The 72,089-nt window shown below is 41.1% G+C and overlaps 4 protein-coding genes across 4 annotated transcripts in view; 3 read left to right on the top strand and 1 right to left on the bottom strand.

The window, feature by feature from the left end:
- Window positions 1-8,931, top strand: part of LOC149273462 (galactoside alpha-(1,2)-fucosyltransferase 2-like) — a 30,952-nt gene extending 22,021 nt beyond the window's left edge. Inside the window, exon 2 of the mRNA XM_089506288.1 lies at window positions 7,853-8,931. Within this exon, the coding sequence (XP_089362414.1) occupies window positions 7,853-8,931 (1,079 nt within the window). The remainder of the gene's footprint in view (window positions 1-7,852) is intronic.
- A 10,181-nt stretch (window positions 8,932-19,112) lies between these two features.
- Window positions 19,113-20,162, top strand: LOC149273461 (galactoside alpha-(1,2)-fucosyltransferase 2-like). The gene has a single exon (XM_089506287.1). It carries the CDS (start codon window positions 19,113-19,115, stop codon window positions 20,160-20,162), a length of 1,050 nt encoding a protein of 349 aa, XP_089362413.1.
- A 10,107-nt stretch (window positions 20,163-30,269) lies between these two features.
- Window positions 30,270-46,010, bottom strand: LOC149273460 (protein fuzzy homolog). Its single transcript, XM_089506297.1, has 11 exons — window positions 45,924-46,010; window positions 37,705-37,826; window positions 36,644-36,728; window positions 35,378-35,446; window positions 34,898-35,002; window positions 34,518-34,715; window positions 33,891-33,986; window positions 33,509-33,615; window positions 32,127-32,206; window positions 31,590-31,688; window positions 30,270-30,475 (listed from the first exon to the last, which is right to left on the bottom strand). Exons 1-11 carry the CDS (start codon window positions 46,008-46,010, stop codon window positions 30,270-30,272), a joined length of 1,254 nt encoding a protein of 417 aa, XP_089362423.1.
- Window positions 46,011-50,917: 4,907 nt separating this feature from the next.
- On the top strand, window positions 50,918-58,984 carry LOC149273459 (cathepsin D-like). The gene is made up of 9 exons (XM_089506286.1): window positions 50,918-50,979; window positions 52,367-52,523; window positions 53,143-53,266; window positions 54,503-54,621; window positions 54,773-54,972; window positions 56,634-56,756; window positions 57,156-57,300; window positions 57,953-58,051; window positions 58,823-58,984. The coding sequence occupies exons 1-9, from the start codon at window positions 50,918-50,920 to the stop codon at window positions 58,982-58,984; spliced, it is 1,191 nt and encodes a 396-aa protein (XP_089362412.1).
- Window positions 58,985-72,089: the final 13,105 nt, after the last annotated feature.

Raw genomic sequence — 72,089 nt, 5'->3', positions numbered from 1 at the left:
TCCACACATATATACCAATCCACACACATACCAATCCACACGTATACCAATCCACACATATATACCAATCCACACATATACACTAATCCACACATATACACTAATCCACACATATACACTAATCCACACATATATACCAATCCACACATATATACACTAATCCACACATATATACACTAATCCACACACATACCAATCCACTCTCACTGAATGCTTTCCTACCTTTCCTCTTTTCTCCTTACAGCTCCTTTTCCTCCTCTTCGTTCTTCTTCTTCAGTTCTTCTGTCTTCTTCCGGGTCAGAGGGCACGGACAGCGGTGGGCGCGGCTTCAGTGCTGTGCGCCGGGATCTGACAACAAACCCCGGCGCACAGCAGCTGCTGCCGCGCGGATCACAAGGGAGCGCTATCGGAGGTCTTTAACAGACCTCCGGCTCCCTTGAGTGATGTTAAGCCGGGTTCAAGGGAGAACCTTGAACCGGCTTAACATCACTCAAGGGAGCCGGAGGTCTGTTAAAGACCTCCGATACTGCTCCCTTGCGAGCCTGCTCCTCCAGCGGCGGACATTACTGTCCGTCTCTGGAGGGGTGCCGGGTGCCCCCCTGATGAGCGGCACCGGGTGCCGCTCGCCCCCCCCGCCGCTAGGTACGCTGCTGGCGGCAGCGGTACGCTACAGTGGCGGCGGCGCCCCCTGGAGTGTGGCGCCCTGTGCGGTCGCACAGGTCGCACACCCCAAAGGCCGGCCCTGGATGCATTATAATTAAATTTACACTGTTTCACCAGGGTTATATACCATCTCCACATTATCTTGTAATGCAGTTCAATCATGTTGAGGCAATGCGAAATTTTATTAATTTCTAATAAACTACCAATCCAACTATTTAAATCAATCAGACACTTTAAGTCTGATTGCCATGATTTTAATGCAGTATGGACAAGGGGAGTTTCTATTTCTTCAAGCAGTATATACCACTTTTTTAGGCTTTTAAGAATAATTTCTGTAGAAAACATATCGCAGATCTTTTGACTCAAAATAGATGAGGACTATGAGATCTAACATAGAGAGTTATCCTAAAGACATTGAAGGACTCCAGATTGCCAAATTCAAATTCCTCTGAGAGCTGGGAGAACGTTTTTGTTTTATCCTGTATCAAAATATCTATAATCCTTTTATTCCTATAGTTGGTCCAGTTTCTCAAATTTAATTGGGAGATATTATACTGGAGAGTTTCAAGCGGAGCTGTTGAAGCTATTTTATTACGGAGGCCTAATCGAGGCTTAATATAGTCCCAAAACTCCATGGAACTATGGAGAGTAATTGGTAGGTTATTTCTAATTGATTTAAGCTTAAAATGATGTAGCCAAATAAAATTATCAATATTTTTCTGAAAAACCGTAGACCAAAACAACGGGAGCCTGACCGGAATCATTTGAAGAAGATATAACCATTTGGGGACTATATAGGATCTAATGACATTCATTCTACCAAGCCAAGTAATAAAAAGGCCTTTCCACTCTTTAATTTGCTTATGACTGTAGTAGCCTCGACTCCCGGGCTAGGCCCCCTGCAAGAACCAACCAACCATCCCCCCAATAAAGACACGACAACCATAGATTTTTGGGTGTAAAAAAAGGCCACAGCCGAAATTTATTTAAATGCAGGCCATTGCCACGCAGACCTAAAACCAAAATTAGGTGCGTTAACAGGACAATGACCAACACACAGAACAATAAATAACATAAATTAACATAATTCAACATTAACCATTTAATGTAAACCATCCCAAGCTTACCAGGTTATCCAGGAACCACACAGGGAAGGACATACCGAGATGCCCAAACCCAAACCTGAGGTTCCCAGTTCCACCTACCAGGAAACCTCCCAAAACCAATGCTCTCCCATCAGCATTAACCCCCTAGATACCTGGTAAGCTAACGCACGACCGTGACAACAAACACACACCAGAAGAACACACACACAAGAGGAATAGGGAGGGAGGGTGGGACAAAGAGTGAGTGTCAGGTGAGCCAAAATGGAGACTGCTCCATTGGCGCCAAACCCCTAAATAGCCCACCGTTAACCCCTCCCCCCACATTCAAAAAATGCCGTCAGGACCTATCCCTGCTCGGCACACAGTCAACGGCCCACTAAGGCCCATTCTGAGCACGTGGGCTTCAATCAATTCATCTCGTAATTTACTAAAGTTAACTTCTATAATTTCCGAAATCTTAATTGGGATTACAACCCCCAAGTAGTCGATCTTATCGGTCGCCCAAGAGAATTCGAAGGATTCCTCAATGCTAGTTTTTGATGAAGCCGAGATATTCATCATTACAGCTTGTGTTTTTGTGATATTCAATTTATAATTCGAGAAGCTGCTAAATAAATTAATTTCGGCCATCAAATAATCAACTGAGTTTAACGGATCATACAGAGATAGTAATATATCATCCGCATATAGACAAAGTTTATTTTCCAAATCACCAATTCTTATTCCTTTAATGCTTTTATTGAACCTAATCCTCGATGCTTATGGTTCTAATGTGAGAATATATAGCAAAGGTGCCAATGGGCAACCTTGTCGAGTCCCGTTATTTAATCTAAAACGTTCCGATTTAAAGCCTTGGCCAACTACCATTGCGGTTGGTGTTGTATACAACGCCATAACAGCTCGAATAAAGCCTTCACCAAAGCCATAAGACCTCAGTGTCTGTTCTAAAAAGGTCCAGTTAACCCGTTCAAAGGCCTTTTCCGCGTCCAAAGCCAAGAAGATTGAGGGAATTTCATGAGTGGTTACATATTCTACTGTGTCAATAATCTTACGGACATTATCACTAGATTGTCTTCCTTTTATAAAGCCAGATTGATCTCTACAAATTAACTGTGGGCACAATGGTGATTGGCCTATAATCGGACACTTTCAAGCACTCTTTCCCAGCTTTAGGTATAGGAAGAATAATAGCCTCCAACATGCCATTAGGAAAGGACTTATTTGCGCTGATTTCGTTGAACATACTTGTTAGGTGCGGAACTATCAATTTGGACAGTTTTTTATAAAACAGTGCTGTATATCCGTCAGGACCAGGAGCTTTACGTACTTTTAGTTTTTTTATCGCCTCATTTACTTCACTCTCCATAAAAGGAGCGTCCAATTGTTCTATCAATGTATCAGTCAACTTCGGCAATCTGGAGTCCTGCAAATATTGTCTCATCTGTAGATCATCTTGGGCTTGGCCTACAATATTATACAGGGATGTATAAAACTTACCAAAAGCTGTCCCAATGTTATCAGGACTAGAAATATATTTATCCCCATCTATAAGTTTAAGAATTCGATTTTTTTAATTTCTATTTTTTAATTGGTTGGTAAGCTGTTTCTCTGCCCAGTTCCCAGCGTAGTAGAATTTTATTTTTTAATTTATTTTTACTAATCACACTGTGATTAGAAAGCTGGGCTCCATTGACTTGCATGGTTGAATGCAGTACCTGTATTCAACCTGCAAGTGGAGCCAGAGTTCTCTAGAGGGTCTGGAGACCATCTAGCGAACTTTTTCATCTTTATTATTTTTTTTCCCGGAGCGGTCACAGTCCATCCTGGGGTAAGTGTTTGGTGTCGCTGGATGCCTCCTGATCGAGGCATTCCAGTGACACCATTTAAGTTTAGGAGGTGATCGTTGATCGCCTCCTAAACGCTTTTAAAACGGGCGTCCGCCGCCATACAATGTATGGCGGATGTTGACGCCCGGGGAGGGGCCACACATGGCCCCTGGTGCCGATCGTGGCGTTGCTGAATGCCTCGAGGTCGAGGCATTACAGCAATGCCGTTTGGGTGAAAAAAATCGATCACGGATCGATTTTTTTTCACCCGTTTTAACAAATGACGGTCCTGGCACGTCATTTGTCGTAAACGACTTGTTTTTCCGTGACGTGCCCGGACCGGCAATTGTCATCAAGGGGTTAAAGCCAGAGAAGTAAAACAAAAAAGTGCCATTTAAGCCTAGCACCAAGTCTGTGCATCATAAAAAAAGTATGAAAGGGTCCATCAGTACCTGGTGGCCTTACCAGTGAATCTAAAAAGTGCATAGTGTACCACAAACCAATACGTCTTACTCAAAAGCCCCTGACCATCATCATCAAGTATTGGATCTCAGCTAAAAAGCAGACACTAATGCTTTAGGGAACCTTCAAAAGAAGGCATATGTCCCTATTAAACAGAAAGAGTACCTATGTAGTAACATCCTGATCTCACAACAATTATTGTGACTTTTGGGACGGTAGAACACATCGATACCTACCTCGAAGTGATGCCGTAGCACATTAAATCAAAGAAATACTTTGCTTCAAAATATACGTACTTTTTCAAGACATAAAATGACTACAAATTGACGTTGATGTGAGTAGATCCCATAATTATATCAAAATAAGTATTGTGGGTTATCAGCCAAGTATGTTTTGGGGCATTATATTACTGGACACTGAGCAGGGCTAGACTGGGATTTAAAAATAGCCTTGAAAATATTTGAATACCATATTTCGTGGTGTCATGTTGGGGCATGTATGCATATGTGTTTGATGTTAGAGTGGTGTGTGTATGTATATGTAAGTGTATGGTGTTAGAGTGGCTGTTAGTGTGTATGCATGTATGTTAGTGGATATGTGTACATGTGTGTATGTCTATGGTGTTAGAGTGCCTATATGTATGTATATGTTAGTGTAACTCTGCCCCTGACCATCATTATACAGCTAATATTCTATCCCCCCACTTCACAAGTAAACTTTTCCCACAGTGCCACCTTTGTCCCAGAACAGTTGCCACATTTTCCTCAAAATAGCTTGTCTGTGCCATCTTTGCTAAACAACTTTTCAGCCCCCCAAACAGCCTCCCTGTTCCATCATTGACCCCAAACACCTACACATCCATGCTCACACACAAACACTTACATATCCATGCTCACACACACAAACGCCTACACAAGTACACATTCATGTTCACACACACTCATTCATTCACACACAAATCCATTAATACATACTCTCTTCCTTACCCTCCCATTCACCCGCTCACTCACTCCTACCCGGACCAGCAGCACCAATCATCATCATGCCTGGCACCTGTCTTCTACTAATTAATCAAAGTGGCCATACCTGCTCAGCGTCAGGAACTAGAACTTCAGCATGAATCAGCTGCCGCTCAGACAACTACAGGTTTGGGGTTTGTTTTTTTAACTTTCTCTCATATTTGCCAATTGTTACTACGCAGTTTTTTCCCCTAAGATCCAGAAATAATTAATTACAACCTATTGCATTACAGCGCAGATTTTTTATTGTTCCAGAATAGAGCTACAGCATTGTTGCTAGATTTAGCCAGGATCCTGTTTGCATGTATTTACATAAGCGCTAGTATAGAAAATCAGGAACACTTGTCATTCCCTTTATTCTTGGTTTTTTTTAATACACCATTTAATAATCACTAAATAAACTTTTAAAATCGGCTGTTTTTTTTTTTTTTTCATAGGTTATCTAAAAGCAAAGGAAATGAGATCAAATAAAATGTAAAACCTAGAGAAGCCATAACACGACAAAAAGTTAATGTTATACCCGAATATCTACCAACATGCGGAACCTTGTTTTTATTTGTGTTTAAAGCCACAATTATAGAATTTGTATTATGGCTTTTGGTAGGTTTTATGATTTCTATACAGTTATAAAGTGAGTTATTACCATAACCTTGTTACTACCTTTCACAAAACCAGACACACACAGACAAAAACATCTGTTTATTATTTTATCTGAAAGGAGAGGAGAGGAAGAGAGAGGAGAGAGAGAGAAAATTTTAGAACAAAAAACAAAACACCAAACAAACAAAAAAACCTACCTTTTTAAAACTGGTTTCTCTACAAATGTATTTTAACCAGTAGTCTGTGCTTGTTCCAACGAAATGATTTTGACTCAAGAAGTAGAATCTTATTGCTTGAGTTCTGTTCCAAAACCTTCCGATTCGCTGCCCTCGCACAGACAGCCCTGGGCGCTGCTAACGCTGACCTATTTAAAACTGCCTTCCTCATACGGATTAACACAAATTCGGTTGCCAGAAAAGGCAGATACACAGCGATTGAAACTCTCTTACGGTATCCAAAACTCACACAATTACATAAACAATATGTCTGCCCCAAAGAGACTCCTGTGAGAAAAACCTTCATTAGTTACACACCCAGAATGTGATTTTGTGCTTTTCTATTCACAAGTCTTTTTTTGGTGGGATAATCACAGTTTTTGCACATTTTTTTCACAGTTTTGGAAATATTACCCCAAACATGTTTACTAAGATGGGCAGGACTAGAGTTGGAGAAGCCTAGGCGCAGTATTTCTTTGGCAATCAAAACCACACAAGTGTCTGCGCACCCAAGTAATAAGTGAGTAAATTATATGTGCAACACAAAAACTAATATGTACAAAGATACCCTTCCAGCGAGAGTTCCCACACACAGTATCCAAAAGGTTCCATAATGCTGCTCCTCCTCCCAATGTCGTCAACACGCACTACGCGTTTCGCTTATCGCTTCATCTGGTGCATGCACGGAGAGACGCCGTCTTAGTCCTCTGATCCACTTCCGTAATGCTGCTCCTCCTCCCAATGTCGTCAACACGCACTACGCGTGCACCAGATGCAGCGATACGCGAAACGCGTAGTGCGCGTTGACGACATTGGGAGGAGGAGCAGCGTTACGGAAGTGGATCAGAGGACTAAGACGGTGTCTCTTTGTGGTAGCGCTGCTACGAAGTTTGAAGCCTGGACTCTGTATCTTCCGAAACGGAGGACAACAAGTTTGCCTTTCTTTTATACATTAAAATTATCGTTTTTACCTACTCCCCTCCGCTGCCTACCTTCTTTATCTACAAGTACCGGTGTGGGATAAAGAAACTCCTAAGGAGACCATTAAACTCTATGTATGGGCATATTTATGCCCTTTAAATTGTAAGGGTCCGATCTGCTTAATAGCATTTTTAAAAAAACTTACTTTGATATACTACACCATATTTTTTTTTCTTTCTTTTTTTCTCTTCCTTTTATATACGAACCTTTTGGATACTGTGTGTGGGAACTCTCGCTGGAAGGGTATCTTTGTACATATTATTTTTGTGTTGCACATATAATTTACTCACTGATTATTTGGGTGCGCAGACACTTGTGTGGTCTTGATTGTATTTAATTTGGAACATTTTGGGGAGTTTGTTCCTGTGTTTTTGCAGCACCACTTCACCAGAAGGTGTAATACTTATATTTAATTAGAATATTGCGCTTCACTTTTTTGTATTTTGAGTATTTCTTTGGCACTTCGTCCCTTCTCAACCATACCTCAAACACACACACACACACTAACACACAAAGTCACTCAAACACCATACACCATCTCATTCTTCTGCCTCACACCACTAAGCCTAGGCACACACCCGGCACACACACACATTGACACACGCGCACGCTAACCCAATGCAATACACCTCAACTCCATTTGCTGACACACACTCATACCATACAATATCACCTACATGCTAACACTTTACACTCGCACATCTCAGAACCATGAAAACTAGATTTAGGCGCCGACCAAGTCTTCGTGAGGTCTATCTGCCTTCCTTGTCACTGTTGCAAATCATCATAGATCTCAACGATTTTTCCCTGTATAGAGTATGACATCATCATCTCCTCTCTCTCCTCACAGTGTAGTCACATACGTGATCCACTTGCCAAAAACATACTAAGTGATGCTAAAAGCTGTGCAGGTGACGCGTCCTATGTAACACATCCCTTTTGAGATCTTTCATATAAACTTGATGTTTGTTTTTACTCAGAAGCTGTTCACATCATGAAACCCAAGTCGGCTTTGATCCTCTTCGGTGTCATAATCCTCTTCAGCGTCTTGAATATATCCTACTGGTACTACGACCGTCAAAGCAGAGGGTCCTATCCATCATCATGCAAAGCAAGTGAAGTGGGGACTGGATATCTTAGAAGACCGCTAAACAATAGGACGCCACAACCTTTTGTGGAAAAGAAGAAAACTATATTGACTGCACAACCCATGGGGCGTCTGGGTAACATAATGGGGGAGTATGCCGTACTTTATGCCCTTTCAAAGTTAAATGGCCACCAAGCCTATGTTTTACCTTCAATGCACAGTCAACTAGCAGGAATATTTAAAGTGACGATGCCCGTGATTGATCAACAAGTTGCTAATCGTATCAAGTGGACCGATTACCTGCTACACAACTGGATGTCCCCTGAATATTACAACATCTCAGGTAGACATGTTAAACTTTCCGGATACCCCTGGTCCTGGACTTTCTACCATCACATAAGAGAAGAGATTCTTCAAGAGTTTACGTTCCATGACCATATCAAAGAGGAGACCAACTCCTACCTTTCCAGGGTGAGAGGAGACCGTAAAAATGTCACCTTTGTCGGGGTGCATGTCCGACGTGGAGACTACGTCCATATAATGCCTAACCAGAGGAAGGGAGTTCTAGCTGATAAGGGGTATTTAGAGAAGGCCATAGGCTACTTCAGGAACAAGTATGAAAACCCTCTTTTCGTGGTGACCAGTAACGGCATGGACTGGTGCAAGGAGAACATTGATAGTTCCCTCGGAGATGTCCACTTTGCTGGAGATGGTAAGGAAGCTACCCCTGCCCGTGACTTTGCCCTCCTGGCCCATTGTAACCATACTATTATGACTATCGGGACATTTGGCTACTGGGCGGCATATCTGGTTGGAGGCGAAACCATCTATCTTACAAATTTCACTTTGCCCGACTCTCCACATCGCAAAGTATTCAAAGACGAAGCTGCTTTTCTACCAGAATGGATCGGGATTCCTGCCGATCTTTCTCCGCTTTTGAAGAAGAAACAAACTAGAATAAATTATGTATAATACTGTGATGTTATGATTAATTGGCTTCTTACACCATCCCTGCTTCACATCTGCGTAGGTTTTCTTTCCCTCCCCAGACAACGTCTAAAACATTTGGGTCACAGTGAGTCATTTTGTCGCTCTTGGCGAAGATGAACTGATCCCGGTCTATATAAGCAAATTAAATACCAAGGCGTTCTAATCAGGGTGAGGAGTGTCCATTGATTGGATTTATGATTAATATCAGGCGATGACCTTGAATCTTCTTCTCCCCATGGAAAGAGGGCATCAAAATAAAATTGTGCTGCAGACAAACGCAAAGATTCCGATCCACGTTTGTTACACTTAGGGGCTTTTAATTTGTCGATTTGTCATCATATTTTGTTAATGGCAATGCCACTAGAGGGGGGAAATATTACTTCATTTGGGGGAAAAAATGAAATTTTTTTATTCTATGAAATATACCGTATTTACCATTTTTTTTTTGAATTATCATCAATTATAGTAGTAGATAATTAACATTTTATTTGTATCCTAAAGGTCTACACTCTACACAATTTAGAAGGGTTACTGAACTTTTGGCGCGGTTTATTTGTTAAATTAATTTTTGGACTATTTTTTAGTCCAAAATCACTTTATTTAGCTACCAAGATCAGCAACAATAATGTACATTTTTTTTCCAATGAATTCAAGCTAAATTCTATTCTAAAATTCACTAATACACTGTCTCTCCCATACCCATTCATCCTTATATGTACACAAATATATATATTTTTACACACACACTTTTACCCTTAACATGTCAGCCTTCTACATGTATGACGTTGTGACAAATGTAATTCCTCCGCCAAGCAGCGACTTCTGAAATAACTTTAGGCTTCCCAATATAATCTATTCTGTTTGAATCCTTATGTAAATAAACATTAAGTTTTAAATGTCAATGACATACTTAATTAAACAAGTAAACCAAGCAAGCTTCCTGCTCCGTTTGTTTTATTATTCGCTTAGACGATGTAGACGGATCGGATTCTCACGACCTTGCCCATTACGTGCGTAAGGAGTACACACTTAATGTTATTGGGATTATGTTTAAGTCTTTGGTTTCCTTTACCTGGAGCTTCAGTAGGACTACTTCACTACCCATGATCATCCCCGGGAACGCTCAGGGTTTGTCTCGAGTCTCAGGGTTTTTGCCCTGGTCTCGGGGTGAAGGGGCAGATTCTCTGGGTCACGCGGTCTGGAGCCGACTCCTTCCTATTCTCCCCGCGGTGATCATATATAAGACTCCCAGTTGGTGCTTTTACTACCAGTGTGTTATGGTTGATACCCCTGCTTGAATGCAGGTGACTCAATTAAGTGTCTCTTTAAAGGTATCCACGAGGACAGGTATTAGACACATTTGATGAGTTTCTATGTTGAATCTGCATTATAGGCTATTAAGGGGTTAAGTATTACCAAAAAATGCCACATACAGAAGCTGTGTATTGTAGAAAATCCATCATTTTTGGGCCCTGTTTTCGGCAATACGTGGACATATTCAAGTGCGGTCTGATGTCATCATACAGAAGCCGAGGTCTATTGCTGAGAAGACCTTATTTTGGGCAGTATGTGACCTCAACCAAGGGGTGCCTGATGTCATTAGGGGACGTCACCACCCAACGTGGTCCAAGACTCGACGGGGGGGGGGGGAGCTGATGGCATCCTGTGCACACAGAGGCAACAACGAAGCAAGGAGACCCATGGAAAACTTAACCTACACCACTAGGTACCCTACCGACCTCACAAAAAAGCCAAACGTTCCCCGGGTCAAAATAAGCAGAGCGCACCGGACGTTTTTTTCTAGGACGCCCATACTTTTAATATGTTTCTGAATCCTGACCAGCACAGGTAAAGTGCTGCCCTCTGCTGGAGGTTGGATGTATAACCAAACCTTCTGTGAGTTAACACATTCCACATAATGCAACATATTTACGAAAGACAAGTAAACTAATAAAAACACTAAAGAAGAAAAAAAAAAAAAGTCTATTTATTTTAAAGTGCTATTGACCGACATTTTCCCCCCGTATGATTATTCCTCCTTAGAACATGCTGCAATTTGCTTAGAATATTAGGAAAAGTGTTGGTTTTACTGTTTTTATGTCTTAAGATATACAACGTAAAGTCATTTATTGGTTATTGATTACAGAATATTGACAGTTCCAATGGAGATGGGAGAAAAAAAAGGTCCTCTGACCCGTGGCGGGTTCTCAGATACCTTGTAACCTCCAATAATTATAGGGACATTAATGGGTGGCACAAAAAGCAGAGAAGGAAAGAATCAAGACTCACTTTACTTGATTCTCCGTACTTCAGATATTCAAATAATGGCCATTTTTCAAGTGATTATTCTTAGGTAGCCAAAAGTTTTAATAAAAAAAACGCACATTGAAAAAGTTGTTCCGAGAGTCAATGTGTTGAGTAGTACAACAGGACACTCTAGTGGAAACATGCAAAAAATGCATGCGGTTGAACACTAAGAATGGAGGTCATGATTATTTATAGATTTATATAGGGCCATCATATTCCATAGCGCTGTACAATTGGACAAACAGAGCGCAAGCAATAGATCACATAAGGCTTCCCTTGGCATGAACAATGACATGCCCAGGGGAATAATGTTTTGTTATTTCAGAAACAAAATAAATGGAGTGTTCCCTGGCCAGTAACGCTAGCTTCTGACATGGAGATCAGGTGGCTTTGTTCACGGAGATGCTCGGTGCATCTGAGGACTTATCCATCACCGCACCTCCCGAGTGGCCCTGGATAGATGGAAAGGACACTCCTCTTAGGGACAGGGCCGGCCCGACAATGGAGCCGAGTGGGGCAACCGCTCCAGGCGGCACTTTTTTTTTTTTTTAAAGCGAAAGAGAGAGAGAAAGGGGCGCCGAGTGGTTTTCGCTTACCAAGCTGTCAGTACCCGCTCGGCGCCCCTCTCTCTCTCCTCTGCGGCGATTCTCCCTGTTCGGTCTCGGTGCCGGCTTGTAATGCTGAGTGCCAGAAGATTTCTGGCGCTCAGCATTACAAGCCGGCACCGAGGCAGAACAGGGAGACTCGCCGCAGGACTGCTGAAAGGTAAGTACAAGGGGGGGGGGACGGAGGGAGAGGAAGGGTAGATAATGGGGGGGGGAGAGGAAGGGTACATAATGGGGGGGCGGCATTTTAAAATTCGCCCCAGACGGCATTTTTCCTTGGGCCGGCCCTGCTTAGGGACCCAAATCCAATTTGTCCTTCAACCCCCTGGTGCCCCCTCTTTTGTAGGAGCTCAGAATGTTTGCTTGGTATGAGGGTATCACAGGGTTCTACAGCCCTAAAAGCCCCAATAATGTGTATAGAAACACACCAGGATTTCGGGATCATATTTAAGAAAGAAGTCAGCAATCAAGAAATAGTTTGACCGAGGTCGGATGCGCTCTGTATATTATCATGTAAACCTGGAAAAAAATAACCTGTTAAGGTATTTTCTTTTTTTCTTCTCTTTTTAATCAGGTTCTGCTTACTTACCCCCTCCTATGGCCTATATTTTACATGATTATAGCTCAAAATACACACAGGAGTCACTCACCACTCCCTCAACCGGGCGCAACTCCTTCAACTCATTATTGTACTCGTTACGCCCTTAATTAGTAGATATATTTCTGAAATCATGGGTTCCCAAAGCTCTTAAGAATTTTTTTTTTTTTTTGGAAGCCCGAGGTGCGCGCTCCTTTGGTGCCGCATTCTGTGCACAAGGCAACAGAAGCCAGACTACGATTCCGAGTTCCCTCACGGAGAACTCGGACAAATTCCAACCCCCCCCATGGGAGGGTCGGATCTTGAGTCTCACCCCGAAGAGTGAGACTCCTTGCTGGGTTTGTAGAGAGAGGAAGGGGCCAGAAGGCTCCCAATCCTCCTCCAGCAAAGTCCAGGCTTCACTGCCTCTTAAAAAGAAAACAGTGTCCAAAAACGTGGGATCAAAATCGTGTGCCAAGAATAGTGAGGGCCAAGCCGTGAATTTAGCAACCGTGAATTCAAAAGTGGGAAAAAATTAATTGGCACTTGGGGCCCTGTATGACAGGTCATTCTGTCACAATAAGGTTCTTCGAATTTGTCAGCAAATCAAACGGCAGTTAGACGTCAAGTCGCTACCATCGACAACGTTATAGCCTCGGCAAGCTCATTATAAGTTGGAGCTTCCCACCTCTTTTAAAAAAAGTCAAGCTCTGCCACTTTACGGAATAACGATAACCGTAATATCCTTGAATAATACAAAAGCTGGTGTGAGCGCTTAATTCATAGATAAGAAACTGCAATTTTAAGAAACATTTAAAGTTTTTATACTATCATATTACACCCATAAAAAATGGTTACCAATTCTCCATGTTTTCATAATGTCCCAAAAAACATCACTAGAAGTAATAGCGTTTTATATTTTATTCCAATGAAACCTAACTCATTTCGCCTTTTCCAATGAATCCATGCTTGCATAAATGTCTTTACTTTATTAACATCCACATCTTCTGCTGGAAGGCTATTCCATGCATCCACTACCCTTTCCGTAAAGTAATATTTCCTGATACTGTACACACTACTCCAAGTAAGGTCTCAGCGGTGCTCTCTACAACGGCATGAGCTCTTCCCTCTTCCTACTGCTAATACCTCTCGCTATACAACCAAGCATTCTACTCGCATTACCTGCTGCTCTACTGCCTTTAAATTAAATAAATAATTACCCCTAAATCCCTTGAGGTTGAGGTTAGGACAGTATCAAACATTCTATACTCTGTCCTTGGGTTTTTATCCCCCAGATGCATTACTTTGCATTTATCCACTTTAAATGCCAGTTGCCACAGGTCTGACCATTTTCCCAGTTTACCCAAATCATTTGCCATTTGGCTTCTTCCTCCGGGAACATGAACCCCGTTTAGGTGTCGTCAGAAAATAGACATACCTTTCCACCAAGACCTTCTGCAATATCACTAATAAAAATATTAAAGAGAATGGGTCCAAGTAGAGACAGCCGAGGTACCCCACTGGTTACAAGCCCTCGCTCTGAATATACGCCATTGACTGTTTTCTGTCACTCAGCCGCTCCCTAATCCATTCAACAACACTGGGATCTAAGCCCAGAGATTGCAGTTTATTTATAAATCTTCTATGTGTCACAGTGTCAAAGGCCTTACTGAAATCCAGATATGCGACGTCCCCCGGAGCACCGCGATCCATTACTTTAGTCACCCAAATAAATCAATAAGATTCGTTTGGCATGATGTAAACCCATGTTATTTTTGATCTTGAAACCCATGTGACTGCAGATATTCAACAATCCTGTCCTTTCCATTAATTTCCCCACTACAGATGTAAGACTCACCGGCCTGTAGTTGCCTGACTCTCCCCTACTGCCTTTTTTGTGAATGGGCACAACATTCGCTACTTTCCAATCCCCTGGGACGACTCCCGTCACCAATGATTCGTTAAATAAATGCGTTAACGGTTTTGCTAGTACACCCCAAAGCTCTTTTAATAACTTGGGGTGTATCCCATCAGGCCCCATCGACTTATTTGTCTTTACCTTAGACTGAGGGGAGCTGAGAGGTTGCTGAAAACTTCATGAGCGAAAACCACTCTGCGCCCCTCTCTCTCCTGTAAAAAAAAAAAAAAAAAAAAAGATGGCGTCCCATTGCGGGACTGTCCCGGGCAATCCGGGACATGCGGTCACCCTAAGCTCCATACTTACAAAGTACGTAATTCTTAAATTTGAATTTATATTACCCAACAGGTTATAACATAGTTTAGGCAGAGTCCTTGACAACTTTTGTTTCTGGAAATCCACATTTTTGTTGCTATCAACCAGGCCCAGACTGGAAACACTGGAGTGGCAGATGGGGTGTTGCAGTGTGTGTGTGGCCAGTGGCATAAAAATACTTCCAAGGTCACCTCATCGTGGACATTTTGGCCCGGTTTCAACCAGTCACTTGCTAAACAAAAACAGCTCTGCTAATGAGGTGGCTTTGTCACCCAGCATAACTAGTTTACTCAGTTTTGTATATTTGCAAGTAAGGTATGCAAAGTTCTATATATGCTAAATCATCAGAAAACGTAGGACAAAAGAAATAACGGACATAGGGATGGATTGACACATGGGGACGGATCAAGGATCTGCGAGGGTCGGGGGCCCGTCTGCCAGTGGCTTACCTAGGGGAGGTCTGGGGTACCTTACGAAAAATTACTGCAGTTTTTTCTGAAGTAATACTGCAGTTTTTTGGACATTAAAAAAACTGCAATACTGCACTTTTACTGCAGTATTACTGCACATTTACTGTAGTTTTACTGCATTTGTACTTCACTGTACTGCAGTTTTACTGCAGCCAGGCCTGGACTGGCCATCGGCCCGGTGGCCGGATTGACTTAGGGGCTGATGGAGTTGCAGCTCCAGGCCCCTACCTTAAAATAGGCCTAGTCAGGACCGAACTGACTGGGCCTATGCGGCCTCTACGGCCGCATTAACGCAGGGTATAAGGGGCACCTGTCCCTTAAGCCCACCGCAACTGCGACCGGGTCCTCCACTCTAAGATGTCGGGAAGCCCCCACCAGGGCCGGCCTTACGGGTGTGCGGCCGCACAGGGTTTAAATTAAAACATTGGGGTTTTTTTTTTACTTTATTTAGCATCCTCCATGTTAAATAAAGTTTTTGTTAACTTTATTTAACATGGAGGATGAGGGGAGAGGGGATAGATAGTGAGAGGGGGTACATAGTGAAAAGGGGGAACAGTGAGAAGGGGCAGATAAGATGGGGAGAGGGGGTAGTGTGAATGTGTATGAGAATGAATGAATGAATAAATGTGTGGATGAATTGGGTGAATGCGTATGACAATTAATGAATTCATGTGTGGATGAATTGCTTGAATGATTTGTGAGACTGCATTAATTAATGTGTTAATGATTTGTGTGAATGAGTGAGTAAATGCAAAGATGGTCCATGAAGGGTGGGCTTTAACAATAAATAAATAAATAAATATGGGCTGCTCGGGCTTAAATGACCGGGCCTATTTTTTGTCCCAGTCCGGGCCTGACTGCAGTTATTTTTGTACGGAAGTACAAATGCAATAAAGCTGCAGTACATTGAAGTACAACTGTAGGTTTGCGATATAAAAAAAAAAGTGCAGTAAATGTGCAGTAATACTGCAGTAAAAGTGCAGTATTGCAGTTTTTTCATGTCCAAAAAAACCTGCAGTATTACTTCAGAAAAAACTGCAGTAATTTTTGGTAAGGCCATCCTCAGTGCCACTCATAAAGTGGAGCCACCAGGGTCGAACTCGAGTGTTCGCCCCTCTAGAGACGGCCATACTCCAGAGACGGAGTCCATGGATGTCCCTCTAACCGGTCCAAAATCAAGAGACGGTGAGGGCCATTCATACTTATAACGAAACTACTGTTACCTGTAAAAAAAAAAAAAAAAAAAAAAAGGATTGAAAACTGTTAACTCTAGCCTTTCTCTCCTAAAGAATAGGTTTCTAATCCTTTGTTAGAAGAAAGCCTCGGAATTCCTACTCTATACCCCGGCCTCGGCATGACTTTTGCTTTAACCCCTTAATGACAAATCAAAATGCATTGTTTTCAATGGGTTTTGGTACCGCCCATTGTCCTTAAGGGGTTAATGGTTGAACAGGCAGTGTCTGACTCTTAAAAAAAAAAAAACCTATACATTTTCACATACCACTTATAATTGGGTAACGAATGTCCTATACGTGTGCTTGAATTGGACGAATTCCGAGGAACACAGCTGAACATCTACTTTGGGTGCAGGAGAAGACAACCATGTCCTTTACCTCTGACCTTTGCCACAGTCTCTGAAAAGCAAACCGAGTTGTCAACTTGACATTATCATTGAAATCAGCACGTTTAAAGGACTTTGTTCATACTTCTTATGGGTAGTCCATCAACGCGGATTGTATGGAAAGCCCACTGCAACTTCTTGACCTTGGAAAGGATTCTACACTAAACAAGTGTGTGTCTATATAGCTGGGCTTCATCTCCACGGCAACAATTCACCTTTCAACTGCTGGGACCCAGCCCTGGACTGGTCATCTGGCGGACCTCAGACCGAGTTCATTCCAAAATCACTGCTTTTTCAGATCCTACAATGTGCCGCATGAGTAGGAAAAACGTAACACGTGGCTCCATGTAACCAGCCGGCTTACGCCACGTGCCAGGGCCACCACGTCAATCCCCAGTATAGCCCTGCTAGCAAACCCATTTTGGGGGGGGGGGGGATCACCAAAGATTTCAGCCTTACAGCTCAGGCATCCATTTCTAGTCAATTGATTGTAAGCTCACAAGAACAGGACCCCTTTTCTCCTTGTTTAAAAGTATGTCACCAGTTACTCTTCATTTGGTAAATCTGATATTTTTATTATTATTATTTTGTTGGAACCAGCACTAGATAAACTACTGGCGCTCTTTAAATAGTTAAATAATACTAATATTAATATTAATAATGATCTCTGCTTTAAACACGCCGTCTCGCATCAGCACCACGAAAACATTTATAATCTGAACAAAAATAAAAGCTGTCTATGGACAAGAAATTAACCCTTTCTGCATCCCGAATGTAGAAAGCAATACACATTGTATCAGGCTAATTACCTTGTACTCTGTAACCACACCTGTCAGTTCCCGGCCTCCTGAAGTCATCTAGGAACCCTCCCCTTGGTATAAACAAGCAGGTAATGTGCACTCAGTTCTTGTGCTACAGGTGTTACATGCTACGCTCATAATTCTGGAATACTGATAAGCCGCTCTGGAGAAAATGTTACCTTAAATCTCAGAAAAAAACCCAAACTTTCCGCAGAAAGCAAAGGATTGACAGGTTAGTACTCTTAAAAAAGGCAGAAAATATATTATTATATAATTACTAGAATATATTGTTATTTAAATGTGTCGATCTCACTTGTAGATATTTACCCCAAAAACACTTATATATATACAAATATAATCTATACAAGTATTCATTATATATAATATATTTATAGAGTATTTGTTTCAAGGGAAAAAATTTCATGTTAGTTACAATTATATTTTTTTTTACCAAAATATACAGAAAAAAATTAAACAAATGTGATCTTGAGTTATTCTAGTCTAAGACTCGAAAAGTTTAAAAGGAATCAAAGGGCTAAATGGAGAATGCCGATACCTTGAACTAAAAACTCCAGTCTTCCTCTGGTGATGTGGGTTTATTACATTTTAAACAATTTATATTAAAAGTGGGAGTTAAATTACTTGAAAAAAATAATGTACATTACCAAAATATATGTGACTAATTTTAAATTATATATATATATATATATATATATATATAACATATATATAAAATAAAAAAAAATATATGAAAAATCATAAAAAAAGCTAAAATGTAAATGAAAAATTAGGTATTTTCCCCTCAAAGGCAGTAAAGGTAAGATATTTCTATAACAGTCCTAAAAGAGACCTTTCTAAAAGTTAAAAAAAAAAAATATTAAAAAAAAATTGTCTTCTTTTCTTTGAGCATATTTCTTGTAATCGCTGGCACTTTATATGAAATGCAACGACACATGTTGCTCAACACATGATAAAAGGTTCTTGTAAGATTCCAGTTTATGAGGCTTATAATTAACTTGTTCAATAATGGTTACAGTCATCGGTGTTCCCTTAGCTTACTTTCCTTTCCGGGTACAAATGCATATAGAAATCAGAAGCACCTCTAGGGACGGATTTAATAAGACTTGCATCTCCAGCTCTTTTTTTAAATTAATCAACATTAACGAATCAGCCGATTGGATCAATCATCTTGGCCATGTAGCAACCAGCCATTCCGAAGTCTTGCGTCTATCGGCAAGACTTTGGGGGGGAAAAAAACTGTAAGAATGTTGGCTATTTCACATAAATTCCTATTAGAAAAAGGAACGTTCAACTTCTAGAGTATTACTATTAATAATAGTTACAATGAATGAATAAACATTCCGATATTAGGCGAAGAGGGTCCAGCTCATGGTGTAAGAAATTAAAAGGATAAAAAAAATGTAAAAAAATAGAATATATGTAAAATGTGATTATGAGTTAGATAGAACATTCATTCCAATTCCATTCTTCTGCTTTATTTTTAATGCGTTTTGTTATAATTTCCTTTTAATTAAGCAAATATCTGGAAAATGAGCCGCCAAATCCTTTGGATCGTGTTCAGTGGGATAGCATTCATCGTTACAGTGAGGATATCGTATATTTACCATTCCAACACGGATGATTTCAAATCCTTTCTGGAAAGAATCCAAGACTTGAGAGTGAACGTCACAGAGCCACGACCCACGGAAACGCAGCCAAAAGCGGCCACCAAGCCGGCTCTGACGGGTATGTGGACCGTAAACGCCATCGGACGGCTGGGTAATCTGATGGGGGAATATGCCACACTCTACGCCCTCGCAAAGTTGAACGGCCACCAAGCCTACATCTATCCGGGAATGCACGACCAGTTAGCCAAGATCTTTAAAATTAAGCTGCCCGTGGTCCACAATGAGGTTCTAGATCGTATTAAATGGAGAAACTATGGACTTCATGATTGGATGTCTCCAGAATACAACAACATCGAAGGAGAGTATGTTAGATTAACCGGCTACCCTTGCTCGTTTACCTTCTATCATCATATAAAGGATGAAATTCTCGAGGAATTTACTTTTCACGATTTTGTGAAAGAGGAAAGCTACGCCTACCTCGCCAAAGCACGGGGAGACCGGCAAAACGTGACTTTCGTTGGGGTGCATGTCCGTAGAGGAGACTACGTCCATGTCATGCCGAACACATGGAGAGGGGTTGTAGCCGATAAGGGGTATTTACAGAAGGCCATGGACTACTTCAGGAACAAGTATGAAAACCCTCTTTTCGTGGTGACCAGTAATGGCATGAACTGGTGCAAGGAGAACATCGATAGTTCCCTCGGAGATGTCCACTTTGCTGGAGATGGTAAAGAAGGTTCTCCCGGACGAGACTTTGCCCTCTTGGCCCATTGTAACCATACCATCATGACCGTAGGGACATTTGGGGTCTGGGCTGGATACCTGGCAGGCGGCGAGACCATCTACCTCTCAAACTACACTTTGCCCGATTCTCCATTTCTCAGACTTTTCAAGTATGAAGCAGCTTTCCTCCCAGAATGGATCGGGATCCCCGCCGACCTCTCGCCTTTACTAAATAAAGCCAACCCATAAGGGATTACCACTGGAATGTCTACATTTTACAGCCGAGATGAAGTTCAAGCAAACGTACTCCTTGTAAATCACCATGAACATTGGCAACACTGTCCTGTTATTTATTTGCAAAATACGGAACTGCCAATTTTTTTTTATTTTTTTTTTAAAAAAGTGAAAAACAGATAACTAATGTTTTTTTTTCAAGGCAGAGTTATTAAAAAAAAAATGTTGCAATGTGCACCGCAAAATATTCTAAAAAAAATTAAGCCGTGCGTGTTTGTGTATTTGAGTGCATGAAGCGAGACGATAAATAATATTTCTCATGAAGCCTAAAAGGTCAACCCAAACGTCAAAAGGGTTAAATCAGAAAAAATATTCACGGCTCTGTTAGGGTCAAGGTTTTCAAGGTGAAGCGGTTCATTTTTTATTTTTTTATCTTGAGAAAAAGGACAGCGTGCTGGCGAGACTTTGTAGCTTACTCCACAACTTGAATGAGGCTGAAAAGATTTCTTCATTAACCCTTTAAGTGCATGGGCAGGTCTAGGTCTACACCCCCCCCCCCCTTCCTGGATTTTAAAGAATGCCTTTGGGACAAAAGGCTAGATCAGAGCAAAAAAAAAGTTCTTAACTCAGACATTCTGGCACGGGAGGGGTTAAAAATTCCTACTTTACTAAAAGTCTCATTTCACATTACGTGTTTATATGCACACTTATTACAGATTATTATATAGTGTGTATATGACCCAGGTGCTCAGGGAGCCGTATAAAACGGCTTTTAAAAGGAAATGTTTTTTTGTTATTATTATTTTTTTTTAATTATTGCTGGTATCAGATAAAAAAATACGTTTTAAAAAAAAATTGCTTTTTTCCTTTTTGAAACAGTTCTAGTTTTCAGAAAGCCGTTTAGTCCTTTGTATGCGTGGCCCTCTCTACTAATGTATCGTTTTCTCTTAGTCTGTCATCAATTTTCGTCTTGTCACATACCCTTTGAATATATGGATTGAAGCGTTAGGTAAATTGTTGGCGCTATATAAATAAAAGATAACAGTAATAAGGTGTTCTTGCTCTGTGATAAGAGCCCAATCTACTAGACAAAACACTCTAACTCCTTATCATACTGCCTACAGAGAAACGGACTTCATTAGCATCGCCATAAAGCATCAGCTCAGTACGGGGTTTGAGCCGGGAAAGTCACCCAAAATATCACATGACTGACAGCAACAGCGGCTCCAGGTCTGCAGATAAAGGGAGTTTATTGGAGCCAAATCAGATAAAACCAGCTTTTTGTCAATGCCGACATTACTGTATGCGGGTGTGTGTGTGTGTGTGTATAACCGCATACAGCGTTGGGAGGGGGGGTTGAATTACCGCATACAGCCTCGGGAGGGGAGTGTGTGTAATATTACCGCATACAGCCTCGGGATGGGGGGGAGGCAATATTACCGCATACAGAGTCGGGAAGGGGGGTAATATTACCGCATACAGCCTCGGGACGGGGGGGGGGGCAATATTACCGCATACAGAGTCGGGAGGGGGGTAATATTACTGCATACAGAGTCGGGGGGGTAATATTACCACATACAGAGTTGGGAGGGGGGATGTCAATATTACCGCATACAGCGTCGGGAGGGGGTTAATATTACTGCATACAGCTCTGGGTTTTATGCATAGGGCTTTCCCTTTAACTGTGGTGTTTTTTACATTAGGAGGCTGTAAATCGACACTTAGGAATAGAATTCCCAGCAGGGAGGGGTGTGCTATTCCCTTACATTATAGAGTTATCCGATACCGGCAGACACACCTTATGCTTTTGACGTGGTTAGAAGGGAACTTATATTGTGTGTCTTGGAGGGCACAACATCTTAATCCACCCAGGAAACCCATGATACAAGATACGAGAACAAACAGTGTTCCTTTTTTAAATATCACATTCTCTTTAACTAATGTGTTTATTGACACACCAGTCACTCACAAGGATTATAATTTTTTCACCGGACTTCCTCTTGTAACCGATGCGGGACCACCCTAAAAAGCTTAATGTCTGCACCACAATTTGATGAAGGACTTTACAACCAGAGTTATGGCTGTAGTATTCAGTACATCGATGTTCTACTTTATGATTGTGAAACTATTGTGGGTCTGTTCGAATGTGGTGACCACAAACGTTTCTCCACTGGTTCGTTACCCTTATAGTAGATTTCAAATTTCTACTTTAAACAATGTTAATAAAATTATATATAATATACAGACACACAGAGAGCTTCTCCATTTTGGCTTTATTTTTGTTGAATAAATCATGACACAAGGTAATATGTCATGTGTTGTTGTAGTTACCTAATTTTTAGACCTGCTAAGGAACCCAAAAATTAAATAAAACGGCCGGCCATACAGCCACGCGCTAGAGTGGCTGCATGACCGCCAGGGCCATCATTAATACGGGTTAAAAGCCGGCAAAGGTTGCGACCCCCGCAATCTGCGAGCGGCACCGAGATCAGGTAAGGGGGTGGGTGTAAATGAATATATGAATTAATTTTTGTGAAAGAGTGAATATGTGTGCTATAGCATGGATGTGTAAGTGGGGGAGAAAGCTTTGCACAGGGAGGCTGTTTGAAGCTAGGATGCCATAGGCAGATTGTTTGGGGATAAAGTTGGCAAGTCCTATGCTTCCAATCTGGGTGTTGGGCAGAACCTGTGGATGCAATGAGGGTGCCAGGGCTGACATGGTACTAAAGGGTACATTAAGTCACAAGGGGGTGCTGGGGCAATACACAAGGGGGCTGGGGCATTAGGGTGACCACATCGGCTGCCCTGCAGTATGGGGGATGTATAGACTCATGGAAGAAACCAACTAGTCAGATATACCTCCCCCATACTGCAGGGCAGCATTTTATCTGTGCTGGGGGCATCAATACACAAGGCAGGAAGCTGGGGCCTTACATAAATCAATAATAAAGCGAGGGGCAGAGCCTGTCCCGGTGTGTGTGCGTGTCTGGGTGCCGATGTGGCAGATCCTGTCCTGGTGTGTGCGTGTTTGGTGTGTCGGTGTGGCAGAACTGGCGTGTGTGTGTGTTCGGTGTGCCGATGTGGCAGAGCCTGTCCTGGCATGTGCGTGTTTGGTGTGCCGATGTGGCAGAGCCTGTCCTGGTGTGTCCGTGTTTGGTGTGTCGGTGTGGCAGAGCCTGTCCTGATTTGTGTGTGTTTGGGTGTCGGTGTGGCAGAGCCTGTCCTGGTCTGTTTGGTGTGTCAGAGCCTTTCCTGGTGTGTGTGTTTGGGTGTGAGTGTGGTAGAGCCTGTCCTGGTGTGTATGTTTGGTGTGTCGGTGTGGCAGAGCCTGTCCTGGTGTGTATGTTTGGTGTGTCGGTGTGGCAGAGCCTGTCCTGGTGTGTGTGGTTGGGCGTCGTTGTGGCATAACGTGTCCTGGTGTGTCGGTGTGCCAGAGCCTGTCCTGGTGTGTGTGTGTTTGGTGTGTCGGTGTGGCAGAGCCTGTCCCGGTGGGGATAATAAAAATTATAGAATCTTTGTATTCCTTTGTACTTCTGCTGTGAGCAGGTTAATGTTAAAACAGAAAACAGCATTAGTTACATTAGAGAATTACGTCTGTGACCTTAAACTCCATTGTGTTATTCCGTCACGCTTCCTGCTCACAGGCTGGTCATCTGCTGTGCATACTGTTCCTAATTTAAATATCTAAAGAAATTACATAATGCGAGTTTAATGCCAAGATGAAAAAAGGGAAACTGCCCTGGTCACAAGCTCTACCAGAACTAAATTTATTAAGATTACTCACAGATAATACTTTTTGTTATTCAATTACAGTCCTTTTTTAAGACACCCATCTCTCTGACCCACATTTCAAGGGGGTTAAGAATATTTGCTGGGTACTAATACAATGAAATTATATTATATTATATATATATATATATATATATATATATATATATACATACACACACACACACACACACAAGGTATTTATGTTAAATATTTTTTTTTCTATTATATTTTTTTCTATTATTAAAAATAAAAAAAACACACAAAGGCTACAATAATCTTCTGCTGCAATACATGTAAAATAAAACAAAAAATAGAATTCTTTTCTTAAAGACCTGCTTTGCACGTGTTATTTGCATGTAACAAATATTTGTTCACTTTACATTTGCTTACACACATGTACAAAACAGCAGACAGGAAGAATGAGACTTAAGGTAGATCTCTTACCAATAGACACGTGACATATGGGTCATTAATATATACATACGCGCACACATACACATACACACACCTGCAAGTTCATTTTATTTTTTGAAGTTGAAAGCTTTATAGTTTAACCAAGATTCATAATCATTTCCATTGTATTTTGTTGTTCTTTTTGCGTTGTTAATCCTTGTTGGTCATGTGGATTTATCCAAAGTGGTCATATAAAAAGTATACTAAAAAAAAACCAAAAAAAAACAACAAAAGATGAAAAATGAATGATAGGACGCCATCTATCTTTTAGGAATCATTTTGAAGTTGTAGTTACATTCTCATTTTTTTGTTCCTCTTTTTTTTTTTTGTGGTTATTTACTTTTATCTTGAATTTGAACTTTGGTCTTTAATAATTTTCCGCAGGATGTTAGCACACGGTTCTTGGATGGGTGGAAAGAGATAGCCCGTGTAACACACCAGGTGTTTCCGGTGTACCTGTTGGCCAGGTCTACATTCTATATCTCAAGTAATACAGTCAACTGATGGGGGTAGACAGCTTGCCGCAATCTACATGGAACGTTGTAGTGGGAAATGCTGGTTTTGAGAGGCTAGCGTACCCACATGTATTACCCTGTGTGGATTTCTGCGCATGTCCGAAAGCAATGGAAGGGCATATTCTGCACAACAATAAGACAATTATACTATAAAAAAAAAAGTTGCAAATACCTGTTAATGAATAACTACAGCCATCATCAGTCAGCTCATTTCTGCTCCAGAAGCCTTGGAAGCCTCCTAAGACGTAGAGGCTGCAGGGACCACCATTATACCTGTCCTATAGGCAGAAAAGGAGAGAAGAACGTATGGATATTAAAAGCCAGTGTGTCTCTTAACAAATGAAGTAATTTACAGTAAATGCACAGTAAATAAACCTATATAATGATGTTTACAGATTAAAAAAGCAACCTATAGGCATTAAAAGTCCACCTTGTGTGTATGCCAAGCTTCCAGGGCTATTCTTTGATCTCAACCATGCCAGGTGCCCAAAGCTGGACTGTGCATTACGTGCCCAGCCATCTCTGATGTACTGAAGCAGAATATGAAGTCACAGTCTGGTGTCCTGCTTGAAGACATTGCAAGGTGGTCAAGCAGGAGCTTCATTTGAGCCAGGGTCTTCCATATATTTTATTACCAGCAAGCACTTGGCTTTCAACCCTCATTAATAAGAATAAATATGGAGCAATAGGACAAAGCAGCACCTTCATATATATTTTTTTCTAATCCAATAAAAATGTTGTGCATCCTATATTTTTGTTGTATCTTGTTACATTTATACTGGTTTACTCCAATTTGATGAAAGGTATTGTCTAACTGGCCCATCCACCACGGTTAGTCCTTTGTGAGCATTAGGGATTTGATGGCTATTGCTGTTGTGAATGTAATTGATCTTGGGACTTTAAGGACAGTGGGCGCCAAATGACGTGGGACTGTTGGCTGGAGCAGCAATATCGGGAAGCATGTAGCCCAACTGGACCACCAAACATCTGCCCAGTACGTCAGATGGCTGGTCCGGGCCTGGCTTTCAGAATGCCACACTCTCAGGAATTGCCCAGCGCCGACTGTCTCAACTGCTTTTTACAGCAGTCACGCTAAACCATGGCTATCGCCAATAAACTACTGGGCAGGTTTCCAGATCATGCGCCGCGGGCTTCTTAAAAAGCTGTGATAGATTGTGCGCCCATAAAATATGTCTGGTGGGCCAGTGCCCCATGGCGCCTCCTATCTACATTCAGTGCGCGGTGCGTATGATTTATCACCCTTTGGGACTATTTCACCTCTCGATATAAAAAAAAGGAGAAATCTGCCCAAAATGGGTTATTAATGAACATCTCAGATGGCCATTGAGATATGCTTTTGTTCATAGGAGGTATTGTTATTGCCGGGGTAGTTTTATCCAGGTATACACCAAAAAAATATAGCTGATAAGCAGCTTTTAAGGCTATTTCTATCATTTGGTTAATTCATGGCATGATTCCACATATTAAACATAAACTGCTAATATCCAAAGTATAATGATAGGAAAACAAGATAAAAACGTGATATACAAACCTAATTCCCTATAATTTGATGGGATCGTTACCAGCGTTAAAAGATAAAATTGCTTCTGTCTGTGTTTGTTGAATTAAGAGTTCCCAGAATCTTAATATTTTTGATGATTCCGTCATTTAACTGCATTTTAAAGTGAAATAAAGGATCACAATTTTGCACTGCTTTTGTCTGGCTGCTAGTTACTACAGATCCCATCTATGATAACGTAAAGCTAAAGGGTCAGAGGCTTAGGTGTTATGTAACGAAGAGTTACTTTACTGAGAGAGTGGTAGATAAGTGGCACCGCCTCCCAGAAGCAGTGCTAGAGGGTAATACAGTAAGGGTATTTAAACACTTGTTACCTTTTATCATAGCTGGAAACCCTTGAGGCTGTTCTTTAGATTCTCAGGGTCGTGCAGTATGGAGTTGACTCCTTGCTATTCTGAAAGCATCTTAATTGGAGCTTTTCTTCACAGGTGAATCGCCTGCTTGATTACAGGTGACTTCATTTAGAATATCTTTCCTTCCTGCCAGGTCATTGTTTAAACCATGTGGTTACCATCGTTAGCAGGCCACTGCAACTCATTGACTATTAAAGGGTTAATTCACTGAATGAATTCAATTCAGAGTTCCTACTGCCTTTTCATTCTGAAAAGAAGAATACATTTCAATGTAAATTCAAACAGTCCGGTGGCCGAGCAAGAACACAAGCCATCTAATAACCGTGTGACGGAGGAATACATTATTATTATTATTATTATTGATAAAGATTAATATTAGTGATAATAGTCATTTGGAAATGGTAAAGAATGGAAGGCCCAGCTGGCGTGTAAGTCACAAGCCTCGACAGGCTTTCTCTGATGACTTGTAAAGAGAGTAATGTGTATTCATATGATGGTGGGAAGACGGTAGAAGAACGGATTAACAGGGTAAGGTCCGAAGTCCGTGTCCTGGTACGTAGGAACGATTCCTGGAAATAAGGTTAAGAGTATCTATTGTGCAATATCCCTGAAAAGGTAAATTCTGCAGATTTAGTAATCTCTGTCTGCTGGAGGATGCAGATTTTTCTTTGGAGTCTAGGGGCGTGGGTATAAATGTGCGCGAGGTAGACAAAAAAAAAAAATCGAGTCTGATAGGTGGAGCCTGGTCAGGTGTATCACGGCTTGGCATGCTCAATGGGCCAGATTTAGAGTGTCCTATAGGAGGACCCTTAGGATGACTGCTGTGGGGCACCTGAGGTACGACTGGGCAAACTTGCCCCTCATTTAAAGCAGCCCTTGGCATAGCGACATCGTTTACGTATTGTCAGGGGAAGGTGAACGCGTTCCCAAGCAAACAGAAAAAAAATCTAACAAAAAAAACATTTTAATGAGAAAAAAAAAGCCTACTTTAAATTAAAAATCTTTTTGTTTTACATGTGGACAGTGGTGTAATTATCTCAGGCGCTGCCCCCAGCCGCCCCCTCCAAGGGTAGAAAATCTTCAAAGTCCTTACTCAAAAATAGATACTTGAAACGACAGAACCACATATATTATTCAAGATGTGATTAATAACCTTTAAAACAAAAATTGTTCTATATATTCCAATGCAAAATGGTATAACGTTACAAACCAATGAAATGCTACAAAAGAAGTTCATTTAATACAATTTAATACGCCAAATTGGTGGGAAATGCCTGACGCATTTTGCCTGTTAAAGTCTTCCTCGGAGCTGAAAAAATAATTGAGTCCGGATGAAAGAACATGAAGAGATCACGTTTACTTTAGATTTTTTTTTTTTTACTTTACCTATGGAAAAAGCCATAATGGCGAAACGCGTCAGGCATTTATTTTTTATTTTATTTATTATCTTAACCCAGGCATATATATTAAACAAACTTATTTTATAGTACTTATTCTGTTTTTAGCATGATACCCCCATGAATGTTTTTACATTTTTTGTATTGATTTTATAAATACATTTAACAATTTTTGTATTAAATATGAATAATAAAACTTTGAGCTATATTTGGTTTTCAGTACGAACTTTATGAGCGCTCCCGCTTTTAATTATCTTTGCTTTTTCTCTTGATTGTTGAGAAACCCCAACTGGTATGAAGGTAGCAGCTTGCACAATTTGTAACCAGTACTAAGGGACGAGTTTATTTAGGGAGGAGCGGAATATGGAATCTTTAGCTTCCAGAGTCTGTTTGTGGTTTGCCAGGGGTGGAGTTTATTATTCTATTACCCCGAGGCATTAATTTGACTCACACACCACGTCCTATATTTCCCCATCATTTATGGCACATTGCAACACTCAAGGGGCCAGATGCAAAGCGATCCCGCGGCTGTTCCTGGTTGTGCCGTGCGTCACTAACGGCCGAGGTGGCTAGAGAAATGGGCCATCATATGGTAGAGCCAAGTGGTGCAAGTACTCGGGGCCCTGCGCTTTTACATTATCATCATGGGGTGGGTGCCATTCTGTCCTATGGAATTCTCCCCCCTTAAGTGGATCCCATATCCAATATAAGAAGCTGCGCTTCATCACATTATATGACCTCATACACTCTCGGGACATCATTGTAAATATACAACCGGCAACTCATCAGCTTGCCGGCGAGTTAAAATTGCCGGGGCCCTCTAATTCTCTTTGGCGAGTGCCCTGTGCATGTTCTAGCTCGGAGTTTTTGACCGGCTGTCAGCATTAGAGGAAATAGAATGCACTATTGCTTTAACATAAGATATGTTACTTAGAACAAATAAATGGATGATGTCATACCCCTCCCTTCCCATAATCTTTCTCAGTATCTTAAGCAGCCCTGTTTTGTAAATAGTAAGGTTAAAATTGCCATAGGGGGCTTCCTGGTTGCAGTTTTGAGATCCTGATCTGTGGTTTTTACTAGAATCGGGCGCCAGCCAACTCTATTGGTCGCCGGCAGGGGCCTCCTCTGCCATCAGCAATAAAAATGAACATATTTCCAGTTAATGTTTCAGACGCGTTGGCTATTTGGTTTCTTTTTATAGCAGTCACGCACAACGTATGCACAACATCGTATCTCCAGATGAACGTTTGTATGATGGCATGTCCTTATTAAAGTATTAAAATAGGTTTGTTATATGCCTAAGGTGTTGTGCTTTGTCATCATCATAGAAAGATGACAAGTTTCCGTTCTTCGTCCTCGGGAGCCAAAAGGGGTGAGGGAGGTGCTGGATCTTCTTGGTCCCCATTCGAAGAGAGGAACCACTGAAGTCTTTAAGGGAATATGGAGGCAAAAAAAGAGGGCAAAAGATAAAAAGTGCAAAGAAGGGTGCGGGTGTAATTTCTAAAGCATTGCAATCATAAGTGAACAGACTCTGAAAATACGTCTGTTTTCTCAACCTTAAGACCAAAGGTGGAATTCTCCCCTCTCATGTCCTCGCCTACAAAACCACATTTCTGACTCAGCAAGAAAGAATAGGGGTAGGTAGTTATTTATTTACCTGAAGTAATTAACTTTAAACAATTTAATCTATAAACACAACCTGTGCTGTTTCTATACACATTATCCGGGCTTTTAGGGCTGTAGAACCCTGCGATCCCCTCATACCCAGCAAACATTCTGAGCGCCTAGAAAAGAGGGGCAGCGGGGGAGGAAAGAGAGACTTGTCCCTTTACGTTACGCAAAGTATATGCTCTGATATCATTTTTAAACGGTTCATTTAAAAGGCACCCACGGTATGGCTTAGCTTCGGCTCCTTAGCTGTTGAGATCATACAGACCACTGAACCATTAAAAACGCCACAAGAGGAAAGCCGTTTGTGGGATACGTCGTATCTGAATTTTATCTTGTATAAAATGGAGTGGGGGAAGTCCTGCACTGATTGTAAGCAGGGATCAGAAAGGAAAGTCCTTCGTGAACAACTGAATTGTTTTATTAGCAATGGCCCGCATGCTGAACGTAGGGACATCTGGATTGAATAGCAGGAAGAGGAGGTAGACGTCTGTTTTCATTCCGTAGCATTTGTGGGAGCTGGATACTGAGTAACACTGGTGAGCGCTGTGAGTAAAACCATTCTGAAACATCTCCTCGTAGTGAAGAACTGAGAACCAAAATGAAAGCAAAACAATTTAAAAAAGTCACCTAATATAATAAACAATATGCAACACAACACAAAGCTAACAATCTTATATAAGAAGCATCAATGTCTGGCCCTAAAGCATGGCACAAGGGACAGGAATACGGCTCCTGAATCTAAGACGAGACCAACAACTGATTAAAGTTTGAGTCTCTACAGCAGGAGAAACGGGCAGACTAGAGGGGGGGGGGGGCGAGTGGGGCTGACCTGCTGGCAGACTCTGTGTTTAAGAATTATTCCGTGTTGGATGGAGCCGAACTGCAGGTAAATTCTATGTTTCTATTTATGGGGTAGGCTGTGGCTGAAGAAATGTTGTAGGTTTAGATTACGAGACGAGGCTCGTGAGAACGGTAATTCGGGTAAGTTTAAGACGATTTAAGACAATCAAAGACAATATACAATGGAAGCATAAAATACGAGACGGATCCAGCTGTCCCGATATCTTCCAGGCCAAAGCGAGTCCGATATGAAAAAAAACATGCGGCTTTTCAGAGGTGACGCCTTTAGATTTGGGGCTGATTTTCCAAAATGAAGAAATAGATTGGCCAATTACATGGTTATGTTTTAAGCACAAACACGGTCATTGGATAATATTGAACAATAGTGTATATTATTGGCCTCAAAAATTAAAGGTTTTCGTAAGATTATTTACAGGGTGGGGTAAGCAGAGGCAGATTCTGGAGGACAGGTGTATGAATGGTTTGTTACTTGGTAGATATAGGTCATCTGTCCACGACTTTGGGCATATAATTTTAATTGAAAAAGAAACCAAAATGATTTTAATAAAATTAAAAAAAATCTACAATTAATACTAAATGTAATTAATATTCACAGGCCATTATCTTTTTATTTAGGGTCATAAAGTACTTTATGCAGAATTGTCTTCCTGGATGAAGCTCTTTCAAAGAATATGAAAATGATACGAGCAACTTTGTTCCCCATAGGCATACTAATATTTGGTTTCCAGCTTTATCTCTGTTTGTTCGTTTCACAGCTGTTCTATCGCTTTAAAGAAATGCGTAATGTACCAAACCCCACCTTTAACTCTCTATTTACACTCTCTTGCCCTCGAACTCACCGCTTCCGTCATTGTGGTCCAATGAGAAATAACGGGAAACGGCGAGGGTGTAAAACGCACGTAGGGCTGATCGCCTCTGCTCCAAAGTAGGCTTCGATTCTAGAAAAGAAGCGTTACACAAAAGAATCGCTCTGTGTTAGTGTGGCCATGCGCGGCCCGACCTTTGCCGTTAGTAAAGGTGAAAAGGGGTCTCTTAAAGAACCAACAGTCACAATGCACCAGTCAGGATACAAGAGAACACTCTATTGGGACTGGGCATTTTATTAAAGCCACTCTACCAGGGGAGGGAAAATTGACGAAAGCAGGAAACAAAAAAAAATTAACATAAATAACACCCGGGGGGGTGAGTACGGGAATCGTCAATTCAGTAAGAAAAAAATGTTCTTCTGGCACGGAATGGAAAAACACCTGCTTGTTTCTTTTCATTACGGCTTTTTTCCTGAATAAGTCTTTCAGAACATGCACATCATGGGCCTTTCATTTCTGAGAGCGCTTGCCGTGAGAATAAAGGAGGGCCGATGAAAGGTGTGTGCTCACCTGGTTTTTGCAAGTCCTCTGCTGGGTGCGCTTGAACCGTATATAAGGTTTTATTGAGTTCTCGGTTAACCAGTAATAAGCTGCGATGAGACAGATAATTATTTAGGGGATGGGGTAATAAGAGGAGAGAGAGAGAGAAGAGGTAACAGAACAAGGGGAGTCAATGGCAGGGGCTCCAGCTACTGTGGAACCACAACTCCCACAATGCTCTCTGCTAGACACTAGCGCTATGCGGTTATTTAAGCTTTGTGGCACACATTGTATTTTTTTTTTACTATCATATCAGAGATTCATAAATCCGATGCCGAGAAGAACGACTGCTTTCCTAAAGGGAGGCATAAAATATTGGCTGCAGTCAAACAGCACCGACCACGTTAAGGCAAGAACATGATTTTTATAAAGATGTCGCCTTCCTTTATTTGCTCAAAACCAGTCCGACCATTTATGAGAACCGTAAAAGTCAGTCATTAATGGAGGGTGGTGAGATCAGTCACATTCCGGGGGTGCATTATTTACTGCCTCTGTGACTTCAGGGCACCAGGAACAAAAGGTCATTCTGGGGTAAGAGTCTTTCTATCACCAAGTCAATTTACTGCTGATTGTTGGGGTAAATACATATGATAGCTGCAAGCCACTTAGGGGGGGAAGTAACAGGAAAGATAGCTGTAAGAAGATATCACAAGGGAATGCATCACCTGGAGATAGATTTGGGAAACATAGCAAGTCAATAACATCACACGGTGGGGTCTTGGGAACAGAGGACAGGGATCTCATTTACACATCAATAGAGAAATCCCTTAAAAAGACATTGTAGAAACACATAGAAGGAGACTGGATTGGTGAGTCTCACCCTTTGCACATCACCCACACAGCATACACACAGCATACACACATAGCATACACACACAGCATACACACATAGCATACACACAGCATACACACAGCATACACACAGCATACACACAGCATACACACGTAGCAGCGGATATTAGATAGATGGGATGTTTGTGAGTGGTATGAATGATTGTCATCTGTATATCACTGTAACTCTGGTTTTGTCTTTGCTGTAACATTAATCTGGGCAGATTCTAATTAAAGCTCTCTCTCTGGTAAGAATCTTGGGTTTTATTGTAATATCAGGTAGAAAACCTTAGTAGAACTAGACATATATATTATCTGGAAAAGGGGATACGGTTATATGTAGTTCTTGGAGGAGGTAACAAGGGTATTACATGAAACCCAAATCATTATTGGGTCTTTTTATGGGAAAAGACCCGATTAATCGAAATGGAGATGCAGCAAAAAGGCCAAATATAAAATAAGCAAGGCCGTGAGTAAAATACCTTCAGCGCTCGCCTAAAGCCAGCCATGAAGTTGCTTACCCTTGAACGCCATGATGAAGGGGAACCGAGGCTGGAAAAGATCTCGACTGTACTCTTAAACACGATCTCAAGGGATCGACAACTGGTTTCCAGAACCTTTCCACCAGCTTAGTAGAAATTCAAGAAGGAAACAGTTATCACAAACAAAGTATGACAAACTAAAAATCCTCTGGTCCGGGGACGTAGACGTACTCAGACGGTACTCAGATATTAAGAAGGCAGGTTTATGTGATGGGAGTGGAGGATCTCTTCCACACCTGGTCAGTTTATACACATGTTCAAGCTGGCGAGTGACCGGCTAAGCACCTGGGAGCAGCGATCCGAGACCGCCGGGGCTCAGAAAACCGTTATCGCGAATGTTTCATTAAATCAAAGCACATACCTCGGTCTCGACCTTATGTAGAGAAGGGCTGGGGCCGCAGAGAATGCACACATCCACTCCAGGCACCAACTGGAAGCTGAGAAGTCTGTGAGGAACCTTAAATTTAAAGGTGTTAAATACTGAGCTGGGAACGTTTCCCATTTTCACCACCGACTAGGACGGCCTTTTGGCTTTGGGTGTCAGCCCTTGCCAGGGGTTGCCATAAACACGTCACCAAAATCTAAGTTTTGAAACCCAAACGATAGGAGGTCTAGATGCAGAGCGAATTAATGGAAAACCAGCACCCTTGGCTTGGTGTCTCTAAGTATCTGCTCCTCCTTCCTAGAACGTGGCCAGGCGATGGAGGAACCTACAGAAGTGGGATCCAAGCGAATGCCTCAGCTGCCAACTTCATAAAATGGACCTGCCCATTAAAACTAAGTTGTACACGAAAAGGCACTTTCTGGTCCGGGGGGTTAATGTATTCAAGCTATTCATTCTGCCCCACTTTGAGCAAACGCCCAATATGGGTCTGTCGATTAAGTTTTTTTTCATTATGGTTCATTACTTTATTATGACCCATCTTATCATAAAATAATACAAGTGGGGGGAAAAAAAGTCATTCTTAAATGTCTCAGCAGTTCTCACCGTTGGGCTACCTTGAGGAAGGTACACCGGGTAGTCTCTCGATGAATGGGGAGCCAGCGAAGCCACCAGCCAGCACAGAAGCATCGAATCCTGAGATGACAATCTCCACCACTTTTCGGTGGCCACCACAACTTTTCCTCCGGCCATGAGACATCCAAAATTACTTTCTGCCGCCTGAGTGAAGCTATCCATACATTCCTACCATACAGGGAGAGAAGGTCTTATAGCCACAACCAGCAATGGACCTTGGCATCTCAAACGAGATGGGTTCAAGCGTTCCCTGGGCATTCTCTACTAGCTGCTGGGTCCCGGGTTGAACCTACTCAACAAGCAACGGGTTAACCTGTCCCTGTAACTACTACGGCCACTACTATACTGACCTGCAGAATGGCTGCATCATTAGCAACGACGCAGTCAACGCATTGTGTTAAATCTCCCATCTTCCCAGTCTCCGTTAAGAAACTGTCAATGAGTTTGTAGCATGCCTGCGAAGAAGAAGAACAAACAGAGGTGTGTGAACCCCAGGGCAGTGTGTTCTCCGCGGTGTATACACAGATCTGCACGCTCATTGTGTGTGCGGAGAAATCCTAAATTGGTTGTTTGACAACGGGAGACAATACAATAAAAGGAAGGTCAATGTAACAATAACGCTGATGGTACAGACAACAGGGAAGGCGTCTTGTACTGTCAAGAATGAAGATGGATGAATAGATCATCCGATGTACTCTGATGGAACCGGAGCTTGCAAGTCCCTGTATGCAAACAGGGATGCTGCACAACAGCAAACTTGCAGCGTGTGGTCAGGCAATTTGTAACTTGCCTGGATCCTTCCTATGTTCCCCAAAAAAATGTACACTCACCCTCAGATCCTTCTTCAGACGCTCTACGTTTTTGATGTTAGTTAGGTCCTCCAAACCAATCACTAGAACCTGTAGGATAAAGTTTTTTAAATGTATTGATAGATCTCTGGAGGGTTAGAAACAGATGAATTAGTTCTGTCCTAAAGTTCTCTCCCTTTCTATTCCTCACCACTCGTACAAAGGGCGTCTGAACCAACAAACAGCAACCGGCAAGCTAACAACAGCAGATAGACAGCCTAATGGGGAGGAATAATCACGGAGACCCTGATGGCTGTTGCCATAGACAGTGACGTATCCTGGCCTAGGGCAGCGCGGAGGGTAAGTGCATCTCTGACCGTAGCATACATGTAAGGCAGATTTATTTAAATAGCCAATCATCACTAGATTTCATTAAATCCGGCGTCGCCAGCCGACAACCTACATTAGAAGCAGAAAGCCGAATTTTCGTGATCTTGACAATAGGTCTGCTCCAAATGCCATCCTGATCCCCGACGCGCCCTCCTTACATTTTCATTTAAAATATTGACACACTAAATCCCTGCTTTGTGTAAGCTACTTATGCACCAGTAGCAATAAGAAACATAACAGCGGCTAAAGTAAATAAATTATTGCCCGGTACTAAACTTAACAATGTTAACCTTTCGGGAGGATCTAGAACCTGAAGTGAAACTTAGCTACTTGCCGCTCTCCTCCCTTACTACTCTGTGTAGGGAGAACAGGTGTCCTTTTGGTCTCCGATACACAACAGTTCAAAAGTTTGGGGTCACTTTGGAATTTCCTTGGTTTTTGAAAGAAAAGCAGATTTTTACCATTAAAATAACATGAAATGGATCAGAAATCCAGCGCAGACGGGGTTAATGTTGTAAATGACTATTGTAGCTGGAAACGGCCGATTTTTAATGGAATCTCTTCATAGGCATACAGAGGCCCTTTATCACTCCCATCACTCCTGTGTTCCAATGGCCCTTTATCACTCCCATCACTCCTGTGTTCCAATGGCCCTTTATCACTCCCATCACTCCTGTGTTCCAGTGGCCCTTTATCACTCCCATCACTCCTGGGTTCCAATGGCACGTTGTGTTCGCTGATCCATGTTTAAGTTTAAAACCCTTTTGCGATTATGTTACAGCCAGAAATTTCCATGTTTTCCATGAAAGCTGCTCAGTGACCCCAAACATTTGAACAGTAGTGTATACCCGGATGAGCTACCAGGAGTAAACGGGGGATTACCACGGTAAAAGAACATTAAGCGCAGGAGCGTTTTACCATGGCGCTGAACACGTTTTCAAGCAGTTTGTTCAAAGCGTGGTCGCTGGCACTGCTTTCAGATGACATCACAATTAAATTAATGCTGAAAGAACAAAATAAGGATTATTGGCTCAGTATAATTAGGATTTAATAGCTAAATAAATCTGGAATGTGGAGAGATTATGAGAATGTATAACGACAGAGAGGGTGGTAGGTACCTTGACCAGCCTTCCATTGAGAGTAATAATAATAGATTATTTGTAGATTTTTTTTTTCTTTGAATCAAATCAGATACTGTTAAGAAAGACACAAAAAAAACGTATTTTTATTTTGTATTATTTTCCTTTTTATACTCCCCACAGACTCCTTACAGATTGTTCTGGGTTCTGAACAACCAGTGGCAGAAAAGCAACCTCACGTAGAGATGGGGGTCTGAACGGACCCCATCAGTGTTCACTGAGCCAGTGCTGGAGCCGACTGGAGGTAAGTAGATCACACGCAAGGAGATTTGTTCGGCTCAAAACATTTTCGTTAAGGAAAAGAGCTGGGGGGGGGTCAGTATGACGGCCCCATTAATAAGTCGCCGGCGGGTTGCTACATTTTTCAAAATGTTACTTCTTGCTAACTTTTTTGTTCGGCTACGTTAATCACATGAGATAAGTTTTTTTGGCTCAAAACAACTCTGGCACCCAAGATTCCAACATATTTTATACTTTTTGATTTTCCCTATTTTTTTCCCTATTTTTATATATATATATATATATATATATATATATATTTTATATTTTAACATATATTACCTTTTTTTATATTTTTTCTTATTTATTTTTTTTTTAACATTCCAACGCATTTTATTTGTTTCTCTATTTTTTTTTTTTCACTTTCCAATATTCCAATATTCCCAGTTTTAGTTTACTCTTGTTACTCTAGTTTCAGTCGAGAAACCCCTACGTCTTTATCCTGCTGCATCACTCAACAGACACGAGGTGGTACAAAGCTTGATGCCCCATTGATAATAATGTCTTACGCACACAGAACGCTTCATTTCATCATTCTGTTAACTCTTGTGATTCGCTCACCTGTCATGAAAAGATCTCCAAACCACCTTGGTGTTTTCCGTAGAAGTAGAGGTCAGGAGAACATCCTGGTTATTGGCAAACATGTGAACGCCGTTCAATGAACCAATTACGGAAAACGTTAGCTGCAAAATAAATCATTTGAAAAGAGTCACTATGTCTCAAGTGAAAAGTAACGGCAAATACATCATCTGTGAATGATTTTTCCAGGTGCTTAAGAGGATGGAAAAAAATGACATCATTTTAGGAGAAGGACTTAGGGGCCCAATACGGTCGACAGACAAAGAAACATGGCAGATCGGCCCCATTCGGCCCCCATTTTTTCCTGCTGTAAAGACTCAAACCTTAATCAGCCGTTGGTCTCGTCTTAGATTCAGGACAAACCTATGTATGAGGCTAACAAATACTGAACACACATGTAGATATTAAAATAATCATTTTTGTTTATTAACTTTTTATTATAGTTTCGTAACTTTTAGGGAGCATATCTACTGGAACACAATAAATAAGACAGGGATCTGTCGGTAGTAGCTATTAGGTTTGTGACCAGAGGCATTACCCTGTTTAATCTATATATTATATACTTGTCCAAAATTCCAATCCATTTCTACCATTTATCAGTCATCTGCCTCTCCCGATTTTCGATCGTCATAATTATATTGTCATAATTGTAACCACTAAAATATGTACAGAAAGGAGCGACTGTTGCGCCCGGTTTGGTCAATTGATCTCCGATGAGTTACCCAAATACTGGCCTATATGGGATTTACATCAAGCGAGGACTTCCTCCCAGGTTGGTTGGATCGTATTGCAGAACCAGCGCCTATGTATATAAGTACCATTCTTCTTCACGTCTCCAGCAGGTGGTGGAACATTCTGGATAGAACATTGACAATTTACAAGAAACTAAATACCTTGTACGGTAGGACTCTAATATACCTACACAATGGATATGACTCTTGGCCCTGACCATTGATCTGGATATTTTATGTATGGATAATATGTGTGTTCCTGCCCCATGCTTTCATAGCTGGGGGGGGGGTCCTTCCACAAATATGTAATCTGAAAAATTTTAAAACATTATTTAAAGTGTCGAGATATCTGCGCACAAAATATGTTACCTAAAAAGGAAAAAAAAATTGTTTTTTTAAGTAACCCCTTTCCCTTTTAAAATAATGGATTTCCTTGTCTGAAAGCCAGTTGAAGCTGCTTCAAGACTTCAGTTTCTGTATAGTTAGCAAGATGTTATCAGCATACAGGCACATTCTTAACTCCAACTGTTTCGATGTAAAACCTTCTCTTTTCTTTACTTTGTCTTAATTCCTTGTCTAAAGGCTCAATAGACGTTATATAAAGTAATGGAGGGAGAGGGCAACCTTGCCTGGTGCCGTTAGTTATCCTGAACCGATCTGATACGATTCTTGCTCACATTGTTCTGGCTGAAGGTCCGATGTATATATGTGTGTATATAAATAGTATAATAGCTTAAAAAAATCCAACCAGCCAGCCCATAGGACCTAAATGAGCGGTCGATAAAACTAATCTAAAATTTACATTCTCAGCGAAATTAAAATCTCCTGCCATAATCGAGATGCCCTGTTGCACTTTCTCCACCCTACTTCAAAGCTTATGGAGGAAATGCTTTCGATTCAGAACATTAAAATTCACTAAAGAGTACAGAATCTAATTTAAAACAAAGACTAACGCTGTATATGACATATGCATTCATTTCTTGAAATTTAATCTCAGCATTAATATCTTTTTCTATTAAAATTAGCGATAGGAAGTCCGGATCACTAAAGTGAATCGGTTCATTTCGAGTGGTTCGTTGAAATCACGAACTGCTCCGTAACTAAACTTACAGTTATGTGCAATGTCAATAAGTTCATCATCTTATCTAGAAGATAAATATCCGGGGGTGCTGGAAGTTAGGGGAGGTTGAGGTTAATTTAGGGGCAGTTCACAGTTAAAGGGGTGTTTAGGGTTAATTTAATGGCCAGGACTGAGGAGTTAAGGTGCAGTTGGGGGCAAAGGGGTGCAAACTAAAGGGGTCATTGTCATGCTGGAATACCCATCCACAACAATTTTCATGGAACCTAATCTCTTCATTAAGCGTCTCACTTTTATAAACGTCCACATTTTCCCATCAAAACAGAGGCTGCCGCGTGGAGAGTATCTGAACTGCAGAAAAAGCTCAAATTCCAAAAACATGATACTTTGTGCAAACAAAATCCACATAACAAAAAGTTATCCAAACAAAGCATATTAAAAAAACAAACATGCAATATTTCATATCCACAAGCACTGCATTTTCAGAACGTCTAGCCGCAGAGATCAAATTTATATTGTGTGGCGATGCTATAGAAAACTATAGAAATTGGACAGCAGATCGGCCCCCGTCTAGTTGGCCCATTTCCCCTAGTGTAAAGACTCAAAACTTAATTGGTCCTTGGTCTTAGATTCAGGAGCCGTATGTATATCCTACAGCATGTCTTCTACATTCAGACAGCAGCTTGCCTCTCCTCTTTTTTTCATGTGATGTCCTTACTCTATGAGATGACACCTGAGGTCTTACTGGCACACTAGACTTTAGAATTAGAACTCATATTGTCGGGATTTTCTTGGGAAAATCAATCTGATTTGTGATGTAAAAAGTATGTTCACCTTACTCTATAATAACCCATTTTTCAATGCCCTGGCTGAGGGAAGGAGGTTCTCATCCAGGATTTGACGTTACATGGCCACATCCATCGTCGCTTCGATGCGGTGAAGTTGTCCTGTCCACTTAGCAGAAAAACATAATGTTTCCACCTCCATGTTTGACGGTGGGGATGGTGTTCTTGGGGTCATAGGCAACACTCCTCCTCCTCCAAACACGGTGAGGTCTCATCCGACCACAACACTTTCACCTCTGAATCATTCAGATGTTTATTGGCAAACTTCAGACGGGCCGATACGGGCTTTCTTGAGCAGGGGGCTGCAGGATTTCAGTCCTTCACGGCGTAGTGTGTTACCAATTGTTTTCTTGGTGACTATGGTCCCAGCTGCCTTGAGATCATTGACGAGGTCCTCCCATGTAGTTCTGGGCTGATTCCTCCCTGGTTCTCATGATCATTGAGACTCCACATGGTGAGATCTTGGGAGATTGACAGTTATTTTGTGTTTCTTCCATTTGCGAATAATCGCACCAACTGTTGTCACCTTCTCACCAAGCTGCTTGGCGATGGTCTTGTTGCCCGTTCCAGCCTTGTGTAGGTCTACAATCTTGTCTATGCCATCCTTGGACAGTTCTTTGGTCTTGGCCATGGCAGAGAGTTTGGAATCTGATTGATTGATTGATTGCTTCTGTGGACAGGTGTCTTTTATACAGGTAACAAGCTGATATTAGGAGCACTCCCTTTAAGAGAATGCTCCTAATCTTAGGTGGTTACCTGTATAAAAGACACCTGGGAGACAGACATCTTGCTGATTGATAGGGGATCAAATACTTATTTCACTGAGTAAAATGTAAGTCAATTAATAACTTGTTTGAAACGCGTTATTCTGGATTTTTTTTCTGTTGTTATTCTGTCTCTCACTGTTTAAATAAACCTACCATTGAAATTATACACTGATCATGTCTTTGGTCAGTGAGCAAACATACAAAATCACCAGGGGATCAAATAATTATTTCCTTTACTGTATATTACCAGCGCAGTTAATGATTCACAAAAGGAACTGTTAAAAATGGATCGTTCAGTCTCGTGAACGGATTCATCAAGTTCATTGAAAAGAACGATTTGTTCATGAACTGGACCTCACTATTAAAATCGCTACTCATTTTCTTGTCTTCTTAACCGAAACACCAAGTTATAATAGAGATGTGCAAAGATGAAGAGGCTGCTGAGAGGCTGTTCCACACTCCTACCACCCTCTCAGTAAAGTAAATCTTCCTAACAATAAAGTAAATATCTCAGGCCATTGGTAGACCTCAAGCTACGTCTACCACCCTCTAAGTAATTTCATCCAATCCAAAGGGAAGGACACAAAATTTGTTGTCCGAAAGCCGATGAGCAAAATAAAAAAAATTGTCCAAAATTATTTTTGTCCTTGTGCACAAGTCATATAATAAGTCAACACTGCCTTGAAGATGTATTGTTGTAACCGGTAAAGATAAAAATTTTATTGCTTAATCCTGCCAATGATAAAATATAGCAACCCGGTACATTAAACATTACCCTGGCAGGTGCAACGAGGTGACACTGGGTCATGAGCAGTAATCCGGGAACTTCCAAAATATTTACTGTAATACTCTGCAGGATGGGACATCAGGACATCAAAGACTTTGGGGAACGCCTGTGAATGTCCACAGAAAAATGCGTTGGATGACCACAAAATGTTCTCCTCACCTGCCTGGTATGAGAATTTCACGAGAATTTTGTTCTTTTTGTGATATCCACTACCTGAAGACAAGTGACGCACAACATTCCATACCTTTTGTCCACCTGATATACACTGGAGGGACCAGACTTGACCATTTTTTCAATGGGCTGCTTATGGAAAATACACTGAAAATTGTGCTGAATTTTTCTCTTGATGATTTGTACATCTTGCTGATTAGTGGATTCAATTGGGGAGCAATCAGCATCCTCAGTTAACTTAACATGACAGTGACATCTGCTGGTGAGATCATACAATATCATACAACACAGGCATAACATCATGACCACCGGCTTAATATTCTGTAGGTCCCACTTTTGCCGCCAAAACAACCCTGACCCGTCGAGGCATGGACTCCGCTAGACCTCTGAAGGTGTGCTGCGGTATCTGCACCAAGATGTTAGCAGCAGATCCTTTAAGCCCCGAAAGTTGCAAGGTGCGGCCTCCATGGATCAGACTTATTTGCCCAGCACATCTCTCAGATGCTCAACTGGATTGAGATTCGGAGACTTTGGAGGCCAAGTAAACACCCTGAACTCGTTGTTGTGTCCCTCAAACCATTCCTGAACCATTTTTGTTTTGTGGCAGGGCGCATTTTCCTGTTGAAAGAGATCATCAGGGAATACCGTGTCCATGAAAGGGTGTACAGCGTCTGCAAACAATGCTTAGGTAGGTGGTACGTGTCAGAGTAACAGCCACATTAATGGCAGGACCCAAGGTTTCCCAGCAGAACATTTCCCAAAGCATCACACTGACTCCGCCGACTTGTCTTCTTCCCATAGTGCATCCTGGTGCCTGGTCAGCATGGGCACCCTCACTGGTCTGCAGCTACCGAGCCCCAACGCAACAAACTGCGATGCTCTGCGTGTTCTGACTCCTTTCTATCAGAGCCAGCAGTAACTTTTTCTGCTATTTGGGCTCCAGCAGCTCGTCTGTTGGATTTGCCCGCACCGGCAGCATTCACCCCCACGTGCATCAATGAGCCTCGGCCACCCCTGACCCTGTCTCCGCTTTTCCTTTCTTGAATCACTTTTGATAGATACCGACCCCTGCAGACCGGGAACCCCCCCCAAGAGCTGCAGTTTTGGAGATGCTCAGAGCCGGTTGTCTCGCCATCACAAATTGGTCCTCGTAAAAGTCACTCAAATCCTTATGTTAGCCCATTTTTCCTGATTCTAACATCAACTTTGACGAAATGTTCACTCGCTGGCCAATATACCCCCCCCCCCCCCACTGACAGGCGCCATGATAACAAGATTATCCATGTTATTCCCTTCACCTGTCAGTGCTCAGAATGTTTTGGCAAGGTTTATCACATATCTAAAAAAAAAAAACAATGTAACTGTTCTCTGTTTGTATCCACACTGAATACTCTCAGAAGATGTATTACCAGAGGAGTATATAGGGTATGGCAGCCATGGCACGTGCCATGGGCGCCATCTCAAGGGGGGCGCCGGTGAGCGGCTTTTAAATGCCGTTTTTTTTTTTTGTTTTTTTATGCGGAGGAGAGAGAGGGGCGCCTAACAACCGCTCGGCGCCCCTCATTCTCCTCCACGAGCCCTCTACCCCCGTCCCGGTGCCGGCATTTCATGCAGAGCGCCGCAATATGCCTTGAAATATGCATGAAATGCCGGCACCAGCGAGCGGCTTTTAAACACTGATGCGGAGGAGAGAGAGGGGCGCCTAGCAACCGCTCGGCGCCCCTCGTTCTCCCCACATCAAAAAAAAAGAAGACAGCGTTTAAAAGCCGCTCGCTGGTGCCCGCTGCTTCACTGCTGGGCGCCGAAATATGACGTCATATTACGGCGCTCAGCAGTGAAGCAGCGGGCACCAGCGAGCGGTGCAGGAAGACAGCAGCATCGTGCTCCCGTCACTGGACTTCAAGGTGAGAGAGGGGGGGTATATAGTGGGTGGGGGGGGTATATAGTGGGTAGGGGGGAAGGTATATAGTGGGTAGGGGGGGAAGGTATATAGTGGGTAGGGGGGGAAGGTATATAGTGGGTAGGGGGGGAAGGTATATAGTGGGTAGGGGGGGAGGGTATATAGTGGGTAGGGGGGGAGGGTATATAGTGGGTGGTGGGGAGAGGGTATATAGTGGGTAAGGGGGGGATATATAGTGGGTAGGGGGGGATATATAGTGGGTAGGGGGAGGGAGAGGGGTTAGAAAGTGATAAGGGAGGGAGAGGGGTTAAAAAGTGATAAGGGAAGGAGAGGGGGGTAAAAAGTGATAAGGGAAGGAGAGGGGGGTAAAAAGTGATAAGGGAGGGAGAGGGGGGTAGAAAGTGATAAGGGAGGGAGAGGGGGTAGAAAGTGATAAGGGAGGGAGATGGGGGGTAGAAAGTGATAGGGGAGGGAGAGGGGGGTAGAAAGTGATAGGGGAGGGAGAGGGGTAGATATAAGTAAAGAGTGTGCATTAATGTGTGGATGCATTGAGTGAATGAGAGAGAGCATGAGTTAATGTGTGGATGAATTGTCTGAATGAGGGAGAGCATGAGTTAATGTGTGGATGCATTGAGTGAATGAGGGAGAGCATGAGTTAATGTGTGGATGAGTTGTCTGAATGAAAGTGTGAATTAGTGAGTGACTGTAAAAGTGTTTGTGTATCATAGATGTATAATTGTGGAAGGGCAAAGATGGCACTAGCAGGAGGTTTGAGCCTTGAGGACCAAGATGGCACAGGCAGGGTGTATATGGCACAAAGATGGCACTGGCCGGACTGTTTGGGGACAAAGTTGACTTGTGCTGGGCTATTTGGGGACAAAGATTGCAAATCTAATGTGTGTTATCTGGGTTCTGGCCAGGTTCTATGTGGGCAGTGTGGACGCCAGGGCTGGCTTTGCGGTGTGCAACCTGTGATCTATGTCTGTAATTTAGGGGGTTTTAAATATTCCTTTAATGCCGTGTTTTTATGTGAATTCCAATTGATCTTTACCTGCAAAGCTGGGTTTTTGTGTTATTCTGTAGATCCATATCTGCTATGCTATGTTTCCATACATTATTTATGTATACCTGCAAATACAGGGTTAATATGTCTTATTCAGTTGATCTACACCTGCGATGCTACGTTTCATATATTATTATTGTATACCTGCAAATACAGGACTTGTATGTCTGATTCTGTTTATTTGATATATACCTTCAGTGCTGAGATCACAAGTGAATTTCAATTGATTTGGGTTTGTGTGTTGATCTATACCCGCTATCGGCAGCAGGGACTAATATTTATATATATATGGGCAGCAGGGGCTAGTAAATGGGTTTTAGATATCTGGACAGGGGCGCAATTTCAGTGCTTGCCATAGGCGCTAATTTTCAGTAGATACGCCTCTGTGTATAACAATAAAATATTTAGCACCATTACAACGACAAATAGAACACATAAATAAATAACATAGATATATACAACGTAATGTAAAAAGATATGTAACTAGATAACAGTACATAACTAATCCCTGCGAGTATATTTATTAAAAGTTTTTTATAGGAAGGAATACTGAACTCTGAATATATAACCGTGGAATATATATATATATATATATATATATATATATATCTTTTTATAAACACAGCTGGAATTTATTATTCAGTAACATTACAATATTTTTTTTAAAGCCCAAACTTCACAGATGAAATGTACCTATTATTTGACACCCCTGAAAAAAAATATAGTTTTTGAATGTATTTCTGGCAATACCTAACATATCCAACTGACTGTCAGCTCTTGTGGTACCTGCTTCACAATTATTTGTAAACAATTGCCCCGGCTCATATACCCCTGTGCTGCCTGTGTTTATGTTTCCTACCTGCCTGCTGCTGCCCTTGCTCCGGCAGTACAGGGGCACCCCGCTACTGGCTGCCAAGCACAGCACGAACACCGAAGACTCCTCCATATCTCTCCCGCATGAAGCCAAGCAGGCCTGTCATCACACACAACCGACCCAGCTGGCAGCTGCCATCTTGCCCCGCAGTGCATGATGGGAAGGCGCCTGGCATCGCATTCAGACGCCGTCGCTAGGTAACGAAAGGAGGCAGGGCACTAGGTTCTCGCACAGAACGGCGGTGGGAGGAGTTAATGTGTATTTGCTAAAACAGGACACTAGAGGGCGACAAACGCTATTAAAACCGCTGCTGGGAATGGAATGCTAATGTTTATTATTATTATTATTATTATTGTTATTATTATTGTTGTCGTTGTTATTATTTTATTTAACAATGCATAATTTACAATTTACAACAATGTAAACAGAACATAATAAGCAGTATTGCATCATATTACAACTTGGACTCAGAGACCCAACAAGACAAGCTGTATAAAAATAAAATAAAAAATAAAAATATATATAATTAATTGATTTATATAGCACTATCATATTCTGCAGCGCTGTACAATGGGATATATAAATATATAATTTATTTACTTATAATTTAGATTGTAAGCTCTACAGGACAGGGACCCCCTTTCTTAATCTACTGCACTTCTATATTATACAGTAATGTGTAAGTAAGTACACCTGCCAGCCCTTAATAAATAAACATATACATACATACATCTATATCGTCATTATTGACGTTACTCTGGGAATGCAGATTTTCTTTAATACAGGGGTTTTTAACCAGCTGGGATTTTTCTCCCGGTCATCGGGACATATCGACAGTATTCCCATGCCATAAAATTAATTAGGGTCCGTAAAAGATGGGTCTAATATTAACAAAGACATGACGGCGTCTCCTTCAGAATCTGGAGGGTACACGTTAAGTTACGTGTGTAAATGAGTCATATGTATGTGAATTTAACCCCTAAAGGACAATGGGCGGTCCCAAAACCCATTGAAAACAATACATTTTGAGCCCGTACATGTACGGGCTTTGTCATTAAGGGGTTAAATCCCTGAGGATTAATTAACTTTGTCTATCAAACAACAAAGGGACATTGATTCGCCCACCGTCGTCTCATGCTCCGGGAACAAAGTATTTTAAAGAGGACAAGAGCTCTTGCTGAAGATATTCAGAATTTTTATGATTTTTTCGTAAAAAATGAAGAAAAAATTGAACTGAAAAACCATCAATTAAAATGACCACAAAATAAATAGAATTCTAATTATTTAAAAAGGAATGCAAAATTTGTGGTGGGGGGGTTTAGTGGGGAGCATGAAATAAAAAAACAACATTATGGCCATGAATTTTTGGAAGGTACCAATGATTGTTAATAAAACACTACAGTTAAATATATAAAGGGGATCTCTCACTATATTTTTTTATTACTAGTATTACTTTGAAAGGACAGCTTTTTAACATATATAAGGTTTTTGACATCTGCGTATTTGCTTATTTATATATGTTTTGGCCTTGTTATTTTAGCCCCGTGAATATATGCACTTTAACGTATATAATAGTTTTGTGGTAGATTTTTGTGGGGTTGCCCTTGCAAATCCACGAGGGGCTTCTGCAGAATAATCCTAAATACAGGCTGTTTAAAGGGCAGAGATGGCACAGACAGGCTGTTTGGGGCAGACATGGCACAGACGGGCTGTTTTAGGTAGAGAGGTGGCACAGGCAGGCTGTTTAAAGGGCAGGGGTTGGCACAGGCAGGCTATTTAGGAGCAGAGATGGCACATGCAGTCTGTTTAGGGGCATAGATAGCACAGGTAGGCTGTTTAGGAGCAGATGTGGCACATGTGGGCTGTTTGGGGGCACAGACAAGCTGTTTGATGACAATGATGGCACAGACAAGGTACTTTGGTGCACTGACAATCTGCCTAGGGCAAAGATGGCACAGACAAGCTGTTTGGGGCAAAGGTAGTACTGTGGGACATGTTGTCTGTTAAGCTGGGGTGGGGGTTTGCACTGTGGCCATGGTTTCTAGCCACACTCCTCATGTGGTAACTTGACCATGCAACAAAATAGGGTCTGGTGTTGAAATATTTGCAGGGCTGCAAAGAATTGTTGGACCATGGATGAGGGCAGCTTTAGGGCTGCAGCTTCCACATCAGGTATTTTTTTCTGGTTTTGGGGAATGCATACTTAAGTATTCACAATAAACTGTCCATTAAAGTCCTTATCATACCATCTTGTTGTGAGCAATAGAACATCTCAGTCTTAACCACCCATATAGACTTTTTTAATTAAAGGGTGTCTAAGGGGGCAGGACTTTATTGGATAAGCAGGACTTCATTAGCATTGCCATAAAGCGTTGTGTTTATGTTTCGAATTACACCAAAATGCTCAAAGAATGGTAATTATTTTCCAGCGAGGCTTTCAAATCCAAAACAAAGTAAGATGTTAGAGTATTTCCAGTATTATTACCAGTAATGGACTATTTCTTCCTCGCTAGCTGTAAGGGGGAATTAATTAGTGGGAATTACATGTGGATCCCGTACCCTTGCGCTGTGACATTCGGGTCAAATCTTTGAATTTTTTGATAACGTTACTTTTTTCAGCCTGTTCTGTTAACTGGTGTTTTTTCATCTTTGTTCTCCTTGTTCATTTTTTATCAGACAGCCGGTTAGTAATTACGTGTTCATATCCTTATGGCAAAAAAAAGCATCGCCATTGATCTTATTGTCCAATTATTGTATAATTTGAAATGACTAATCTGCCTTTTTTTCTGTTTTACCGTAAGATTAAAGAGATGGCACAAAACGATTGCACAGTAGACCAGGGGCGTTCCGCACCTCGACCGATTTATTAAAGGAACCATGCCCCATTTATTTTTTAAATGTCTAGCAACTTATTCTATTATTTTATATTTCTTATAATTCCTGTTTCTTATGTATTTTCTCCTATTTCTTTAATTTTATTAACTTAATAAAAGCAAAATAAAATCCAAGATGGGAAGCACCACACTGAGCTGATGCTTTACGGCGATGCTAATGAAGTCCGTTCCTCCATAGACCTTCATTAGTCAGAGAGTCCGACTGGGTGATTAAGACTGAGCCATTCTATTGTTTCCCCACAGGCAGTATGATAAGGAGTCGGGGTGTTTAGTAGATCGGGGCTCAGATAACAGAGCGAGAACTCATACAAACGGCTGATATGCAGCTGCCTGAAAACATTATATTATGGGGCAAGAATTCTACTACTGGTTTAAAAACGAAAACAGCAAAATATTTTTGAAAATATATTTTTCTTCTGACACCAGAAATAAAAAATTTTTTTACACCTGAACACTAAGCACAGATGTTGTATACAAGCTGTAAATAAGTAAATTATAAAGCCATATGGTATGCTGGACCCTTCTGAATTTCAGCTATTTAATGCTTTTATTTATTAATTTTATTTCTTTTCTTTGCCGAAACCTGTTCGGCGGTCATCATTAAAAAAATAAAATTGGTCCAAATTCCCAGACCTCCCTCTGGTCTCGATCTCGGACAGCGCAACTCACACCACAAATACATTGCCAGGGTAATTCATACACACCGGGAATCACACCATCGCCTTATGTTTTTATTACACATTGATGTTATTTTATTAAAGCACTGAGGACTAATTTCACTTAATGAAGCTTTGAGGGTTTTTTTTTCAAATATTTCTATTCATTTTTTTGCCTCACTGTGGGGCAGCTTTTGAAAAAAAAAAAAAAAGAGCTAATTAGAATTAACTATAATAATAATAATAATAATAATAATAATAATAATAAGGTTACGCAGTTGGCGTTTCCTATGTTAAATAGAAAATGTATTGATTTTCTTCCCTTCCTTCTCTTGTTGTATTTGTGTCATTATCTGGGTGCTAATTAATGGCTTCATGTGTAGTTTTTTTTTTAACCAAAGGTCCTAAGTTTTGGACTTTTGGTTAATGCCAATCTTTCATTTTCCCCATTGTTTACATTTTAGTTAGATACACTAAATTAACAGATGTAATGCGGTTTACGGACTGAAATAAGCAATATTATATATCAGAAACCCCCCTCAGGTATTTACCAAGGGAGCAGCCATCTAAACCCTCTGTTCCCATGATCTCCATGATTATTCCTCCTCATTAAGTCATCTGTCTCTGATTCTTGTTGATTGGTTCAGACAGGCTTTGCTGTGACGATTTCAGGATGAGGTTGTGCCTCACTGAGACAAAAATATCCGCTTACCCAACGCGTTTAAATTATAAAAGTGAAAAGCCAGAATAAAAATCTATAGACAGTTTTAACGAGTGACTTTATTTACGGCAAATGCTGCGATGGCAACCGTTCTACTTCAAAGGAAAAGACAATCAGCAAAAGACACAACATTTAATTGCCACTTTCATGTTTGTCTTACACTGTCTGACTCTGCCACCTGTGCTGGGAACCCATTCCATACACCAACGTCATAGTAGCCAAGCAGATATCTTTATATGTGAGCTGTGAACAGTTCTGGTGGTAAAAGCGTAGCAATCGTTAGGATCATCCGACCGGTTTTCACTTCTGAATAAGAAGGGTTAATGAGCAGTGACCCGCTTCCTGATTTCACTAAGCAGCTCGATGCCGTTATTAGTCAGCGGCAGCGCGTGGCTCTCGTGATTAGTCACACGGCATGCGGCCTCCCACCACCCCATACTCTAAAGGCTACTGTTTACTGACGGCCGAGACGGCCAATAATTCAACCCCAAAACAAAACCCACAGCTGAAAACAACCCCCCACCCCTTCAGGGAAAAGAGAAAAAAAAAGAAGCAACGGATACTTGTTGAGGTTGCAAAAAGTTAATAAGAGGAAGTCAACAGACGAGAAGAAAGAAACTTGTTACAAAGTTTCCATTTCAGACTCTACAAGACTCTTAACACAAGAACCCAGAAGACCAGAAGAAGACCCAGAAGACCAGACCCAACATGAAGACCACGCTGGTCCTCCTCCCATTACTCTTCTCACTAAGCACCGGTGACGTGATTAGGTAAGTGGCATCTGTCTACTCAACGGGGATTTAGCATTTTCAGTTGCAGAAGGTTATGACGTTTTAGCCGGCCGTCTTCTTCTGCATGGACCATGTTGATCCCGGTTTAGTTTTGTAGCCCCATGGCTACCAGGCCTTAAAGCCTCAGAATCCCAAAGCAAGACCCAAAGACTTTCCAGACGCAGCCACGACAGCCGGATCTGCCCCAGGGATTCTCTTTCCCGCGTTGGAGGACGTGAAGTCAACTGGCCAAAAATTGGAGTTTCTGGAGCAGATTGCCGATGAAACGCGTCTCTTACTTACTGTTTCCGTCATGGTCATTAGCAGGACGATTATGGAGGTCACAGAGCGCAACCCCGACTCTAAAATGAACTATTCTGGGGTTAGTGGGTAGGAATTTTTGGAGATTTTCTTGGGTCCAGAGTTCTCTGCAGTGTAAAATGGTGAATATTCAACACTTTAAAAAATAAAAAAATTAAAAAAAATAAAGAATAAAGTTTGGAAAATGAGCGAGGAATCTGAACACCAAATGTTCTGCAGAAGGGTCTTGCAGAAAAAGCCCTCGGTTATCTGCAGAAGCTTCTTCCGTGAGCTTTCAGGAAATTGCTACACAAAAATATATAAATCTCGCCAGACGGAAGAGTTTGCAGAGAAAGTTGCCAATATCTGAGTTTTTAAAAAAAATTCCATACATGGTTACTTTGTTTATAAAGAAATATAGAACATTTGATGGCCATTTGGCCCCTTTAGTCTGTATCTTACTTGGTTTCAGGCAGGGTACTGGCTGTCCGATGGGCCGCTTACCATCAGCGCCACACACTAACTCCAGCGGCAGACCGGGTGCTGCGTATCCAGCCGTCATTCCCATGCATGTTTTAATTAGATTTTAATGACTTTGTATCAATAAACACGGCCCATTGTAAATAGCGTTTAGAAGACTCTTTACACCTCGGCTGGTTGCTGGCTGACAACGCATTGGGCATCGTGGACAAAAAAATGGAAATCTTGGAAAAACCGAGTTGCGCTTTTATTGAAGAAACGTCCAGAGAACCTTGCGTTGCTATGAGGGTTGACAAGGTTTCAAGCTGAAACGAATAACGTGAATAGATGGAGTTCGACACATAGGGCCAGATGCGGAGTTTAAATAGAATTAGCGATCACACAAGTGCGGGATGGTTTCTAGAGCTAGCAGAATTAAGGGTTAATTCATTTATAGGCAATGGTAGGGATGTAGTATTGCATTTCTGTACATTTTGTTACAATATCCAGTTTCTTATACTTCTAGATCAGAATGTCCAGCTCTGTGATGACAATAATGATGACTTCAATCGGTGTTCTTAGTCTCGAACGTTCTCTCATATCAATGTTTTTTTACGTGCTCGTTCAGGATCCCGTTAAAGAAGTTTAAAACCATCAGACACGCGATGAGCGAGGGGATGTCCATGGAGGAGCTCAAACGCCGAGGGTCAGAGGTGGAAACCCTGAAACACAAGCCAGTTCCTCGAGTGACCGAGTTCCCGGAGAAACTCACCAACTACCTGGATGTGAGTTTGGTTAAAGTCTAATGTCCCTGACACCCCCTACTATAGAAGAAAACATATTAACGTGCTCTGTGAGTAACCCTACAAGCTGCCTTCTTCCTCTATGACCTGACATTTCTTAACATTGATTGGTTACTTGAAGCTGTCAATCAGTGGCAGGAAAGGACTTCCATTGAACTCTACAGGAACAGTTTCCTGTTACTAATTGACAGTTCAAGGAGCCAATCAGGGGTTAGAAGGTGCTCCTACTGAAGTCAGTGGGAAGACCCCTGGTTACTGAAGGGCTTTCTCCTTCTGTATCCGTAAAACATTGGTGAAGACCTCAATTCTAAGAGTAACAACAGTAACATCCTCACCGGAACATCTTCACTCATATATCCCCAAAGGAGATAGACGGAGATAATTGACGTTTTGGTGTTACAAGCAGAGTTTTTTTTTACGCCATGGGCCTTGTAGCTATGGAGGTGGACCCACTGAGGTCACGCTTGCATAACATCTGTCCCACTTCTTCTCAGTGGTGGCAATGATGGAAAAAAATCAATGGCGTCATTCCATAATTATTATTTTTAAGGTACGTTTTTCTGGATACTGTCACTTACGTTTTTTTGGGGTTTTTTTTCAGGCTCAGTACTACGGAGAAATCTCTATAGGAACCCCACCACAAACCTTTTCCGTGATCTTTGACACCGGCTCTTCTAATCTGTGGGTCCCCTCCATACATTGCTCCTTTTTTGATATCGCTTGTTGTAAGTAACAATTTGAAAAACCAAAAAAAAAAAAAAAAGATTTTCTACATTCCGCACCTTGAGGTCGTGTTAAATATTCTCATTTTCTCTCAAGGAAACCACTCAGGAACCTGTATTTATTAACAAATAATTTATTTACGGAGTTTCATTAGGAACATAAATTGTCTTTAGAAATGCCTACCGTCTCTCGGGGTCCAATGAAGCGTTTTCTTGGGCCTAGAGATGCTCGAGAGTAATTCACCTTCGCAAGAGTTACTGTAACGAGTCCAAACGGAGCGTCTTCTTCAAGCTTTCACGGATTAGATCATCGGACGTTAGAAAGAGAGGGCACTTCACAGAGCACCAGCTCTGAGCAGGCTCTCCTTTGCCTTTTTTTCCGACCCGTGGAGGCTTAGATATATGGCTCAGACGCGGCGCTGAAGTTCATTTAAATTCCGCTCTAATGGTGCAGTCTCTGCAAGAATAAAAAAAAAGGTTATTGAGGCAAATGCAGGAAATCAAAGCACTTACAATCGTTCCGCTCTCTGCTTTAATTTCTCTTTAGCAAGGTATACAATATATATATATATTTGGTTAACACACAATAAAGAAATGGCCTCCATTAAAGTGAAGGACAGGGGTAAGTAACTACCGGTTATATAAGAGAGCACTAGAAGGTCCACTGTAGACAGTTGGGAGTTCCTTTTGAATGTCCTCTCTCTAATTTCCCAACCTTTACATTTGTCCCTCTGATTTCAAGAGGTCCCTCTGATTTCAAGAGGTCTCTCTGATTTCAAGAGATCTTTCGGTGAACTTGTTAGTCTAGTTGTGAACGGAGGCATTGGGATCTGATGTCGCTCCCCAACTCCCCAATACAGTAGAAGATGGATCCATATCAACCTGTTTCTTATTAATAGTTAATTCCTCATTGTAATATTTATTTTCCCTTCAAATATGGATACTGGATAGTGTTATGTGGGCCTAAAGTGGCCCTGACAGCCGGACACCACTTTTAAGCATGGGCTATTATCCTTATGCCACTGCCTTCAGAAGTTTGCTGCCCTAGTGGCCAACCAGTGGTAGTGCAGTTTCATGCGCAACTGCCTGTACAAACCATTTATTGGTGTTCAATGCTAAATAATGTTCTCTGTTAAGACCCATTGCATTTTTTTTAATGTAGAATAGTTCATTTTATAAACCATTTTCCTTTATTACATTTCTCAAGGATATTTTTTTTTTTATTCCTCTTTTATCCAGGGTTTCATAGAAAATACGACTCTGGGAAATCCAGCTCCTACAAGGAAAATCACACAGATTTCTCCATCCACTATGGAACGGGGAGCCTCGCGGGATTCCTGAGTCAGGACACGGTTACAGTACGTGTTCACTCCATAAGTGCAGACAGACCAAGAGGATGGTGTTTTTTCATATTTTTTATTATAGGTCATTTAAATGTGGTTGACTTTTAGTATTTATGTTCATTCCTTTGGTTCTCATCTCCATTGTAATGGTTGATCTCGTTGACAGATCGGTGACCTAAAGACCCAGAACCAAACCTTCGCCGAAGCTGTCAAACAGCCAGGCATCGTGTTCGTTGCTGCTCGTTTTGATGGCATTCTGGGGATGGCGTACCCAAATATCTCTGTTGACGGGGTGCTGCCAGTTTTTGATAACATGATGCGGCAGAAGCTGGTAGAAAAGAATGTATTCTCATTTTACCTAAACAGGTTAGTGAATAGTACCCCATTTTAATTTCCTATCTTGCGTTAAGAGTGTATTGGGTCAACAGGAGGATGGCTATACAGCAAATGTTATGACCTCCAATGGTCTCCTCACAAAAAGACCTCTGGTGATTAGGAAAAGTTCATTAGGGTTCCTAAGATGATTTCCACTGGTTCTAAAGGTTCTTGTACCTTATTTAAAGAAGTACAATAACGCACTCTCTCTGATGACCTGCTCATTAATAGGACTGTGCAAAGAACAAGAGGTCATCCATTAAGGCTTGGAGAATTGAGTCTTTTCTCAAAGCAGTGGGGGGGGGGAATGGTTCTTTACAGTAAGGACAGTAAACATGTGCAATCCACTCCCCACAGAGATCCCATAGATGCCTTTAAATACAGACTGGAGAGTATATAATATGAAGAACATACAAGGATATAATTGGCTATAAGGACAGAGTTAGGTATATCTTGTTGATCCAACGAGAGATCAGGTGCCATTTTTCCCCTTTTTGAAGGACGATTGAAAAATCGCTTCAATGCACGGCTTTTGCCTTCTTCTGGATCAACATTTGTGTCTTTTTTAAGCCTAAATTAATATAGCTAGTTAGATGGAGGGTAATTTGGGTTCAATTCTATCCTCGATCTGTATAATGGAAGAGGCTAAGGAATGGTAGGATAGGACCCCTTTAAGGCAGAATAGGTCGATGGCTGCCAGTAGCCATGGAGTCAAACGTAGCCGGGTCAAAAGCAGAAGTACCTGGATATCAAGCCAAATCGGTAGACACGAATTAAGGTCAGGACAAGCTAAGCGAGCAGACGGGAGGACATTGGAGGGTGGCGATGGATTCCGCGTCGCGGGAGAAGCGGAACGTCAGAGGTAAGTCTTTAGATTAGTCAAGACAATTAGTCTATCTTCCCTCTTTGGAAAACAAGGATGCTAAAGGATTAACTTCATAGATATCACAAATAAGAGATCTATTTTCTCGGAACGAGAGAATACGAGACTTTGCTGCCCCTTTAATTTTCTGAATTCCATCCAGTGTGTCAGAATTCCGTCCTAAATTATGTGTCAGGATTCATTCCATCATCAAAAACACAGAATCAGGAGACCTGCCTCTTCTAATCGATCAATACACCACGCTCATGTAAATTGCCTTGTCAGGCATTCACTCAGACATTAGCATCTCTTTTTCGTAAAATACTTTCAAATATAGGACATTTGGTGGTCATCATATATTTAAACATTAACCGTTCAGCAGGAAAATAAAATGCCCTGATGTGTTTTTCATCCGATTCCATCATGACCATTTTGTGCCGAATCACATTAGCAGTCAAAGTGCCCAACGGTGTCAAGATGGTTAATTTTTTATTTTATTACCGGTAGTTTATGACTAAATACATAATGATCTAATTCTATAAGACCAGGCCTGGACTGACCTTGGGACGCACCAGCCAAATTTAAGGTGCACCATTGCTCAATACCGCCACCTACCAACCTACCTTTAAATCTGCACTCATAAAGGGCGGTAGACAGTGATCGTTATCTGAGTCAAATATCAAAGGTTTTTATACATCACGGTTTATCAAACAATTATTATCTTATTGTTTGTGAATTAATTAAAAGAGATCAGTGGCATTGATAACTGCTTGTATTTGTTTTTGTGAAGGGATCCCACCGCAGCAGTTGGAGGTGAACTTCTTCTGGGTGGTACTGACCCAAAATACTACACCGGAGACTTTCATTATCTAAATGTCACACGCATGGCTTACTGGCAGATCAAAGCAAACGAGTAAGTAGCAACCTGCTCCGCCGTATTTAATCATGGACATTCCAACCTGTAGCCATCATTCCGTGATCCATCTACCATATGCAACACCATGGATGGTACCTACATGACTTTCATGCCAAGGTAAAGACAACAAACCTTATTATTGACCCAGGAGTTTATCAGACAATAGTTACATGCTTGTAAGAGTATGGAAACAGAATTGTACCTAGAAACCTAAATGAATAAGTAGCTTGGCCCTAACCTAGGTCATAAGAACCTTACCATCCACTGGTAAGCAGGCAAGGTCTCCAGGGCCATTTCATGGTGACTCTCCAGGCCAACACAAGAGAGAAAGAGTTAAAAATCTCTAAATTCAAGATAAAACGCCTTGTATGCATCATTGTTATTTTATTTACCCAGGGTGAATGTTGGTAACGAGCTCACTCTCTGCAAGGGAGGCTGCCAGGCCATTGTAGACACCGGGACTTCTTTAATTACGGGACCTGTTGAAGAAATTCGGGCTCTTCACAAAAAAATAGGAGCTTTGCCACTTTTCAATGGCGAGGTAGTCATCAAGTTTCCAAAGCATCCAACACAAACCATTGCTACACATAGATGCCCAACCTGGTCCTACCCATCTACATATTCATTAGGTAAAGTTGGCATTAGGTAAAGTTGGCACTAGTCCTTCAAGTCCTCTGCGGTGTCTTCCTTATATTCTTGTGATATTCTATTATATTCTTCATTATATTCTTCAATCCTGTCCTAAACCATGTTTATAAGTAAATCTGACATCATTAAGAGATACAGACACAACCCCTCTGATATGAAAAGGATTCGAATATTGCGCAATAACCAAAATGGCAGAATCCCAGGAGCGAGATTTACCATTTTAATCTGCGACATTCCATAATTGCTTCCTACATGCATTATTAAGTGTGTTATTAAACTTTCATGACAATATTATATATGTTTATAGTGTAATTAAACTGTATAGAAATGTTTGTGGATCAATAAAGTAATCAGGTAGCGAAGGGCGGTGTGTGACCATGATCCATATGGGACCGTTGATGGTTGGTTTGGACCCATGTGTATATAGCTATAAAGGTATTGCTTTTGTAGACCTGGATGAACATTAATGTAATGTGTTCTGTGATCGAGTTAGCGTATTATTCAGCTTGGATTCACATTTATGTATTATTTTTTTTTTTCTCCAGTATATGATATTATGCAATAAGATTGTATCTCTTCCTACCGTTTCGTTTAATCTCGGAGGAGTGCAATACAACCTCACAGGATCCCAGTATGTGCTCAAGGTAAGGGTTTAAAACTAAACAAGATCACGTATAGAGATTTATAGTGGTTTACGTTGAGAAAAATACTTGCGTCCATCAAGCTCACCCCTTTTCCTATTCCTTGTTTACCGTTGTTGATCCAAAAGAAGGCAAAAAAACCCCCATATGTCAGCAATTTCCAGTTGTGCTTTCAATGGGGGACGCCCCCATTTCTCTAATGTCATAGCCTTCTTTTCAAATGACCCCAGGCCCAAATGAAAGCACCTCAGCATTGCAGCCATGCACACAGCCCCTAGGCCACATTGCAAGGACACCTAATCGTCAGGGTTGGCTTGGGGTTATGTCTAGATAGATACTATGTCTAGATACTGTGATGTGATGACATTCTACTCTTCCTTGCCCCTGATCCGTAATAATGTCACAAGCCACTCTGAAATTTATTGCAAGTGATCACTTATACTGCCTGTAAACATCCCCTACCTGTGATCCTTAATTTGATGAGTAATCAGAGATATATCCATTTTTTATAAGTTTCATCATCCACAGATCAATTTTTTGGTGGTGAAATTAAACCTATCGGTGAACATTTGTAGTTATGGAATCTAGAGTTCTTCTTTCTTGCACCATTGTGTCTTTGATGCCTATGATCAAGCGTAATTGTTGTTGGGCGTGAAAGCTGAGGTGCCCGGTGGTCGGCTTTGGAGACGTTTTCAGCTTTGAAAGTTGTGTCTTTGACCAATTCTTTCGGGATTAATGGATTTGTGCTAATGATGTTATTTCTGCTGCACACAGATAACAACGATGGGACACACAATTTGTCTTAGTGGTTTCATGGGACTGGACATTCCCCCTCCTGCTGGTCCTTTGTGGATCCTTGGAGATGTCTTCATTGGCCAATATTACACAGTCTTTGATCGGGACAACAACCGCGTGGGATTTGCAAAATCTAAATAATCTCAGCAATTAGATTCAACTGGTCTCCTTTTTGGACCAACAATGGTTAAGAATTACAACCTGGCTTTGACTTTAAATCCGTCACATCCGCCTACAATTAAAACTTCCCGTAAAGAGTTTTCTTTGCGAAAATTATGTGTTTTTTTAAGATTTAATACAAAACGATCAGTTGTTAAGTGGATAATCAAATAAATATTTAACAGCAGATGTTCAATATATATATATATATACTAGAAATTAAAAAAAGCTTTTACAGTATATCTGTACTCTTCCGGTCAATATATATATATATATATATATACGGTATATCTGATAGATGGTGGAATAGAATGATGGGTTTACCAGGAACTGGCGGATGATGTGAAATTGTGTAATAGTTTATAAAAAGATCTTTTTAGAAAAAAACAACAGGTAAAAAAATAAGTTACAATCCTCAGATGTGATTGATCATGATTCTCTTTCAAGACGATTGCATGTGATTCCCGGCTTTAGCTTGTGATTGGAATCTGTATTGATTGACAACTCGTCTTAATGAGTTAATGGAAGGGCTTTCAAACCACTGTTTTGGTAATTTTTTAAATATATTTTAAAGGGGAAATAACCAAATATGTCGAGTGTGACCTTTTAACTGCCGTCAGTTTCTATAATAAAGATACTTCTGTCAGTGAATCCAGCCCAATATTTTGTGACGGTTCTACTTACTTGGTCTGATACATCTTTGTCGGGTTTAAGCTCTGCTGACATGGACGTCAAGACCTACGGCTCTCCATGTTGCAAGGACTAGAAGAAATATCAAATTCTAGAAGCACAGACCATAGGTTACCTGTTAAACTGTGGTTGCAAGTAGACCTGTGCAAATGGGCCAAAAAACGCATGGAGAAGACAAATTATTCGGTTGGGTTTTGGCCCATTCGTTTTCAAACAACAAATTACATTCCCTGCCCATTGGGTTTGGCCGAAAATTCGATAGGCATTTTTGATTCGGGAATGAAATTCGTTGCCCGATGCCACATTCATTCACACTCTCTCATTCGTTCATTCTCCTCCTCACACTTACAGAGAGTGAACGAGAATGAGAGTGAGTGTGTCAGAGAGTGAATGTGGGCCCATGAATTTCAGATGAAAATTCAGAGCTTTTTTCTTTGTTTTCATCCAATTCAGTGGGTGGGGGATCTGGCCTTGTTTCGGGGCTTCGTACAAAATTACCAAAATTTGGTAAATTAGCAATTTTTACAAATCCGAATGCACAAGTCTAGTTACAAGGGCCATCAAAACTATGAGTAGATACATTCTAATGGACACTTAATTAAGAAGGAGAAAAATATCTTGGCTTCCTCTTAAAATATTTATGTTTCGTCCTTCCATCAGAATTTTATGTCCTGGTTTTGCTCTGGTTCTGCACCTGAATTTTTTATATTTGATTATAAAAAAAAAACCTAATCTGCACAAGCGTTCGGGAAGTAAGATGAAATGCGCGTCTGCCTGTCACGTCTTCATCCGCACTTACAGAGTTATGTTTTTATAAGTGAACGCTTTTAGTCAAAAGGCAGCTCGTTTGATCTCAGATGAAAATGTGCTGTTCGTGTGGTTGTTTAGGAAGAAGCCTTGTTGTCTGTATAATAAGGTAAACTACAAATGTTCCTGACATCAAAGAGGCGGAACAAACCAAGACAATTTTGCTGTGGATTGGAGATAACAAAACAAGGTCGAATTGTCAATTTTTTTAAGTCCCAAAAACCTACAATGGGGTAAAGAGGTCCTTGGGCTAATAAGGCTATGTGGTACCATATGGGAAGCAATGTGTGCCAGCACCTAGCTTGATATGTTGACGAGAAACAAGTATCTCTATCCATTTAACCCAAAAGACGAGCCAATGGCATGAACGCTAAACCAAGATTTCGCAGGAGAGCTGAGCTTTTCAACTCTCCGTATTCACCATGCATGATGGAGGGCCAACCTTGGGGACCTTTACCTGCAAGAAGGACTCTTCAGAAATGTCTTGTATCCCTCAAATGTTAAGACTCTTCACATTGTATACTTTAAAATCTTATCTCGGTTGGATGTTAGTATCATCACGCAGGTTTCTTACATCATCAAATGTTAGTGATGTCAATTCTTGACACCTTCTTGTAATAGGGGTTGTATTTTTTAATATTTAATATATTTTCATAATTCTTTCCACTGACATCTAAAATTTAAATATTTTTTTAATTAAATATAGCATTACAGTTTGAAAAATAGAACAGATGCCTATCTATCTCCATGCGTTGACTTTCATATAAAGACACGATGTGTAAAAACCCTAAATAGTAGACGTGGCTTCTACGTCACGGCTTTAATAAATCAACCCTAAAGTGTACACTAGTATTAAATGAAAATTAAATTGAAAAATGGTTACTATTTGATTATGGCGTGAAAGGCAGTGATAAAATAGTCCGTGACAGGAGAAGGCACAAGGACTCGCTAAAAGATGGAACATTTTCAGGCGGCTGACCTCATCTGAATCGGTCTGCGCTCCCACTTATTACATTTCTGACCTTGTATTCCCTTTTGCTTTGGATAACAAAGCCCTGTTATAAATAAGGTATGACTTTTCATATTTTATTCATAGATTGCAAGATACGTGATGGTTACTTTTTGTTCGTATTTGGTGTTATGTGTGTTTGGGTGATTTCACGTCAGGTGGCAAGTCGAAAATGGAGCTATCATTAGGGTTGGTTCCATCTGCTGGTTCCAACGAAAGCCACTTGGAAAGTTCTTTAAAAGACCTTGGTGAGACCATTTTTTTTTTTACAAGAGTTGGAATTCAATCAGTTGTAGCAGACTTATTCTTGGAGACCTGCTTTTAAATGGGGATGCAGAAGGACTAATGAATGTCACTCAACTGTAGACCTCCCTATTGAAAGTCCATCCATTTCCACTCTTCTTTGGTCACAAATATCATTTATGGTTCTGCTAGCAGTTCCTGGAATTTTTTATTTTGTTTTAAGATTATATCTGTGTTTCTTGACGTCAGCAGCCCATCATTCTGGTCAAGAAATAGGTTCCAGAGCCCAAAAGACTACCAAGAAAACCTTTAGCTGCTCCTAAGGCTTCTTTGGACTGTGGGCAACAAGAACATTCTTCCAGGAGGCTTTAGTATGTTGGTAAAAGAGCACAAGCTCACCTGCCATACACTATAAGCACCCATTTTTGGGTTTTGGTTTCCATGGTAAAGGTTAATTGCGCGAGTCACAGATATTAATTTGTTCTGGAAGTCTAGCCGCTTTAGAATAGCTTTTTTTTCTTACCTCCCGTGAGATGCCTTGATGTAGCAGGTGTGCTTGCGTGCTTTGGCCATAATAGAATACTACCGCTTTCTGATTATGAAAAATATATATTTACAGGTTCGGATTTCCGCGTTGGTAATTTGCTCTTCTTTGTCTGTGATGGATTGGGTTGCAATGTGCATTTTTCACGTGCGGAACTGAGACATGACCGTGCACAGAAACGTCTTCTTTTACCCATGGAATGTTTATAATAACCTCGCTGTAGCTGTATTTAGATTATATCACCTCCTACATAGACCGCTGATGTGTTGGCAACATAAAAAAAAAGCAGTCGCTGATTCTGAACAGCCGTAGTGAATACCTCCTTAAAGACTCATACAAGCCCAAATAGTAAATACCTTTCAGCTGTGAAAAATTCACAATGAACAAGTTATCCTGGATTCGTAACAAAAACCCTTTCTCGCCTACGTACATCAAGCGGAACACCATGAGATAAAAGAGAGCTGAAAGAGAGCGGATTGGGCTGCGCTTGTGTTTTAATACGCTAAAAAAAAGTCAAAAGGGCAACAAAGGCAATCATATACAATCACGTCTTTAATCAGAGAATAATGGTTTTGGAATTTTTCCATACGCTACAAATACAGGATAATCATAGCCTATCATACGTTGCAGTAAGTGAGTCCACGGAACCCATTCCAGCCGGGAAGCCAAAATGTCAGCCCCATCCAAGCCACGGGATAAATGAATAATATGGTGGCATTGATAGGGATTTTCCAGTGGTGGGATCAAGTGCCCCTCTTGCCCCTGCACCCGATGCCCATGTACAGTTGCTGGTACCCACTGACATATAGACCTGCGTGTAGCGGCGGACAAGCCACTAAAACGTCTGGTTTCAACCATCTTGCCGTATAATGTGGGAGACCAGCCATGGGCAAGCAAGCCAACAACTACCATGCACCGGAGGTAATTCTGGACCAGACCATCATGGTTACTATCTACTGAGGAGTTTCTGTGGCCTGGATGGGTGGAAAAAATTTGGAAACCTTTGGTTTTTCTTTCACTTTCTCAGTTTGGCTCCAAGAGCCAAAATAAATCCTGCGTCATTGTCAAAGCTAATAGGGTTCTGGAGGAACCTCTGCTTGTGGACCTCCATAAATTCTCCAATCTCATGCTTGATGTCCCTCATCCTCGACAACATCCCTTCTTTTTACGCATCTCAATCTCCTGTCTCAATCTCCTATCTTAATGTCTCACTGTCTCCCTTCGCCCCAACATAGTGGGGCATAAGGACTTGTTGCACTAGGGACCCCGTTGTGCCTAGGGTAACTATCCTTTTACCCTACATTAAAGAAGACTATGACACCAAACTATTTATCTCACTCAACTCTATGTGTATATAAACCTTCAAATTAGTACAAGGGCACACCAAATGAGTACCCGCATGCAGTCATATCCATGCGCGGGGCAGGAAGGCATCTTTCACGCTATCGGGTCATGCCAGCATATCACTTTCATGGCTGTCAACGTACTATCCCTTCTTCTTCTTACCTTTCATCTCCCACCTTGATGGGCCAGATGTGCTACACTTTCGGTGGCCTTCGTAGGACCCCGAGGTCATTTACAAGACGTAAGCGTCAGGCTAATTAATTATTATACCATAATTATTAAATTTGAAGAATTCTTATAAAACCGACCGAAAATAACCACCAACATTAATTCAATTACTTGCGGAAAAACATTGAAGCAACCCAACAATGACAAATGACATTTGTCCTTCCTTTTATGTTTTCGTTAAAAAAACAAAAAAAAACAAAAGTTGTTTGTTCTTTTTGTCCCCGAGCCAATCAAATCACTTGCTATTCTTGCAGCGCACCCCTTTTGTGCGATTTATCTAACTGCATTTTAATGAATTAGACTTTAATGCAGACTCCTGCTTTTAAATGTCAAAATACCCTTGTTTTCACCTTGTGGCCAAAGTAATATCTTTCCAAGCGTATCTATAATTCTGGGTTCCTAGCCCAGGAAAATCAACATGCATCAGTCACAATTCTATGAGAGTATAACAGGAAATTAGCAGCTATTTTAAATAATTCTAGGTCAAAATGGGCAACAGCATGAAGACCGTGCTTGCCAGGTCATGAAGTGGTTGTTGCAAATTATTTCCAAGGTGAAAAGTGCGGCCAAAGCCAACACTTGATCTCCACTAGTATTTTTTTTATTCATTTTTACTTAAAAAAAAAAAAAAAGGTTTCCTGTCTTGGGAACCAATTTATGCCTTAGAAAATCTATAATGTCTGCCTGAATGTTTCCACCGGGTCTTCTGCTGGTTCATGGCTCTCCAGAGCCTTGTGTTTCCCCCTAGTGCCCTGCAGAGCATTCGAACAGCGTAATTACCCCTGCAGAGCCTTGACGTCCCACATCTAACCCTTTACTAGAACCACTAACTGGCCTATGCTGAAAAGATTGGTCCAAAAAGTTGTCCTTATGTCTGGTAACCCTTTACCCCTCAATGTCTGGGTTTTTAACCCAACCTCGGGTTCCCAAGTTGAATAGATACTCAGGGTGATGCAGTCTGGAGTTGACTTTATAGTCTCTCCCCCGATTCAATGATATCTGAGAATCCCTACTGCTTTCCTCACCGCTACATAACAGATGAAATTACTGCTTGAATACAGGAAACAATGTCCTGACAAGTCATGGTTTTCATAAGGGCCAGTACTAGAACTGTTTGGTTGCCACCATCAGCGAGTCACTACAATAGAATCTTTGTAACGGGCAATTAAATGTTGACTTGTGCATTCGTATTCAGACGAACCTGAAAATGTACACGAAGGGTGCGTTTTCGTTGTTCAGCCCGAATACCGAATAAACAAACATGGCGCCGGCAAGACTTACACGAAGACACACAACACGAAGAATCTTTGTGTTCGTCTGCTAATCTCCCTGGTTCCTTCCCTATGTAGCTTACCTTGTCTATGCAGCATCGCAGGCGTTAAAGGGAGCGGAAATCCGTAGGTTCGCCGTCAGGAGTTAAAGGGCCGTGCAACCAATAGAGTCGCTCGCACAGCCCTTTAACTCCTGACAGCGGAACTTGGCCTGGGTATGAGCGACTCTATTGGACCTTTAACTGTTAGAGCGGGGAGACCAGTGGTCTCCACCGGCCAAGTTGCAGCACCAGGGTTTTAAAAGTCTGTACAAGCGACTCTATTGGTCGCCAGCAGGGGGCTCGTCTGCCATCAACCAATGAAGTGCAGGTATTTTTTTGGGCCGATGCCCAATAATTATGAGAGTCAGAATAGTGTAGGATATGTTACAAAATGTCATCAACTGCATTGAACAACCAACTTTAAAAACATGTGAATGCTTAGATGACCTGGACCGGTGTATCCTTCAGGTATCTGGTCACGTATTGTGTAGGACACAAAGCTCTAAGTGCTCGCATTGGTGGATCTTCTCGTAAGAAGCTTAAATTGAGCTTTAGACAGGATCTACAACATGCAAGGAGAGAAAGAAAAGGAGAGAAAAGTTGGATTTCAAATTTCAAAAACTCATCACCCTTTCCTTCAAGTAGGTTTGTGGTGCTCTTTGAATACCACATATAAATGTAAAAAAAAAAACCAAAGCAGGATCCAATCCCCAAGGGTAGAGACAACTTTCTGGATAATGCCTTCACAGTAGGAATCAGCAAATGTATACACAACCTTTCCTCTCTGACTACCTGGATTCCTTTTAAACAGGTGGTCTCATAAGGTACAAGCGGAAAAACCACCTAGACACCTAGCCTAAAACATCTAGGTAACCCAACGTGCCAGGTCATCGCTCTGCCATTCATAAGATTAGGCTCTGCACATGCTTGCCTGTGCCCTATGTACTATAGGGTATCATACTGGGGGGGTTTAGAGTTTACCTTAATCTCTAGTTTTGCTGCTATGAGTGATACCCCTTAAAACAGAATGCTCCTCTGGAGGTGCCCATAAGGAACCAAGTTTTCAGCATGGGTTTTTGACTACTGCTACCCCACTCCAACCATCGATGGTGGGGAGATCCTCCCTTTCAAAGTACTACTTATAAATGGACAAAGTTATTTCTCCCACTATTCGTCTTCATTCACGAAATCCTAACACTGGATGTCCATTTGGTAAAGCATATAGTGTCCTGCTTTATTGCCAGTTCAAAACAGGAAAAGTAGAATAAAATCCTTCAGGATTAAGACCATCTTTCTGTCCATATGGGTGATGGTATGGAAGATAAAAAAAAAGAGAAAGTAATTTAACAAAGTACCGGAGGAAAATTTATTTCAAATGAGGAGAAACGTTATAACAAATATCTTAAAATAGAGGGTAAGAGGCTTAGATGTAATGTAAAGAAGTTACTTTACTAAGAGTGTGGTAGATCAGTGGAACAGCCTCCCACCAGAAGTGGTAGAGGGTAATACAGTGAGGGTATTAAACATGCATGGGATAGACATACGGCTCCTGAATCTAAGACAAGACCAACGACTGATTAAGGTTTGAGTCTTTACAGCATACTAGATGGGCCGAATCAGTCTGATCTGCCGGCAAATCCCACGTTTCTATAAACCTTGTGGGTGTCAAAAGGGGTGCATTGCAGCTAAAGGGTTGATATTCATTTTTCCCCCTGGATATACATATATACACGCACACACACACACACACACATATATATATATATATATATATATATATATTTTCAGTGAAAATGGAAAGGGTTTGGGAGATTTCATATTGCAGATTTCCACTGTGTATGCCACCTTTTGATAAATGCCCTCCAATGAATCCAAAATACTGCAGTGATTCCAGTGCCACAACATTCACAACCATCTAATGGAAACTGAATATAACATGATGCAGAAGGGCTGGGTGGTTGATGGTTGCTTGGAGTGGGGATGGGGGCCACTTTCAAGTCCATAAGACCCTGAGTGCCATTTATAGTTTAATTATTTATAATTTATATTAATTATATGTATTCTTATCTGCAATGCCCACAAGATCAAGTCAACTCATGATCTAAGGGGATTTAGAGGTGACTTCTGGAGCTAAAATGCTACATTTACTGCAGAACCTATAGCTGTCAATCCACATTCAGCCCCTTGGTGCAGATAACCGCACAAAGCAGACTGCTGATTGGTTAATTCGAATTCTAAGAGGTGCTACAGCATCTGAAGCCTTTGCTGCAGCAATCCTCCAAGGCTACCCTCCAGAGACCTCCCTGCCATTGCAGTCACACAACATCACAATCCCTCTTTCAACACACAAGCTGCAATCTGTAGAAACAACACAAATACAATGTTGCAACAAAATAAAAACAGATAACGATGTAACAAAGGCAAAAAGACAATAATGCAACAGTTACTCTACAAACAGAACAAAAGCATAATACACATACTAATATATAGACACCCAACCATCCACATCTAGAAAGTCTTTCTAACCTCATCATGGAAATCTTGAATAGAATTACCAGAAATACCAGAATTCTGGATCCTTGCTTCATCCTATTCATTTCTTGCTAATTCCCCATGGGTACCCAATAAAGACAAGAGTGTCACACATTACACCTTTAATCTATTTGCACAAGTGTACAACATTCCTTTGTAAACCCCCCCCCCCTTTCCTTAAGGTGGCTGGACTCATCCATCACACACCTCAAGATGTTTCAGCAATGCAACAATCCAAGATTCTAATTCAGAACGTACCAAACATTGCAGAAGTAGGGGTGGGGGGGGAGACATCATCATTTGAACCTTCCCACCTTGCAGCTGAACATTCAATGTCCACATGATAATGCCATATTACAAGCTCTGGGAATATCAAGTATCACCAGGAGGAGAGAAGGAGATACAGCACTGGATATTTTTTTTTTAAATTTATTTGCAGAACAGCTTCCTCTTGGTGTTCCTATAAAGGTAAATTACATGATCAAAAAAAAAAAAACCCTTACCTTAGCCTTCATCAGGTTGGCATATAGAATTACAAAAATAATAATAAAAAAAGAAAGAAAAAGAAATGGAGGTTGAAATTCCACCTTAATGAGGCAATGATGTCATAGCACTGTCTGCAGCAGGGAGGCACATCCCCACTCTGCATCTTGCAAACTGGAGAGAGATACATACACAGGCACAAGCCATTGGATTTTTTTTTTATTTTTTTTTCCCTTTTTTCTTTTTTTTTTTTGAAACCTCCCATTCTTTTTTGACAAGGCTGTAACCAGCAGGCCAGGCAAGGCAACAATATTTACCCCTTTCTGCAAACAAGCTGATTTTCTCCCTTTTATTCCTGGAAAAATATATTTTTTTATTATATATATATATATTTTTAATTCATTCACAATTTTTTTCACAGACAGCCTGGTGGATGCAGATCTCCCATACCCACCATGTCAATTTTCATGTGATTAATTTCAGAGCAGTGGGAAAAAAAGATAGTTATATATTTACAGGTTTGCATGGATGAATGTTATTTTTTTTAAAAAACCTAGAGGTGCATTTATCCTTATTAAGAAGAAATCCTTTTATTGAGAAATATAAGTATCCTGTTACATGTAAGTATTGCATTTTATGGCTGTATAATTATTTATTATGAATTACTATTAGTAGTATTATTTACTTATTATTTATTACTTTATTATTATTAATGCTATGCAGATAAATAGGGTTTGAAGTAGTATGTGTGGGTATGTGTCCTATAAGCTGCTGTAATATTTTTTTTATATGTTTTGCATTTAAAACCTGTTACTGATGTAAGAAGCCCTATACTAATATAGGCTTTACATTCCCATAGGGGAATTCTAGCCTTATCAGCTAGTCAAGGAGACCAGGCACAGATGCTGAAGGGTGCCCTCCTCCTTCCTTATAGTCAAGCATGAGTACAGTCCCATCATAATGTATGGGCATGAGTTCTCAATCACCTACCCAGGCTTGATCTACACATCCATACAGCCTGTGGAGTGCTTCATGCTTTTAACTGGACATGCAAACCAGTAGGGATGCTGAGGAAAGCGAAATATGTGAATTAACCCTGCCTGGTCTGTGTCAGTTCAGATGCTCAGAAATAATAGATAGCTATATGGGGATATATATATATATATATATATATATGAGAGAGAGAGAGAGAGAGAGAGAGAGAGAGAGAGAGAGAAAGTTTAATTTATATACATATAATATATATATAGAAATAATAATATATATATATATATATATAAAAGAGAGAGAGAAGGAGAGAGAGGGGGAGAGAAAGGTTAATTTATAATATATATCTATATCTATCTATCTATCTATCTATATATATATACATACATGTTCACCTCTTGTTATACATTACTTTGGTGTCCAATTATCTTGTATTGATTGTATGCCATTTAGTTGCATGTAAAATTGTGCCTTTTCCCCCTTTTTTCTCCCAAACCATACTTAACTCTTTTGTAGCCAGTGGGCCCAAGACGTGGTGCAGGCCCCTTAGACAGTCAAAGCTTAATACTTACTTTCCAAAGCTTTCCTTCCTCTAGAGGATCAGGGAATGTGATGTACTTTCCACACTTGCATGCATACCTTTAATGCTGATTTAGATGCTGGATAGTGGAGAGAAGGCACAGACACAGTAATTCAGTGGTGGAGGGACCAAGTCTAATGTTGGTGTAAGTGAGAGTTGACAAACAACCTAACATAGGGTAGTATGGGGAAAGAGGGTTCTGAGACATAATAAAAAAAACAAGACAGATTTATGTGTATTATCTCCAAAATAATTTCAAGATCAGTGGGCTGGGAAATAACCCAAGGGTCATTCTAGAGGATCACAAATTCAATGGTATAGAGCTATATGATCAAGGAGTTCTTAATCTGATGGGAAAAAGCCATTAGTGATTTGCTGCATACACCATGGGGGAGGGGGGCTGATAATATACCCCTAGGATTAAAACACATACATACCTACAGGCATATACATAGACATTCAGCCTGGAAGCCTATAAGGAGACAGATTTATGGGTCCATAGATAGATGTTTTCTGAGACTATTGATAACAACAAAGGGAAATGTAGAGGTTGCAGAACCAGCAGCCCTAGGAGGTTCTGGTCACTAATATCCCCCACCAAGGTCAATTAACCCACCCTGTCCGCTGCATGCAAGCCATATCCAGGCTTTTATTAATCACCCTACTGACTTCAAAGTGTAATATTTGTACTCTAGAGCACTAACTGAGCCATTCCAATAAAGGCAATCGTGTTAACCCTTTGACTACCAGTTATGCAGTATCCACTATGGGAGAGAGAGGGTTTAACACACCACTGCTGTTTATGTCTTAAGTCTGCTGAATAGATCAATGTGAATTCTGGGTTTGATATGTGATTGCTGATTAAATTTGAAATGCCATCACCTTTTTAAGGTGACTTTGTCAACATCTATTCAAGAATATATATATATATATATATATATATATATATATATATATTGCAGAGCATTTAAAAGACAAACCCTGAATATTGCTCCTGAAGAATGAGATTTATCTTCCTGCATGGGCTCCCTGTAACCTACAGCTCTCCTTGAGGTCTTGCAGGGAAAAAAACAAGTTAATCAGAATTAGCCTGTAGATAGTGGATGATGTGGATAGGAGGAGGTGGTGGGAATTGGGGGTGTAGGAGGATACATAGAGACTAGTCCAACATGGGGAGAGGGAATTAATACATAATATGTATGAAACCATGCACTGTACATGAGACAGCCTGTGTAGAGCTCACTGTAATGGATTTAAGAATGAGAGGAACTTAATGGGGAGGTGAGTGTAAGAGGTGGAAAAAGGAGTGTGAGAGTGTAAGGGGGGTTATGTATAGTATGTAGGTGCAGTTATTGTATGCAGAAACCCATTCATCCAGTATCCATTTCCACTATATGTGTGAACGAGAGAAGGGGGGGGATAAGTGAAGAAAGGTAGATACAGAAATAGAGGGGGAAATAAAGAGATAAATATAAAAGCAAAAGAGAGAAGGAGGGGGAGAGAAAATGAGGGAGAACGATGCAGAGATAGGGAGAGAGAGAGAGAGAGAGAGACGAGGAGAGAGAAAGTGAGGGACAGATATAGAAAAAGAAAGAGATCGAGAGAGAGAGAAAGAGAGAAGAGATGAAGAAAGAGGGAGAGAAAGAAGAAAGAAAAAAATGGAGAGAGGCAGTATTTCAATGGAGAGAGAAGGTACAGTTACAAGAGCAATCCGTGAGCTACATACTAACATTTACCACACACGTTTAAAAGGTGTGAGAAAGGGACACACAGCAGAGATGGTTTCCATGCTATGATACAAAGCATGAAGCTTAAAGGCAGCACAGCCCTTCCACTCATTCACTATAACACCAAAGAGACCCACACACATTACCAAACCACTCACCCTGTTAGCATTACCCATATTGATCCGCTAGGGAAAGCCCACTCAGCAATTTTTTTTCATGAACCATTGGGTCATTTAGGCAGCAGAGTCACAAGGGTTAAATATTCCACCCCATCACCTCCTAAGGAGGCACTTTCGGGTGATGATATTGTAAGTGCAGAACATTACAGGGAATAGCTCTCCTCCTGCTGAGACATACACAATGTGGACACAGGGGGTACTTATAGTTCCAGAGGAGGCAATTAACATATTTAACCCTTAAGCGAAATATGTGTGTATATCTAGAGTCCTTATTCTTAGATAGCAAACAACACTAAATCATAACAAACATGAATCTGAATAATATACATAATTAATTTACAGCATATACTATGCATTTCTTATATTATTTCCCTACTGTTGAGATCTTAAAACAAATTGATATATATATATATATATATATA

This window comes from Sceloporus occidentalis, unplaced genomic scaffold, assembly GCF_023333645.1.
Source record: "Sceloporus occidentalis isolate IW3139 unplaced genomic scaffold, rSceOcc1.0.p SCAF_375, whole genome shotgun sequence".
NCBI classification, from domain to species: Eukaryota; Metazoa; Chordata; class Lepidosauria; order Squamata; family Phrynosomatidae; genus Sceloporus; species Sceloporus occidentalis.
The sequence above is the reverse complement of the archived record's forward strand: the minus strand, read 5'-3'. Positions and strand labels throughout refer to the sequence as shown.

Coding starts and splice junctions, on each gene's coding strand:
- LOC149273459 (XM_089506286.1), top strand. CDS start 50,918: ATGAAGACCACGCTGGTCCTCCTCCCATTACTCTTCTCACTAAGCACC. Junction 52,524..53,142: donor AACTCACCAACTACCTGGAT/GTGAGTTTGGTT, acceptor GTTTTTTTTCAG/GCTCAGTACTACGGAGAAAT. Junction 53,267..54,502: donor CTTTTTTGATATCGCTTGTT/GTAAGTAACAAT, acceptor TCTTTTATCCAG/GGTTTCATAGAAAATACGAC.
- LOC149273461 (XM_089506287.1), top strand. CDS start 19,113: ATGAGCCGCCAAATCCTTTGGATCGTGTTCAGTGGGATAGCATTCATC.
- LOC149273460 (XM_089506297.1), bottom strand. CDS start 46,010: ATGGAGGAGTCTTCGGTGTTCGTGCTGTGCTTGGCAGCCAGTAGCGGG. Junction 35,003..35,377: donor GTCTGAAGAAGGATCTGAGG/GTGAGTGTACAT, acceptor TCTTCTTCGCAG/GCATGCTACAAACTCATTGA. Junction 32,207..33,508: donor CTTCATCATGGCGTTCAAGG/GTAAGCAACTTC, acceptor GTCTCATCGCAG/CTTATTACTGGTTAACCGAG.